This window comes from Ovis aries, chromosome 22, assembly GCF_016772045.2.
Source record: "Ovis aries strain OAR_USU_Benz2616 breed Rambouillet chromosome 22, ARS-UI_Ramb_v3.0, whole genome shotgun sequence".
NCBI lineage: Eukaryota > Metazoa > Chordata > Mammalia > Artiodactyla > Bovidae > Ovis > Ovis aries.
This window is the reverse complement of record NC_056075.1, coordinates 9460823-9532911: the sequence shown is the minus strand read 5'-3', so window position 1 is coordinate 9532911 and position 72089 is coordinate 9460823. Positions and strand designations below refer to the sequence as shown.

The 72089-nt window shown below is 42.0% G+C and overlaps 1 long non-coding RNA gene across 1 annotated transcript; it reads right to left on the bottom strand.

Annotated features, from left to right (window-relative positions):
* Positions 1 to 20755: 20755 nt before the first annotated feature.
* Positions 20756 to 43444, bottom strand: LOC132658404 (uncharacterized). Its single transcript, XR_009598030.1, has 2 exons — positions 43254 to 43444; positions 20756 to 38413 (listed from the first exon to the last, which is right to left on the bottom strand). It is a non-coding gene; the product is annotated as an uncharacterized LOC132658404 (long non-coding RNA).
* Positions 43445 to 72089: the final 28645 nt, after the last annotated feature.

Sequence of the window (72089 nt, the reverse complement as noted above, 5' to 3'; positions counted from 1 at the left end):
CATCTCTTTCAGAATTTTCCACAGTTTATTGTGATCGACACAGTCAAAGGCTTTGGCATAGTCAATAAAGCAGAAATAGATCACTAGTAAACTTTAATATTTGATAAAAATTTGTGAATAAGGCATAACTGATACAAACTGTAATACACCACCTTTTCATTAAAGCTGGCATTTTGGTAGCCATATTGCTATAAAAGCTACCACTTACCACCTCTCAATTCTCCACCATGCCAGGTGATAGGAGAGATGTTTTAGACTATGATTTATCCATCTCCCATCATGCAATTCACTCAGTCCTTTTGGTTTGATCTCCGTGATATGGACCAAATCCATCTCGTCTCCCTTTCCACGCCTCCATCATGTCTTGTCAGGAAGTTTGCTGTAGTCTCCCAGGTGACTTTGCTAACTTTCGTACTACACAGTCCATTCCATATTCTGCGCCAGAGTAACCCTCTAAAACACAAATCATGTTACTTCCTGCTAAGAGTCTTTAGTAATCCCATATAATCTGCAGGATAAAGTGGAAACTCTTTAGCATGTATAGGAAGCTCCATATGATACAAACTCTGGTGAAACTCTTCTGATTTGTTTATTTGTTTTCCCTTCAATAACCTTCTTTTTAAAATGTACAGAATTCCCTAAACACATGTTGTTAAAAGCACATATATATAAGTCTTCCTTTAAAACTCAAAAAACTTTTTTTTTTCTTTTTCCTTTTTTTTTCTTTTTTTTGGCCAGGCAGCTTGCAGTATCTTAGTTCCCAGACCAGGGATTGAGTTATGATAGCACACAGTCCTAACCACTGAACCGCCAGGGAATTTCCTCATGAGAACTCTTTGAAGCTTATTATTTTTATAAACTCTTACTAGTCCCTCCTTACTTATAAGGAACCAGGACAAAAGAAAAGGGGGGAAAAAAAAACAGAAGAAGAAATTGGGTCCCTGGTCAGAACTCTGCACACTGCTTTCACTGCCAAGGTCCTAGATTCAATCCCTGGTCAGGGAACAAAGATCCTCACAAGCCAAAAACAAAGGTAGGAACCAGGGGGACTAGGTCAGGTAACTAACTTGCCCAGGTCACACAGCTTGTTGCATGGTCAAGATCTGAACCAGGCTACACGATCTGTGCTCTCATTCCATCTATCTTCCTCGAGTGCTCTCTACCAGCAGCATTTGACTAACACCTTGACTAACACCTCACATTCACACCTCAACTCAAGAAACACCTCTTATGTGACCCTTCTTCTGGATCCCAGCTCAGAACAGACCGCTCCTGTTATCGTGACTCTTCTGCGGCTTGTATAGTTGTCTGTCCTAGTACCTGTCATTCCCTAGTGTGCAGTTGTATGAATATTTAACATGCCTCTCTCCCTTCCTAGACTATAAATCCTTAAGAATGGGAAGAGTGTTTATTATTCTTTGCACCCTAAATGTTTAGCACAGTGTCAAGCACATAATAGGTGTTTAATAAATGTTTGCAGGATAAATGGTTAAAAGAATGGATTGGTGGAATGAATGAAAGTCAAACAATGGTCGTTATAAAAAGGGCACTATTATAAGGTCTTTGTTTCTGCATTTTAAGAAAAATACAAAACTAGAAAAGGTCCAACCAATATACTAAGTTTGGAGGGTGAGGAAGGGAGAATAGGATTGAGAAGGACTTGGTCTGTATGCCCTGGAGGACATGGATACGGTGAGCAAACACAGAGTAACAGAACGCTAAAACTCAAAGGGGCAAACTTAAAACTCTCACTAGTACAATAAAATTGAGCACTGCTTTCACAGAGAATGAGTGTGTGAATCCACGAGCTAGTTCAAGCTGAAAATGCAAATAGGTTTTCTAAAGGCTGAAAAGAATTCACTGATGATTGACCCTAATCCCTTTTATATTTCTATTTCATTTGACTGATAATTAAGAAACACCTACTCAGAGGCATGAGATGAAAGACAAACTTGACGAATTCAGCTTCTAGAACACAACTGTACAAAATCTATGGGACACAGCAAAATCAGTTTTTGAGGGGAGTTCATAGTGATACAGGCCTTCCTAAAAAAAAAAAAAAAAAAAGGGAAATCTCAAATAACCTAACCTAGTTTCTGAAAGAACTAGGAAAAGAACAAACAAAACCTAAAGTTTAGCAGGAGAAAGGATATAATACATATCAGAGATGAAAGAAATAAGATAGAGACGAAGAATACAGCTTCTGCCCGAAGAAGGCCTATAGTCTAGTAGGAAAAGAAATGTAAGCAATCACACAGCGCTTCTCAAATCACTGATGGTAAAGAATAGCTTTTTTATTATTTTATTTCAAATGTGTTATTGGCAGCTACTTTAGAAAAGTACAATAAAAATAAAATACAAGAAAACGTTTTTTAAAGATATATAAAATACAAGCTCCAATTGTTTGTATTTGAGTCAACACCCTTAATCAATACCCTTAGTACTGATATTATCAAAATGCTGTAACTGTTTCTAAACAATTACCATCAATTTCTGTACTTAGCTCCTCATGGAATGATAACAGTTTTGCACAGCAGTGGTCCACAGGTCACATTTTGAGTAACATTAGCGAGTTCCAGTGGTCATGTACAGATGTGAGAGTTGGGCTGTGAAGAAAGCTGAGCGCCAAAGAATTGATGCTTTTGAACTGTGGTGTTGGAGAAGACTCTTGAGAGTCCCTTGGACTGCAAGGAGATCCAACCAGTCCATTCTAAAGGAGATCAGTCCTGGGTGTTCATTGGAAGAACTGATGCTGAAGCTGAAACTCCAGTACTTTGGCCACTTCATGCGAAGAGTTGACTCATTGGAAAAGACTCTGATGCTGGGAGGGATTGGGGGCAGGAGGAGAAGGGGACAACAGAGGATGAGATGGCTGGATGGCATCACCAACTCGATGGACATGAGTTTGAGTGAACTCCAGGAGTTGGTGATGGACACGGAGGCCTGGCGTGCTGCGATTCATGGGGTTGCAAATAGTCGGACACGACTGAGCCACTGAACTGAACTGAACAAGTTTACAGTAAGTTAGTTGCTTTAATGGAAACAATGATGTAAAAATAAAATGAGTTTTTAAGGCAATTAAATCAATTTAAATTACTTGGGAACCAAACCCACTCAGTGTATTTTCCCCAAACTTTACCCCTCAGACAAAAGATTCTTTTCTCTTCCTTTTCAGGACCTATTTTATTAAAAAGGTAGCCCGTATTTGCTGCCTCATCAGCAAACCAGAGCTGTTTCATAAAAAAGAACAGAAAGGAATCACTGTACTTTTTCATACTTTTCTTATACTATTTATATCCTGTAATGTGAGATAGCTTTTTCTCTCTCCTTTCCCATTAGATCTGAAGATCTCAAGGAGAAGAGAGACCTTGAGCATAAGTACTTTAACATCTCTGCAGCCTCTACAAAGGAGCCTTCAACATGCTAAGTACTTAATGACTGTTTATCGAATAAGTGAAAGAAATGAAATAAGCAAGTAAACTAGCTACTACCCAATGCCTCCTGAAGCATATTACTGAGATGTACTAGGTTTTAAAATTTTATTTGATGCCAAAGGTTAATGATCCTCTTTAGACTTAAGCTGCTGGAATCATTTAATTTTTCTGTACTTGATCCAGATGTGAAATTCCAACCAACATCAAATGAAAGCTTGATTAAACAGATCAAGAACAACATGTGTGATAGATGTGAATTCCCTCTAGGGTGAGATGTAGGTCTGGAAACCAGAAGACTTGACTCTACAGAGCTCAAAGTTCTTGAAAGAGCCTATGTCCTATGCCTAAAGAAAAACAATGTATACTTCATCTCCCAAAGAAGAAACAGGTCAAGTTCAGAGACACAGAAGTATCTAGATCAAGTCACCAGATTCTGAGTCTTCCTTTCCTCCTTGATATTTCCCATTCCTTAATTTATTTTTCCTCTTAAATTTTGTATTTATTCCCACCACAAGAAAAAATGGAGAATTCAACAGTATTGTGAAAATAGCTCTAAACTAAGGAAGCAAAAGGACAAAGCAGTTTCAGCTTCCAGGATTATTCTATCTTCTCAGAAGCTCTTGCTGCCCTTGAAGCTGGTTTCCTGGAGCAGCGAAGATTCCTGGGATTCTGCAAGCAAGCTCGAGTTATCTGGTGAGTGATCAGAAGGCTCCTGGGAGGAGGCCCAGCTGGGATTTCTTCCAAACCATGTCTGCACCACCTGTAACTCTTCACTGCATATGCTTGCCAGAAGATCGTCCCAAGTCCAGGGGGATGGGGAAAGTTGCCATTCCATAAAGAACCACCAGCCAGCTTTGGCAGAGAAAGGCATCCTTATGCATTGGGAAGGAGTCAGAGCTTCCAGCTAAGGGCACCTCGCCAGCCCTGGTATGCAGTTCTGGGACTTGTGCCCACCAAGCCTGCCCCAACTTGCCCAGGAGAGAGAGAGGCCAGGGAACGATGCAAAAGGTGTTCTCTCCCCAACCCCCTCCAGTTCCAGCCAGCTCCAGGCTCCTTTGAAGTCCTGGGCCAGAAGACATGGCCAGTACTGATGCTGAAGTTTTTTTCCATGAGTCTCTGGTATTTGAGTTCTCTTTCTCTCTGTCTCTGAGTCTGGAAGGCAGACCAATGTAAATCAAAAAGCAGAGGCTTTGGAAGCAGATAAACCTTGATTCAAATCCTGGCTGGGACATGCACTAGGTTTACAAGCCCACCAAAATTATTTGATTTCTCTGAATCTTGGCATTCTTATTTCTGCAATATCATTAATCTAACCCAGAATTTCTCAAACTCAGCACTCTTGACATTTTAGACTGGATACATTTTTGTGGGTTGGGGCAGGGGTGGGGGATGGGGGTCTGTCCTGTGCATTATAAAATGTTTAACAGCATCCCTGACCTACCTATTAGTTACTAGTCACTCTTCGCCTTCTGACTGTGACAATCAAAAACGATTCTAGACTGGCTGATGTAGGGCTAAATTGCCCAGTCAAGAATCAGTCACCTCATCTCATCCTTACGATTGCTGTTTGTATACATATTATTGCAAATATAGAGTCTGATTGTTGCGGTTGTTTACTCTCTAAGTTGTGTCTGACTCTTTTGCAAACCATGGACTGTAGCCCGCCAGGCTCCTCTCTCCATGAGATTTTCCAGGCAAGAATACTGGAGTGGGTTGCCATTTCCATCTCCAGGGGATCTTCCCGACCCAGGGATCAAACTTGAGTCCCCTGCACTGGCAGGCAGATTCTTTACCCCACTGAGCCCGCAGGGAAGCCCATAGAGTATGACACCTGTGAATGAGTGAATGAAAAGCACCCCAGAATTACTAACTCCCATAACAGATGTCATCACTGCCCCTGCCAGATCTCCTTAGCATCCACCTCCACACACTGATGGCTGCTTCTAATGATCACCTGGACTCCCTGGCCTTGGGAATATGATTAGTCAGTAAACAGGGCAGCCCTTAACTACTGACAGGCAAGGAGTTGGTGAGATAAACACTCTAGCCTCCGAGTCCTTTAGCTGAGAGAATTGTGTTCTAAATTCCCCAGTGGGCTCAGGCTCCATGGCCAGGGTGGCAGCTGGCTACATAACACATCTCTTCTCTTTCTTCACTTTCTTGCTCTCCCACAGTACCTCTTAGTGTCACTTCCCAAACTCTTTGCACAACTTCTCCCATCTTGCGTGTGTTTCTATATTCCAGTAATTAATATATAAACACTGTGACTATTATTTCTGTAAATGCCCTGCCTTGTTAATTCATTGGACTTCTCATGAGTATTTACTCAGGTCACAGTATTTGAAAAAAAAAAAAAATTTTTTTTTTAATACTGCAAATAAGCTACTGTCCTGCTCTGGAGACTGCTGAAAATAATGATCAACACATCCCAGACAGTCTCAGTGCAGGTAAAACAATGAGTCTAGGATCGTCACTTCTCACTTGGCCCTGAGCCCGATCTACCCGCCACAATGCTGCCACACAGCTTCTTCTGAAATCACATCAGTTCACGTCTGCCATGAGCCCAGCCGTCTCTGCTGCTGTAACATCAGGACCTAAAACCACTTGGCACATGGTGGGTACCCAGGAATACCCACTGAATTACTGAATGAGTATCATTCTTGTGCTTACAATCTTTGGATGCCATGTTATCAGTAAAAGACAAAGATCAAATTCTTTGAAACAGTATACAAGGCAGGGTCTTGGTGACTTGGTCTCTGCCTCCCTCTCCAACTTCACTCCTCACCACTTACCCATTCTACTTTACCCCAAAATACACACATGCACTGTTCGTTAGCTGTCCCATACTATCTGCGATTCCTAGAAGGGTAGGTTCTTTTTACAGCTGTGCTGCTCTCAACTGGGGAACTCTTTGGGTTTTCTCCCTATAGACACCTTCCAGTTCTTCTTGGGGCTGTTCAACTCTGACTTCCTCAGGGTGGGGAGGTGGAGGGTCTCCCTGATCTTTTTGAGTAAAGATAGCCCTTCTCTCCTCCCATTAGGCTATTGTCCTATGGGGGTCGCTTCTTAATCTGACCCATCAGAGAGAGTACCTTGAAATTCAGGGCCATGTCCTGGATTTGGAGGTATACCCAATGTCTGATATATTTCACATGCTGAGAAAATAAATGTGTGTGCATTAATCAAAGGATTTGATTGTTCTCTGTATTAATAGTCTAAAGAGGCTTTAGTATGTGAATTAACCAGGATTCTCCAGAGAAGCAGAACCAATAGGATATATATAGATGTATAGAAAGAGATTTATTCTGAGGGATTGGCTCACATGATTATAGAGGCTGAGAAGTCCCACCATCTGCCGTCTGCAAGCTGGAGACCCAGAAAAGCTGGTGGCATAATTCAAGTCCAAACCCAAAGGCCTGAGAACCAGAGTAAATCCCCCTCTGAGTTGGAAGGCTTGAGAACCAAGAACGCTGATATCTGAAGGCAGGAGAAGATGGATATACTCTCAGAGAGAAAATTCTTTCCGTCACCATTTGGTTCTATTAAGGCCTTCAAATGATTGCATGCGGCCCACTGATATTGGTGGGAGAGATCTTCTTTACTCAGTCTACTGATTCAAATATGTATCTCCTCCCCAATCATCCTCACAGACGCACTCAGAAATAGTATTTTATCAACCATCTGAGCATCTCTTAACTCAGTTGACACATAAAATTAACCATCACAGTATGTAACCTTCATTCCCTTAAATCAGCTACTAATTTCTCCATAGAAAGAATTTTCGATAAATCCCAGGGATTCCCTGACTGCTCACCAGAAAGATAAACCATAGGTACATGAACCACAAATATCTAAGCCTCTTAGAGTTATGATTTAGCTATACTAATAATGGGAAGAAACTACTGCCTTGGCCAAGGAAGAATGTGACCTACCACCCAAGCTTGAGAAGGCTCAGTGTACGAACACACTCCTCCCACACTGTACAAGCAAGTGGGGCCTGTCATAACAACCCAGGAAAGCTGTTTTGAAGGTGTGCTCTTCACTGAACTGAGCCCTTGCAGCCTAGAAGAACATCTTCAAGATGGCATTCTTACAAATTCCACACCAGAGTTTCTGGTTAGGACTAGTGAGCTGGCTTCATGGAAACAGAAGGTAGAAAATCAGGACAGAAGAAGATGTACTGGGTCTGCTCCAAAGGCCCAATTATCCTCTTTAGAGAGAAGGCTCTAGCTGGGACAAAGTGACCCCTTCCCCGCACCTCCCTATTACAATCTTCCACCCTCACCTTCCCAAAACAAAACTTATTGAATGCTCCAGGCATTTCCTTTCGAAAACAGCCCTGAGACTTGAATAACATTTAATTGTACAAAGAAAAAATCATAATGGCAATGAAGAACATTAGAGGACAGTTTTCATAATATTGATTCAATCATGCAAGCACAAAGTGTCTACTTATGTAACCACCTCATACACTAAGAGGGGCTTCTTTGTCCCTGAAGATAATATTTATAAGGTGTACCAAGACAAAGTCAAATGCTGAATATGGTCTCTAAAAAATGATAGACACTGACATGACATGAAATCTCCTGAATCCTGTCAGTAAGATAACTGAGGTTTCTCTTGCTGAGCTAAGAATCAACCAAATTTATTTTCAACGAAGTAGGAGACACAGGTCTTCTACCATCTTCTACCTGGACCATCTTCAACTATATTTCCAACTTGCTAACCTTTGAATATCCTATTGACATCTTGTTTATTTCAAAAAAGTAGTATTCTACCACTACCTAATGCCCCCAGTTCTCCAAGCCTTTCAATCATCAGACCCTCTCTGTTCCCTTACAGAAACTAAAATGAAATATAAACTTTGTTTTTTCTTCCTCTGTTTCTACTTGACCATCAGTTCAGTTCAGTCACTCAGTTGTGTCTGACTCTTGGCGACCCCATGAATTGCAGCACGCCAGGCCTCCCTGTCCATCACCAACTCCCAGAGTTCACTCAGACTCTCGTCCATCGATCAGTGATGCCATCCAGCCATCTCATCCTCTGCCGTCCCCTTCTCCTCCTGCCCCCAATCCCTCCCAGCATCAGAGTCTTTTCCAATGAGTCAACTCTTCGCATGAAGTGGCCAAAGTACTGGAGTTTTAGCTTTAGCATCATTCCTTCCAAAAGAAATCCCAGGGCTGATCTCCTTCAGAATGGACTGGTTGGATCTCCTTGCAGTCCAAGGGACTCTCAAGAGTCTTCTCCAACACCACAGTTCAAAAGCATCAATTCTTCAGCGCTCAGCCTTCTTCATAGTCCAACTCTCACATCCATACATGACCACAGGAAACACCATAGCCTTGACTAGACAGACCTTTGTTGGCAAAGTAATGTCTCTGCTTTTGAATATACTATCTAGGTTGGTCATAACTTTGCTTCCAAGGAGTAAGTGTCTTTTAATTTCATGGCTGCAATCATCATCTGCAGTGATTTTGGAGACCAAAAATAAAGTCTGACACTGTTTCCACTGTTTCCCCATCTATTTCCTGTGAAGTGATGGGACCAGATGCCATGATCTTGGTTTTCTGAATGTTGAGCTTTAGGCCAACTTTTCACTCTCCTCTTTCATTTTCATCAAGAGGCTTTTTAGTTCCTCTTCACTTTCTGCCATAAGGGTGGTGTCATCTGCACATCTGAGGTTATTGATATTTCTCCCGGCAATCTTGATTCCAGCTTGTGCTTCTTCCAGCCCAGTGTTTCTCATGATGTACTCTGCATAGAAGTTAAATAAGCAGGGAGACAATATACAGCCTTGACATACTTCTTTTCCTATTTGGAATCAGTCTGTTGTTCCATGTCCACTTCTAACTGCTGCTTCCTGACCTGCATACAGATTTCTCAAGAGGCAGGTTAGGTGGTCTGATATTCCTATCTCTTTCAGAATTTTCCACAGTTTATTGTGATCCACACAGTCAAAGGCTTTGGCATAGTCAATAAAGCAGAAATAGATGTTTCACATGATAACATATACTATCCCAACTATACTTCCACAGTATAATCTAAGTAGCACAGAGGAGTCTCCTTAATTCAACAGGTAATTATTTATGATCCGTTTCCAGGAGCTAGTCAATTCAAGACCATGAAAGTTCCATGTGGAAATAAGTGCAAAGATTGAAATTTTCTCAGAAAAAAAAAAAATCACAGAACTACCAAATGCCTAAGCTGGAAGAAATCTCCAGATACCACAAAATTAGTTAGCTCACTCAATGGTTGAAGATACTTTCTTAAAAGTCAGGGAAGACATTTGAGATGCTCAAGTCCCAATAACAGAGAAGATGAGCCATGTCAGGACTCAAGTTTCCTGACACTCACACTATGCTCCACAGTACCTGTCATCAAGTCTTCCCATTACTGAATCCCTCAGTTTCCCAAATCAGCTGGCCTGGCACTGGTGGTCCCAAGCATTGCCAATATGTTTTAATCAACAGAAAAGAGACAATCTCCAGGAAGAGTTCAATGTCCTTTTCCTTGCAAGTACTAAATCATCCCTTGTCTCTTGGTTTTATTTTAGTCGCTAAGCTATGTCCAACTCTTTTGCAACCCCATGGACTGGAGCCCACCAGGCTCCTCTGTCCAGGCTCCTCTTGCCTCTGATTTCCCAGGCAAGGATACTAGAGTGGGTTGCCATTCCCTTCTCCAGGGGATCTTCCCAACCCAGGGATCGAACCCACATCTCTTGCATTGGCAGGCAAGTTCTTTACCACTGAGCCACGAAGGCAGCCCTTCTCACGTCTCTTTCCTACCAATACATACATGTGGGCTTTATCAGGATGCTCAAAAAGTTTTTATCCAGAACCATACAGATATTGAATTAAGTAATTAGGGACAGAGTAGAGACTGGATCCCACTTCTCCTGACTCTGTAGAGGATAATTTCCACTCCTTTGAAGTCTCCCATATCCCAATGTTCCTTCAGAGTGATCTCAAAGAGGAAATGATGCACTCCCACATTTGAGATTCAAACTCATCATTCTAAAGCCAAGATGCTATATATTACCCCCTCCTACATGTCTAACATTAGCCAAGACAATCTCCTGGAACCTTCCTGGGACCAACTTTTCCTGCTAAAGGCAAACATGAATCTAGCTAAAGTAACTGCTACTGCTGTTATAAAAATATATTATTACTTGTAGGACTCCACAGAATAGGAGGCAATTCTTTTTTTTATGCGCTGTAGTAACAAGGATGGTTAAATGTCATCTTTATTTTGACCATATTTCAGGGGAAGGCATTAATGCCACATTCTACCTAAATAGGTTTTTATGATACCAAAGACCAGTGCCTTTCCCTGTTATTTTCTGTTGATGGACAAAAGGCTCCAAAATGGTTTTTAAAAAATAGTGCAACCAAAATGGGTTTTTAAAAAATAGTGCACTTGAGATTGAGTGCAATCTCAAGGGAAAAACTCAAATTCTGACAAAAAACTATAGGGTAAGGAACTTGGCAAAATTGTATCAATAACACTAGTGATTTAAACTTGGTTTTAACTTTAACTCATGGTTCTGACACTTTCCATCTCAAAAAATCTCCATCCTTGACTAATAACCTCAAATTCTATGTGGTTTTCTTATTCTTTGGAATGTCAGGCCTAGTATGTGATGAATAGCCCAGGCTTTACACAGTTCAGCAGGTGAATTCAGACAAATGGTATGCCCAGAAAGACAGTTCTTTTACCAAAAAGAGAAAATAAAGAAATGTTCCTGCTTATGTTATGCTGGTAAAGAGAGTATGATTCAGCACAGCTTGTTTAGAAAGTACAATGGTGAAACCAAGTCAGAGCCGAAAGACTTTCCATCCCTTTAACAGTCAATTCCAGAAATAACACCTAGAAAGATAGTATTAGTAAGATGTTCATTCCAGTGGAAGCCAGAATGGGGGATAAGGCGGCAGAGGGGTGGTTATACACGTGAGAAAATGAAGATGTCCATTACCCTGTTGACTGAACCAGGAGAAGGGCTGAGCGGCAAAAACTGGGGGGAAAAAACTCCACGCCCAACAACAGAGATGCGATGCAGTAAAACAGTGCCCATTTGATTAATAAGTATAAACAGTAATTATGAAACCTGTGTAGAAACCTAGAAAAATATTTTGAATGAAATACTAGGGAATGCAAAGTAGTTATCATCTTAGTCCATTTGGGCTGCTATAGCAAAGTAGTATAGACTGGGTAGCTTTTAGCAACAGAAATTTATTTTGCACAGTAGTCTGAGAAGCCCAAGATCCAGGTGCCAGCATAGTCGTGTTCTGGTGAGAGCCCTCTTTTCCATTCATTGGTGTCACATGGTGAAGGGCTTAGGAATCTCTCTGGAGCCTTTTTGTAAATTTACTTATTTATTTGGCTACACTGAGTTTTAGTTGCCACAGGGGGATCTTCACGCTTCATTATGGCACGGGGATTTTTTTTTCCTCGAGTGGGATATAGTTTCTCGACCAGGGATTGAACTCGAGACTCCTGCATTGAAAGGCAAGTTCTTCTAGACCACCAGGAAAGTCCCCTCTCTGGAGCCTCTTTTATAAGGTCATTCATGGGGGCTCCACCTTTATGGCTTAAGTACCTCCCAAAGGCCCACCTCCTAATACCATCACATCAGGCATTAGGATTTCAACATATGAATTTTAAGGAGCCACAGACACTCAGATACCTCCCAAAGGCCCACCTCCTAATACCATCACATCAGGCATTAGGATTTCAACATATGAATTTTAAGGAGCCACAGACACTCAGACCACAGCAAGTATGTATATTTCAATTGCAATAATTTGAAAAACTGCCATTGTCCTGCCTATAAGCTTTCATCACTGGTTCCCTACGGCCACGAAGTTTAGCACATGTCGTGTCCAGCTCTTTTGCAACTCCAGGGGCTGTAGCCAGCCAAGCTCCTCTGTCCATGGGATTTCCCAGGCAAGAATACTGGAGTAGATAGCCATTCCCCTCTCCCGGGGATCTTCCCAACCCAGGGACTGAACCCTCATCTCCTGCACTGGCAAGCAGCTGAGCCATAGCCTCCCTAAAAATGGCTACTAGGTCCTGTTCTGTTTGGTCGCCCCATCCTCTAAGAGCTCTAGTTCTATTTAGAAACCATTGAAATTGCCCAAACATGTCACTCTTCTGCAATGAGCTGAATCGTTACTTCTTCAAGAGGGTTTCATGACCTTCCTTACTAGAAGACTCCCCTTCTCAGCGTTTTCACACTGCTCTGCAATTGCCTATGTACGCTTCAGCTACCCCAAGAGGACAGAGAGCTCACTTCTAGAACTGAGGTCTTGTCTCCTTTACTCCCATCTCTATCCCACCACAGTGCCTGGCATGCAGAGGGGAGATCCACGAATCACACATCTAAGCACACAACAGGTGCATAAAACAAGCTAACAAGCTGAGGAAATATGTTTTATTCCCTTGCCTCAGCTAACAGACCTTCATAATGACCTGGAAGACCAAGTTCAAGTCTCAAACCCCTCAGAGTTCCTCAGTGAGCAAGAGAAGGGGGTCCCTAACCCAAGGCCATACTCCATCTCCTCCAACCCCTGGCTCTCTCCCACATTGCGAGGGGCCTTGTTCACACATACACAGACCTCTCGGACCGTATGTCCAAGCTGTACCCACCGCCCCTGCCACAAGTGCCTCTTCAAGCCCCTCAGAACTCAGAGTGTATACCAACATCATGGTGGACTCTTGGGAAGTCAGGCCTAGACAATAAGCTTGGGTGCAGAAGTGGGTGCAGGGCTATGTGGGCAGGAATTCAGGGTCCTGGCACCTGAAGTACATAGGGGCATGGGCTCTGAATGGAACATAGTTCCTCAGCCCTGCAGAACCCTTGCCCTGCGTGGAGGGGGCACAGTGGAAGGAGGCCTGCACAGGCAGAGCCCAGGTGAGTGCAGTCCCTTCTGAGTGTCACCAGGACCTTTTCAGAGAAGATGCCCAGAAAGAAACCCCTGATGCAATTTCTCCGTGGTCCAGTGGTTAAGGTTCCACACTTCCAATTCAGGAGTGCAGGTTCAGTCCCTGATTGCGGAACTAAGCCATGTAGTGTGGCCAACACATTGTTTAAAAAAATAAAATGAAGCATTTTTAAAGCATTTTAAAAGAAGAAGAAAAAAAAACACCAAGAACATGAGCATACATGTCCCCTCCCTGAAATGTGGGCTTTTCAACTGAAACAGCCCTCCAGACCCACCGAGGATGACCATCCCACAGACTGCCAAGCACCAGGAAGATGCCGCATGACACACTGAGACATCGGGAAGGGCACAACAAGGTGACCCGGGGAGACTTCTCAGCCCTCTCCTGCACTCATTTGGTAAATTAGAGAAGAGAGCGAAAACTGGAAGGGACTCTAGGCTCACATTATCTCTGGATGATTTGCTCCATGTAAATAATAAGAACTTTATGGTAGCAAGCAGATTGTACATTATCATTAGTATGAGTTCAGCCTGCTTTATGGCTCCTCAGCTGGTTGGAAACATATTTTTAGTTCTAATATCAAAATGTGTCAGAATTTGCTTTGCTAAAGCCAACAGAATGATACAGGTCAGATCAATTATTATGAAAAATTCAATTAAGAAAGTGCCATATGTGGCACTATAAAAAAGACCGCAACAGCACATATGGCTGAAAAGAAGCGGTGACATCAACATCATCCTGTCCTTCAGTCCTTGTCACTGTGGCCACTCAGAATGGGAAACCTCCCGCATCCTTCTCCATGCCAGCCTCATCCTCTCCTCCATGTCCCCAAACCTCCTATTTTCTTCCGTCACCCCAAACCAGGCCACCAGGCAACCAGTTTAACTCTGCTGTCTGCAGAGGACTTGGTGAACAGGGCTTTGGTATCTTCCTCTGTGGCTGTGTGTGGAGTTGTTGTTTAGTCACCAAGCCATGTCCAACCCTTTTGTGATCCCGAGGACTACGACCCACCAGGCTCCTCTATACATGGGATTTCGTAGGCAAGAATACTGGGGTGGGTTGCCATTTACTTCTCCAGGGGATCTTCCCAGTCCAGGGATCAAACTCACATCTCCTGCATTTCCTGCATTAGTAGGCCGATTCTTTACCACTGAGCCACCAGGGAAGCCCCATTAATATCTTGCCTGCATGAGTGGTCAGAGGTTAGGGACACCAGCTCTGGGATCCAACACACTGGATTTCAGTCCCTTTACTACTTCAGGTGACAATGAGGAATTTATTTAATCCCTCTAAGCCTCAATTCTCTTATCTAAAAATGGGGATAATAGCATCAGCTCTCTCTTGTATCTGTTTAGTAAACTAAATGAGATAATGCATGTTAAAGTACCGAGCATGGTGTCTGGCAAACAGTAAACACTCAACCTGTATTACTTATCATGTTTAGTTTTCTGTCATTGACAAGCAGCAGGTGAAGTGGAAAGGTTTACAGTTTAAGTCAGGAAATCTGGACCTGCCACAAGCTCTAAGACTTTGCGGGTAGTCAGTTCACCTCTCTGGACCTCCATTTCCTCATCAGCAAATGGGAAGTCACCGTACCCATCTAGCAGAGTTGTTTCAGGCTTCAGTGAAATACTGCACAGGGAAAGTGCTTACAAACTATTACGTGATATGGAAGCAGAATTTAATGTAATCATCTCCAAGTTAGCCCTGAGCCTCTGGAAATACTGGGCAGATGCCATCTACACGAGTTTGTTCAGAATATGCACTGTCCAGGCAGTTGAGTAATACCTAAAAGCATCCTGAGTCTAGCAATGCAAAGCAAAAATGAGTCACAGAAACGTGGAAGCCTGAGCTCAGAAGGGTCCAGAGATACACAGCAGAGCCAGATTCAGAAAGGCATTGTCTGACTTCTTGTATTTAATAGCTTGTGCCCACCTGCTTGCTGTCCCTTCAGTCATGTCCGACCCTTTGAGACCACATGGACTCTAGCCCACCAGGCTCCTCTGTCCATGGGATTCTCCAGGCAAGAATACTGGAGTGGGTTGCCATGCCCTCCTCCAGGGAATCTTCACACGTAATAGCTTAGCATCTTTCAAATAGATATATTTGAAAGCATAATTTTTTTAAAAGGCCCCCAAGTTGATATGCAATCATATGGCTTCCTGTCAAGTCTACAGTCTATAATGATTTTGTCCCTTGAAACCAGAACCCAAGAGATAAACCAGTGTGGGGTTACTGTGCCGCACCACAATGGCCGCCGTGCTCAGGCTGGCCAGACCTGGCCTCAGAGTTTTACTGATAGAGGCAGCCAGCAATCTGACCACTTGGCTCAGGCTGTGGAATTTTTCAACCTTCTGGTCCGCAGCTCTTGGCTAACAATTACGCACTCTGCAGGCCCTTCCAGCCTGGTCATTCTCCAAAGCAAAGTGAACTGATTATTTACACACAACTCTTTCTTCTTGGCCTCTGAGGCCTGGGATGTGTTATGCATTTTTTATCCCGAATCTCTTAAGGAAAGCACTGAGGAGGTACAACACAGGACCGTGGAAAGGGGGAAAGAGCTTTGAAGAAAGTGAAAGAAAGGAGGAGGGCAGCCTCTCTGGCCTGACCCTGCTTTGCCTCTTCAGGTGAAGGAAGAGGAAGGGTGGCGTTAAGGTTGCACCAGAGCGGTTCTGAGGAGGAAGCAGTTTGGGGAAGCGGTCGCTGGCAAAGCTCAAGGCAGCTGCCAACTCCTGCAGGAGGCAGCCTCATCCGCCTGGGGATGCTTGGCCTCAACAGGCCACGGAAATGGCGGAGTCCTGCTCCTTTGGTGTCGCCAAGGGCCTGCGGGCGGTGACTCCTGGAGCAGGAGACGCAAGCGCAGGCCGAGGGAGACAGGCCCCGCCGGGGTGGCGCTGGAGGCCCAGCCTCTTCTCCTCGCTCTGGTCCCCACCTCGGTTTCCTCTTAGCTGTGGCTAAAGACACAAACCACACGAAACAAAAAAGCCCTCACCTCACATGTGTAACAGCAACATTTTTATTCAGTGTGGGGGGATGAGGGGATTACAGCTAAGCACCTCCGGCCCCTGAGTCTCCTCCTTCCCTGTCGGCTCGTGCCTCAGGGTTCTCTCCTCCCGGCCCTCTCCTCCCCACATGTGCCCTGTGAGTTGCCGTTCTCCCTTTTGGCCTCTGGCCTCCTGCTGCCCTCTTTTTCCTGTCTCAGACCCTTTCCCTGGAAATCCCTCTCTCTCTGGCCCCCTTCTCTCTCAGTACCCCCATTCTCTCTCCAGCGCTTCGTCTATCTTTCCTGCCTCCAGCCCATCCCTTTGAAATGCCCTGATGGGGACTTTCTGACTTCCATGTGTCTGGCTTCTAGGGACTTTAACCCTAGTGTAATCTTACACACGGAGCTGTCAAAAGGCCTTGATACTGGAGGAGAAAGAATAAAGGAGAGGACCGTGGTGGTTCAAGTTTAAATAAAGAAAATGAGTGTCATGATAAAACAATTTTACTAATAAACTTTTAACTTAAATTAATAAATGTATTAATAAACTTTTAAAGAATACTTCTCATATTTCTTTGTAGCCTCCCTGGAGCCTAGCATTGTGCCTAACACATGAAAAACACTAAGTAAATTATTGGTGGAGTAAGTTGACCAAAGAGTTGAAAGAACAAATACTGAAACAAAATGTGGTTTCATTTCGTTTGAGCGTGTACAGCCGTAGTGTCAAGTGAACCAGAGAACTGACATGCCCATCTTTAGAGACTCTTGGAAAACCTCTAATGAAGAAACATATTCACTAATAATTAGCATAAACATTATTAAAATCTAAATGCTGCTGCTAAGGTTTGCCCTCTTCCACAGTTTAACATTTCTCTTGTTTACTAATTTTCTTGGCAAACCCTCTTTTATAAATACAGGTAGAATCCCAATTTGCAAGTTCTGTACATAAAGCCTAGGGCTCTGCACTCATCCCAGGACAACACCAGGTTACTTTCCATCCCCTCTGCACCCACCTGGTTCATCCACTTGATTGATCTAACTCACCCTTTCAACAAACTTTTTATAGCTTTTTGTTTTGCCAACTTTTATGCTGTGTGCTTTACACATGTACCAGCTCAATGAATCCATACCACACTCCAAAGAAGGAACAGCTTTTCTCTCTGCTTTTCAGATGAGGAAACTGAGGCTGAAGCTGTTCAAGTAGGTTCACTGACCATCCCAGCTTGCCTACCTCCTTGGGGGTTCCACAACCAAGGGCTTGCAGTTTTCCTACTAGGACGGTCTAGGGCAAGCTGTCCCAGTTTGCTTGGGGCTGTGGAGTTTCCCAGGACATGGGACTCTCAATGCTAAAATGGGACAGCTAAGCTAAGTCACTTTAGTCATGTCCGACTCTGTGCGACCCCATAGACGGCAGCCCACCAGGCTCCCCTGTCCCTGGGAAAGTCTCATGCAAATTGGATGACGTGGACACCTGACCCAAGCCATGTGCTTGAGGTCACACAGCTGCTAAACATTAGAGTAGGATTCCAAGTACCCCTGGTCTGATGTCAAGGCTCTACTTTTACCTACCCTGCTTCATCCAGCCAATCTTTCATTTCTGACTGCTTCTCACAGTCACCTTGTACCCCAAATGTCACCTCACCAAAAATCTCTCTTCCCCTGAAACCAACTGTGCTGATCCCCCTCTACTGAAGTTACCCAAAAGCATCCTGAGTCACTTCCAAATCTCCCCAATTCTCCCCTCCCTTGCTGCTCCCATCACTGCCACCTTCATCATGTCTCCTGCCCCTGAATTCCTGGAGCCAAAAGGCCTCTCTGCCTCCAAGGATCCTCCCTGCACAGAACCCTGAGATGAATTCTCTAGCATGTAGACCTGAAAGAGAATCATGGGACAACCTGCGTTGGCATGTTGAACAGCTAAGACAAACAGAATGAAAGGGCAGAGCCCGCTCCAACACCTCATCTTCCTAACCTTTGGCGAGTGTGCCTTCCAAGGCACCTCACCCTGCCTCTCCTGTGCTTCCCCTGGGCCTCCGAGCAAGTCCAAACTGTGTATCTGGAACATTCCAGCCTCCCTGCTCTCTCTGCTCGGACAGGTTGGTCTGGTCCTCGCAGACCTCTGCTCACTTCCACACACTCTGCTCTTGTCCACCCTGCCCTCCCTCCATCACTGAGAAGGTCTTTATTGAGCATCTACCATGAGCGAATCCTCACACTGGGGAACACATCCCCGAGGAGACACAGCCCCCCCCAACTAAGTGGCTTGCCTGCTCCCACACATTCACCTCCTTGCAACCCATTCTCCTGACTCCTTTTCCTCATCACTTTCCAGAACACACAGTGTTTATACCGTGACTTTTGTCATTCAGGCTTTTCAGTCTCATTTTCCGTCTGCTCCATGTAGGTGGGTCTTGATTTCTTAATAAGATGGACCAGTTTCAGATGTCATAGTACTGACAAGCCTTTCTTCCTATTCCCCACAATACATCTGGCTTTCTACTGGGTATATGCTTGAGAATGACGCATTGAGCTGAATTAAATTGGTCACAACAGATTCTCTGTCACAGACAATCCTAGGCAGCAATTCTTTTTTCTCTGATTCCAGTTTACACAGCGGTCATTCTGCCAAAGAAAACCTCGACTGGATACTCTTCGCACCGCAGTCCAGGAGGGAAAGGGCTGACATCCAGTTGACCCACTAACACTGCTTTATTCTACCACCACCGGAGAGAAGCCTACCTCCCTGTCATGCTCACCACCTCCCACAGACAGTTCAAAGAACCTAATCACCTGAATCTTCTGAATCCTCCGCCACCTTCCACCTCCTCAGCAAACGCACATTCCACCTCAAATACTGAACCACAACTTAGATTTTTAAAGTTCAAGAGTTAAGAAGAACTAGCAATTGACTCATTTCTCCTCGACTCAAAGAACTATGTGGGTTCTCTAGAGCAGCCCTGACACCCTTTGTGTGCACCAGTTCACAAAGCCAGGGCAGTCCAAGGGGATTCCTACTTCCCTAACCAAGCTGAACTGAGTACCATAAATTGCACAGCCTTGATGTGTGACCTTGAGCCAGTAAGTCATCTCACTGCTCTGGGCTCAGGAGTCTGCAGCTACAAAGGGAGGGACGGCTTCTCTGCAGGTTCTCCAGGGACCCCTGAGCACACGCATTTTCTGACTCTAATTTCCTTCTCCCTCCTGGGCTGCCTCCCCAGCACAACCTGTTCAGAAAACAACTCCAGCCCCAACAAGCCTCCTGCTACCCGCTCAGCTCTTCCATTGCCAGAATAAAAGATAGACATTAAGTTCCAGTCTAAGAAAAGCTCATGAAAACTGCTAGTTACTCCCTCAGTCAAAGGGCAAACAAGCCCCTGGGGTTCTCAGCTGTCCTGTGGATGCTAGGGTACCCAAGGTTGGAGAAAAATGAGAAGACTGAGCAGGAACATGAAAAATGGGGAAAAATGAAAAGAGTGAGCAGGGACATTTGATCAGGTCTGGGCTCAGACACAGGAAGCCTGGCTAACAATGACCTGACACCCTCCCCACCAGAATCTGAGGGCTCTTCCTTGAAGAAGCTGAGCAAGTCGAGTCTTGGCTGCTGGCTGGGAAATGAAAAGTCATCTTCAGGAGAAAAGGCAGCTGCTGGCCGCCAAGGGAGCATGGATGTGCATGCCAAGTGTTCTCGACAGTGAGAGAAACTGACCAGCAGGGTTTGATCAGATGAGGTATGTGTTTCTCTTGATGGTTCAATGCTTTTACATTGAATATTTGGAAATATCTAAAAACCATGGCGCCTCAAAGATGGAAGACAACCTTCCCTTATAAATACAACCCCTGTTAAAGCTATTAGAGTTTGTGAATATATATTAGGAAAAACTGCACCAAGATAAGGAGAGAGCAGGGTTGGATGGTGAGCAAGAACCAAATTCCTGGCAGCCAAAGTATAATCCCATAGAAAAACGAATGCTAGCCATGCAATAGACCCTCCAGTAGACTGTGATTTGGAAAGAAGCAGCGAATGAGGACGGAGAAGGCAATGGCACCCCACTCCAGTACTCTTGCCTGGAAAATCCCATGGACAGAGGAGCCTGGTAGGCTGCAGTCCACGGGGTCTCGAAGAGTCAGACAAGACCGAGCGACTTGACTTTCACTTTTCACTTTTATGCATTGGAGAAGGAAATGGCAGCCCACTCCAGTGTTCTTGCCTGGAGAATCCCAGGGACGGGGGAGCCTGGTGGGCTGCCGTCTATGGGGTCACACAGAGTCGGACACGACTGAAGCGACTTAGCAGCAGCAGCAGCAGCGAATGAGGAGGGGTCCAGCATAACCTCAGACAACCCCTCTAGGCTCTCTGGCTTCTACCTTTCCATGTTTTGTGACTTCATTTTCATTCTTTTTTTTTTTTTTTTCACATGTATTTACTGAACACCCGACACAAGTCAGGCGTTTTTCTCAGAACAGATGAAACAGATAAGGGTCTGCTCGAACAGACTTAAGTCAGACAATAAACAAAGGGAAAGCCCATGAATGAAGGAGATCGTTTTAGATTATAGTAAATAGCCTATGAGTAAAAAAGGCAAAGAATCATTGATGGAGAATGACCTGGTGCAAGGACTGCTTTAAAGAGAGGAGTCACACTAGACCTCTGCAAGGAAAGCTCGGAGCTAATTTATGAGCACAGAGAAGCCAGACTTGAGAAGATGCTAGAGAAAGGCAACCTGAGCAGAGAGAAGGGAATGCAAAGGGCCCCAGGAAGAACAGAAGGGCTGAGGGGACCTGGAGCTTGAGGGGTCTGTCTGGATATAGGAGGAGAAGGGTGGAAGCCCCAGGACAGGTCCTGTGGGCCCTTGAGAGCTACAGTGAAGAAAAATCAAAGTGGGCAGCCATCGGGTATAGTGTCACGGAGAGGAGTCTCTTCCCTGAGCTGGGGAGGCTATTTTTCCAAGGAGAGAAACTCTGGCGAGGGAGCTCAGCCCACAGGGATGTAAGCTCAGCACTTACAGTGAAGAACCACCAGATGGCTCCATGAGAAGACTGCCGAGCACCGCCTCCTGCCATTGCTGACGCCTTTCCTGTCTAAGGTAGAAGCACTTTTCCCACCAAACAAAAGCTTCTTTAGCAAACTGCCACTTTGCCTTTTTTTTTTTTTCTTTTAAACAAAAGAAACCAATAGCAACCAGTACAACGGAGTGGCTCTGGTGACTTAACATCTCTGCATCCTACTGGCTGAAAGAGGAAGCTCCTACTCACCAGGGGGGCCACTAGATGATTCATTCCCAAGCTCCCACTTTTCAAAGCACTGTGCCCACCCCAACTGGCTAGGTCGCTCTCCTTTCCGGATACACAATCCTAGAAAAAGAGAACTGCCGGTAGCCAGGCCACAGGCCAAGCTCCAACTGTCCAAGAAACAGATTTGCCCAAGAAGTAATGGTTCTAGGCCTTTAGGACCTCCAGTGATGGTGTGCAAGACAACATGGGGCTGGAGGGGGAAGAGAAGCAGAATGTAAAGGTCAGGCAGGATGTTTGCTATATTATTACCAAATTTCCTCTCACTAGTATCTTTTTTTTCAATAAACACAAGAACTGCTGCAGACCTCCTAACAAGTACCAGCCCCAGAAACAGAGTTATGCAATATGAAAGAAAGGGTGTCAGTGACCAGCACGCAGGTCTGGAACCAGGAAGCAAAAGTCTGCAGGACTTATCAGTGAGTCAGCTGAATCCATCAACGGCTCAGGGGCCTCCCAGGAGTGTGAATGGGGAAAAAAATAGTCAGCCTCTGTCTTTAAGAAGCTTACAGTCTAAAGTTGGCATGGGAATTCTCACTCAATGAAATTTTTTTTTTTTCCCTCTCTATCTGTTGGAACTAGCCTCTCCCACCCTCAATTTCCAATAGTCCTTGGTACACATTATAGTTGTGTTTGACCTATGTCTCTCAATAGATAGGAAGTCCCTGAGTTCAGCCCACATGTCATCCACATCTGTGTCCCCCAGCACCTCCCACACAGACTGAGAGATAAATATGTATAGATAGTGAGAATTTATAGATACAAAGAGAGAGGGAGAATTTGTTTCACAGTATTGTTCTCAAAACTCTGCTCTCCAGCTTTCCCTGACATGGTACACACACACACACACACACACACACACACAAAGGATATATGCATCATGGTCTAGCAGCTCATTTTCACAACTCCCATTGGAGCAAATTCAAGATAAAGAAGTGACCCAGGCACATGAAGCTGTATGATGACTTTTCTATCTGCCTGACCCAAAAAAAGAAAAAGCCAGGAAGGGCTCTTGATGAATTGCTTTCAGCAGGGAGGAAGAAGGATCTGCTGTGCGAGCCCATCATGCTTCCATGAACAGTCACCAGTGCCCTTTCTCCAGCAACATCTGGAAGGACACTCCTCTATATACAGCTCACAGACGGTCACTGTTGAAAAAATGTTCTTCCTGTCCCTGCTTTACTGGCAGTACAGGGTGTTTGGGGCCAGACTGGCACCCCAAAGAGCCTTGCATGGTAAATTTGTCGCCACTGGCTGCATCTTCCTCTCTCATTGCTCTAATCGCCTATCTTCCCTGGGGGCATGACCCCTTTAAATGGCTACCAGTTTCCAACTTGTTTGGTCAAAATCTGCTAGCCTGGAGGTCAGATCCTCTTCAGCTTAAACTTCCCCTTTCTTGCGATAACTTCCCTGAATTCCCACCATCACGTTTCCATAGTACTCTGAACTTCCAGCCCTTCTCACCCTTATAATTGCTTAATTGAATTTGAATTAAATATTTGCTTATCACCAGAGCAAGACAGCTGAGCCCTCTGTGTGTAGGGAGCAGATCTTTTTTGTTCAAGCACTCAAAGGAGTGGCTGGCACCAAGTAAGTCCTCATGACTCATTTGGAGACTGGCTGACTTGATTACTCTGGCCCCAATTTACCATTTGGGTTTCATCTCCTGACTCCTCCGGATACACACCAATGTTCCGTCTAAATAGACTATTCCTTAAAATCTCTCTTTACTTTCCTATCCCTATGACTTTGGTCATGCAATTTCTTCTTTTTGGATAATGGATATTATTTTCCATCCCACATAAAAAGCAATCAGACAATCAGAAAAAAAAAAAAACTTACGAATACTTTTTACTGAGATACAATTTCACATATCACAAAATCAACTGATGATTTTTATTGTATTCCCAGCCACCATCACCAATTCTAGAACATTGCCATCACCCCAAAAGAAACCTGGTACCCACCCATTGGTATCACTCCCTATTCTTCTCCTCCCCCAGCTTCTGTCAATCACTAATCCACCTTTTGTCTCAACAGATTTGTCTGTCCTAGATATTTCATTTAAATAAAATCATACAATATGTACAGTTTCTTTCACTTATATTATTTTCAACATTCATGCATATCATACCGTAGATCAGTACTTCATTCTTCCTTATGGCTGAATAGTATATACTCGATTGTATGAGTACATTATGTTTTATCTATTCATTCATCAATTGATGAACATTTGGGTTGTTTACACTTTGGAGCTATTATGAATAATGCTGCTGTGAATATTTGTGTGCAAGCTTGTGAACATACGTTTTTAATTATCTTGGGTTTATATCTAGGAGTGGAATTGTTGGAGAGTTGACTCATTGGAGAAGACTCTGAGGCTGGGAGGGATTGGGGACAGGAGGAGAAGGGGATGACAGAGGATGAAATGGCTGGATGGCATCACTGACTCGATGGACATGAGTTTGAGTGAACTCTGGGAGTTGGTGATGGACAGGGAGGCCTGGTGTGCTGCAGTTCATGGGGTCACAAAGAGTCGGACACTTCTGAGCGACTGAACTGACTGGCTGATGGTAACTCTGTCTAACTTTGTAAGGAACTGCCAAACTGTTTTTCCAAAGTGGCTGTACCTTTTCTACACTCAACTGCAGGGTATGAAGATTCCTTGCCAACATGTTATCTGTCATTGTTGATTATTATTATCACCCAAACCAGTGAATATGGAGTAGTATCTCACGTGTTTTTTATTTGAATTTCTCTGATAACTAATGATATTGAGTATTTTTTCATGTGCTTATTGGTTAATTGTTTTATTTGGAGAAGTATTTATTCAAGTCCTTTGCTATTGCTAAGTGGGTTATTTTTCTTTTTATTGTTGAGTTGTAAGAATTTTTTATATGTTCTGGATGTGTGAGATCCTTATCAGATCTTTGCAATATGACTTGCAAATATCTACCATTCTGCGGGTTGACTTTTCACTTCCTTGACAGTGTCTTTGAAGCACAAAGGTTGAATTTTACAAAAGCCCAACTTATTCTTTGGTTTCTTGTGCTTAAGGTACCTATCTAAGTATAATTCTAATCCAAGAATTCCCTGTGTAAATCCAAGGTTTCAAGATTTACACCTTACAAGGTGTTTTTCTTTTAAGAGTTTGATAGTCTAGCTCTTATATTTAGGTCTTTGATCAATTTTGAGTTAACTTTCATGTACGGTGTAAGAGGGTCCAGATTAATTCTTTCACATGTGGATATCTAGTCATCTCAGGACCTTTTTTTTTAAAGACTATTCTTTCCCTACTGAATTGTCTTGGCAAGAAGAAACATTTTAAAATAATCCTGATCTAAAAGTATGCCGTGGTAAAGACAACAACCACTGTAGTCTGAGGGATGATAGTCAGGAATGCAGAGGTTGATTGGGTTATTTTAGGCAGAAATAACTATGTATAAATTCCATAAGCACCATCTCAGTCCACCTCTTTCTATATGTAGTAGTGGTTCTTAACCTTGTCTAGGATAAATAAGCCAACAAAATTGCGGGCTTTTGCAAATACGCAACATTCTGCTTAAAATGTTAAGGAGTTCATAGCCCACAAGCCTCCCCACAGACCCTAAGCAAGGAATCTCTGCTCCACTCTCCTTCCCACAAAGTTCATCTACTGCTGAGAACTCCAGCCAACACTCCACGAAGCAACAGACTCACTGTGCTTTTATTGTTCATGTGTATCCTACTCTCTCCTTTGAGCTACACATTTCCACCTAACTCCTTGATATGCACACCACATCACCAAGCATCTCAAATTCAGCACTTTCAACTCGTCATCTTCATCTTCCCTCCCCCAGCCCAGCTCATAGCCCCAGCTTCCCTTTTTCTGGTCACAGAACCATTCTTCCCATCACCCAGGCTCAAACCTCAAAGTCGTCTTCACTTCTTGTTCCCTGCACCAGCCCTCCTCCACCATCCCGTCAGTGTCCAGGTTTGCACAGCTTTCATTCTGAGCACCTATCAGTACTCTGCCTGGTTGTTGCAATATGCCTCTGGCCTTGCTTGTTTCTTTCTCTTTTTTTTTTTCCCTCCAGTTTTACTGAAATATAATTGACATACAGCACTGTGCTAAGTTCAAGGTGTATAGCATAGTGGTTTGATTCACATACATCATGAAACAAGTATCACAGTAAAGCTTAGTGAACATCTATCATCTCATGTAGACACAAAGTTAAAGGAACAGAAATTTTTTTCTTGTGACAAGAACTCAGGATTTACTCTCTTAGCAACTTTCATATATGACATACAGCACTGTTAATTGTGTTAATCATGTATGTTCTATCCCTAGTGCTTATTTATCTTATAATTATTTTTATTCAAAAATATGCTTCAACCCACCTAGTTCTTTGTGGATCCAGTTCATCATAACAGGTTAAGTGGCACAAGAGCTTAAATAAGTCACATGTAAGAATGACTGTCTTCAAGGTGGGGCTAGAATTAATAAATAGATTTTTACCCAGGTCCTTCTAGTTTCCAAGAATTGGAATACAAAGGAACACAGAGATAGAATTCCTGCCCTCAGGGAGCTTACCATTTTAATCACAAAGATCAGGGCCACACACAGCAGACTTGGCCTGGAGATCTGCTAGTCCTCCAGGAACTACATTAGGACTTTTTCAGCCTCTGAGTTTAGGGTTTTTCCAACCTTCTATTCCATCTCCCAGACGACAAAGACATGGAAGCGTAAGGAAGCAGCTTTGGAGTCTGATCACTTCTACCACTGTCTGGAGACTCATAGTCCTCAGACTTCCCACTGACATGAACCAAACACACTCCAGTTCTGCTTTCTCTCTGTCTCAAAAATACTTCAGGATGGGGAAAGGGAGTGATCATAAATAATTGCCATGTGTTCTTCTGCAACCAGAACACAGAAATATGAACTATTGCAGCTATTGCAATCTGCATGGGACCACAAGTACTGTTTTAATTTAGTCCTTGCATTTAAACAGCATTTTTGGATTTGCAGTATTCTTTCACATACACCTTGCAAAGTAGGGGAAGCCTCAATCACTCCATGGGTAAAGAATCTACCTGCAATGCAGGAGCCTTAGAAGACATGGATTTGATCCCTGGGACAGGAAGATCCCCTGGAGGAGAAAATGGCAACCCACTCCAGTATTCTTGCCGGGAAAATCCTATGGACAGAGGATCCTGGAGGGCCACGGTCCAAAGACTCACAAAGAGTCTGACATAACTGAGCGAACACACATATATGTTTGAGCGGTAGAAATTATTCCTGTTGGTTTATCAGTGAAGAAATGAAACCTCCAAGAGTTTGCATGATTTACCCAGAATCACACAATTCGTGAGGTTCTTCGACAGGGAACTTTAAGGAAGCTCTTTAAAAAGAAGTGGATGGTGAAGGTGGGGAAGGGACACCTTTGCCTTTCTCTTCATCCAGCTTTTTGCCTGGAATTCAGACATTAAAGCTGTAATTCAAGCAGCCTTATTGTAACTTTGAACTTGAAAGCCATGCAAAAAGAATGGCAAAGCAGAAAAACAGAAATAGCCTTGGCCGCTGACATCTTGCAAACATCAGAACTGAACAGCCTTCCATTGTTTTTTTTTTCTTTGTTATGTGTTTAAAATACTATAGTTGGGTCTGTTTCTAACAGCCATAACCATTCTTTGGTGCCTCAGCATTATCTATAATTGGGCAAAACTAGTATCAATCACCAAATGATGTCACATCATTATAATTGTGCCTGGGAGTCACTCTCTTCCCATTCCTAACGGGAACATATACTATCCTTTCCCACTTAAGCCATTAAAATGACAATTGTATAGAATATAGATGCAGATTTCTAAACCTATGATATACCTAATGGCATATAGCCTATGATTGAAATCATGCAAAATGTCTATATATGAAAAGACTAAAATCTAATACCTGAAATAAATATATGATATAAACTTTTTAGTATATAGAAATTAAAATAGAAATTTAAGTTGGCAGAACCCTGGTTAGTTTTTTAAATCCTATTTTCAAAATTATCCTTAATATTGTTGCCTTATCCTTTTAAATAGAGCATTAAAAGATTTTTTTTAATTACCAGATTCTCCAAAGTATCACCTCTGCTATTTAGTTACTACTAAACAAATTTATTTTTGCCCAGGAGGGGTAAGACAATATAGCTTCTGAGTATACGAGGCCATCCTTCCCTATGATGATACATATTTTAGGAATGGGAAGAATTATAATCCATATTCACATTTTTAAAACAAAACTAGAGAATGAAGGGCATCTCCTTGAACTTGGTACACTTCAAAGGTTATCTGAAGAAGGCCCCAGGTGGCTGGGTAGATTCTTGAGGCCTTTGGTGGGATCACATCACACAGGAGTGGCCTTGCCAGCCCACACTTCTACTTCTTCATTCAAGAGCATGTGGGAGATGGGACTAGTTTCTAATGTCTGTCCTTTGATCTCAATTTTTCACTTCCTTTTGGCATGAACCCTCACTGGGGACAGTTCAGGGTTCTGTACACCCACTTTCTCACCTTGATGGTATTTCTGGTCTCCTCAGAGAATGTTACACTTGACACTTGTTTCCTTTCTGAGTTCTTCTATATTATGCAGCTTCTCATGGGATTTACCCTCGCCTTCCTTCATATTAAGCTGCAGGAGATGTGGGGCCATTCATTTCAATGGAGGACTAACCAAGCTTACCTAAGCATTTGAGTGGCAGAAAGGGTGAAGTGGGAAGGAGCGAGGGGGAGGGGGAAATGGGTGTACACTTGTGTTCCATGTAGAGTGTGCTGCACGCCATCCTCCTCCTGAACCTTTACCTACGTCCTTCATCCTACCATGACTTCTTCATGGGGCATGTCATTGAAGTATTATCGCTAGTATACAAAGGAGAAAGTTGAGGCTTTTCAAGTTAACCAACTAGACAAGTTAACACAGTTAGAAAATGGCTGCGAAAAATAGGTGAGTTCACAATGTTATGTGCCAGCCTGAATGGGAGAGAGTTTGGGGGGAGAAAGGTTACATACACATGCATGTCTGAGTCCCTTTGCTATTCACCTGAAACTGCCACGACATTTTTTATCAGCTATACCCAAATACAAAATAAAAGTTTAAAGTTTGGGGGAAAAAAATGAGTTCAACTGTTTAACCTCAAAGTCATTGGTCTTTCTATTACATTTGCAATGGATTTACTAGCCAGCCAAGTGCCCTGAAAACTTTCAATTAATTTTCTAGTTTAGATTACTGACTATTCATGTAAGAAAACACGCTGTATTTAGGTAAAAGTGAAAAAATACCACTTAGCCATAGAAAGCAGCACCACACTCACAGACTACCTCTGATGCTAAATTGTCAGGTTCAAATACAGACCTTGCCACTGTGTGACCTTGGGCAAGTTTCTTAACTTCTCTGTGCCTTGGGCTCTTTATCTGTAAAATGGGAATGAGAATATCCCTACCTATAAGATTGTTATGCGAATTGAGTGAGAAGGGAGTTATAACACACATAAACACTATCCTTGAAGGGCAACAAGAGGAACAGATAGGTTCTAGTCCAAAAGTTTGAGGGGTGTGGAAGCTCTGCCATTCTTGGATATTTATAAATCCAAAGTCCCACCTTACAGAACCAGGATTTACTTTTCATAGTACTCTTTCTCCAGGTGTATTTGAGTGAGTAACCCTAATGCTGGAGCAAGTCTTCTGGCTTTGGGGAAGGCTCCTTTAGGAGAGGGGGTATCTGGTACTCAGAAATCCCTCCCCGCCCACAAACCCAGTGCAACAAGCAAGGGGACTTGAGGATGATTTAATCCTGCTACATCTTTTTGCTCAGTGTTTTAAAGAGTCAAGAGGATTTTTTTCCATTGGTAATTTGCATGTCGTTCCCACGATTACATTTTGAAGTAGATGAGTAATATTTAGAAATAGAAGGCTTTCCACTTCTAGTTCCTCTCATTGGTATGTGATGTAGGCAAGTCACACATACTGTTCGGGTTGAGTCTTGCTTTCTACCAGATGGAGAACCATTCATCAAATGAATAATTACTACATCTTTTCAAATACAGTCAATTGCATTTTGCTAAAAATGTCTTGTCCAACCTCCTCTCCTCCCGCCAAAAAGAAAAAAGCAAGAATAATTAACAAACTGAACAACAAGACGTACTTACCTACAATCAAGAACAGAAGACTGAGTAGGTCATTCTGCCCGCGTGGGTGTCCCACCAGCCTTTGAATCTCTGATATATAATTGCCTACGAGGGTTTAGCTGAAAACCAGGAGACTAGGTACTAAAGTTGCATATGACATAGGTACATAGGAAAAATGGCTACATCTCTAAAAGGATATATTTTCTACTTTAACTAGAAGAAGGTGCCCAGGAGAAAGTAATAAAGTGATTAATCAGGAATCATTGGACCAGGGCTGACTCTGCTATGGAGATTTCATGAAACAGTTTAAAAACAACAACAAAAAAAGTTTTGCTAATGAAAATTACCAACTTTTTTTTTTTCAAATAAAAATTACAGAAATGTTGCTATCTACCATCACCACATTCAATAAAGAAAACAGACATTTTACTAACTAATATAGAAATAAGAGGTATTGGGTTGGCCAAAATGTTCCTTTGGGTTTTTCTGTAAGCCAATACTTAATTTTAGACTAAAAGACAGTTCTTAAAATCAAATAAATTTAGTGATGTGAAAACCTCACGACTTTGCCTTACTTTTCTCACTTCCTCATGAATCAGTGAACTCTATCCCTTCCTGGCACCAGTCCAAGAAATAGTATTTGGGAATGACTGCTCTAGTGAAGGGTCTTCTTCTGGCTCATTCGTGTGACCCAGGGTCACAACTACTCTGCTTCCCTGAGGTTCAGTGACCAGCCATGAAATGGAAATAATGTGTGTTTGCCTGGCCTACTTCACAGGATTGCAGTCAGAAAAGACATGGTAACATATACAAAACAGCTCTGGAAATGGTGAAAAACTATACACATGTTCAGGATTGTTATTCTTTTCAACATAAGTTATATACTTATTCCCAAATTCCTGGGATTAGATGATTGCACTATAAGATTGTTCATCTCAGAGACACACCAAATGCCAGACGCTAACACATTTTCTCCACTAAGAAAAGAAAACATGAATTGATAGCTTACCGTGGATACTAGGAACATCATTCAAAAATCATCCAGTATCAAGGGATATTTGTTTAGGTCCATCCTTAAGACTCTAGTGGCTCAGACGGTAAAGCGTCTGTCTGCAATGCAGGAGACCCGGATTCGATCCCTGGGTTGGGAAGATTCCCTGGAGAAGGAAATGGCAGCCCACCCCAGTATTCTTGCCTGGAAAATCCCATGGACCACGGAGCCTGCTGGGTTACCGTCCATGGAGTTGCAAAGAGTTGGACACGACTGAGTGACTTCACTTCACTTTAAGACTGAGCAGATTCATCTAAACCAAGTCACATGAATGGGAGCTTTTACCATTTTAAAGATTTCAACAGAAGTTTCACAGACTCGATTCAATACTTCACAGACAGCATATTTTGCTCATCTCTGCATCCACAGAACTGGGAACAACGCTGGGAACAGAACAGGGAATTGGTGAATGCTGGATAAATGAAGAAACCTAGGATCTGGGCCCCAAGAAGGCATTTTCCAATTTATTGCTCTACTGCCCTCACCAATAAACTGGGAAGAAAACTACTAACCCACAAATACAAATAGTTTCTATTAAAGACAATCCAAAAAAAAAAAAAAGGTAAAAAAAAAGTATGTTACTGATGGGGATGTAAAATGGTACAGCCACTTTGGAAAAACAGCTTGGTAGGTTCTTACAAAATTAAAAAGTAGAATTACCATATAACCCAATAGTTCTACTCCTAGATATATACCCAAGAGAAGTGAAAATATTCATTCATACAATGAGTTATAAACAAATGTTCATATCAACATTATTCATAAAAACCAAAAAGTATAAATGACCCCAAAGTCCATCAGATGGTTAATGGATGAAGATAATATGGCATATCCATATAACATATAGTGAAATGTCATTTGGCAATGAAAAATGAAGTGCTGTTATAAGCTACAATATGGATGAACCTTGAAAACATTATGCTAAGTGAAAAAAGCCGGACACGACAGATCACACACAGTATGATTTCATAACATGAAAAGCCCAGAATGGACTAATCCATAAAGACAAAAAATAGATTGGTGGTTGACAAGGGATGAAGGGGTGGGGTTCAAAACTGCTAGTATGTATGGGGTTTCCTTTTAGGGTGATGAAAATATTCTGGAATTAGATAGTTTTTATAATTATACAACATAAGGACTATACTAAAAACCACCAAAGTACACAATTTAAAACAGTTGACTTTTATGTTATATGAATTATATTTCAATGAAAAAGAATATACAAGTATAAAAGGCTACAAGAAACAGGAAAATTAGGAGCAATGAGTGGAATTATATTTTCTCAAATCAGACATAAAGAAATTAGTTCTCAGTTATGTTTCCTGTGCTTAAAAAAAAAGCCCTCATCTGCCAGGGCTATTTATTTGAATTTGTGTCAGTAAATCTGTTCCTCTCACAGCAGCTGGCAGATAATAGGCACTCAATAAATGGTGGATAGATGAACATATATGAGAACCACATTCCTCACATTTCCTAATAGACAAGACTTTTTTAATATGTTAATTGTGGGAAATAGCAGGAAATCCTGGCAGACTTTGTTCCCCAAATCAGAAAGAATCAGTATAGTGGCCCTGCTCAGCACCAAACAAGCAACAGAATCCTTGACCAGAGGGTTCTTGAGACTGCTGCTGCTGCTAAGTCGCTTCAGTGGTGTCCGACTCTGTGCAGCCCCATAGACAGCGGCCCACCAGGCTCTGCCGTCCCTGGGATTTCCCTGGCAAGAACACTGGAGTGGGTTGCCATTTCCTTCTCCAATGCAGGAAAGTGAAAAGTGAAAGTGAAGTCGTGTCCGACTCTTTGCGACCCCATGGCCTGCAGCCCACCAGGCTCCTCCATCCATGGGACTGTCCAGGCAAGAGTACTGGAGTGGGGTGCCATTGCGTTCTCCATCTTGAGACTAAAGAAGATCAAGAAAGTTTTACTCAATGAATGAAGCTTGATCAAGAATTCCCAAATTTTTAGATGCCTTTCAGTTATAACAAGAAAAATCTTAAAATCTAAAAGCTCCCCAAATAAAATTTACTAGACTTCCTTACATAGTTATTCTCTATATAACTTATTTAGGTAAAGAAGAGAATAGTACAGAGCAGGTTAATTCTAGCCAGGAATAGAAACTCCAAAAGGATTTGGTGTAACGATATTGAAAAGACTCAATCAGCTGAGACTTGATGAACCCCCATGAATAGTTCCAATGGCCCAGGGAATTGTATTTCTAATGGATAGCTGATCTGGGACTTCATAACACATATAAACGGAATTCTTCATTTACAAAAGAAGAAACCAAGAACCAGGGACACAATGGGACCAATCTGAGACCACCCTGCTGGTTAGAATCTGAGTTAAACCTAGAACCCAGACATTTTTACTTCTGATTTTGTCTTTTCCTCCTGCTGGAATTCTATACATCATGCTGTTCTCAAACCACGTGGAACACACTGAGAAAATTTTGGAATTTTAATGCGGTGAAGGTAACCATAATGGGTTTCTTCCAGATTCACAAATTTTATAAATATTGTGAGTGAAGGTTTGACCCAAGTTTAAAAGAAAAAAATATTTCCTACTTGCCTATAAGCTTCTCACAGTGGAAGGGATGCTTGGAACTATTTAAAAAGTTGCCATTCTTCCCATAAATTTAGCTATCCCCTTCAGGTGGGCAAATTCATCCCTGGGCAGACAACTTCAGTGAATGCCATTCATGCTTCAAGTTGGTGAGGGGGTGGGAAAAAGCCAGCTTTGACTTCAGGCTTTGCCAAGAACAAGTCATATAATTTATAGCAGAACTAAGGAAGGTATAATCTGCAAATTGGCTGTGTATTTATTTTTCTAAGACATAAGTGAAGTGTTCTTGGGAGGTAACACCACATGGCAAAATATAAGCTCTTTTGGAGGCAGGGGAACTTTAAAAAAACACACTCACACAATTTCATGAGGAGAAGCTGTGGAAGCCAGCGTGGAGAGCAGTGGTTGGTTTTGCCTGCCCAGTACCCATTTGGCCTTCTTTTGACAAAAATGCCCGAGTTGAACTTTGAAGACCATCCACCCCTCTTGTCCCTCTTGGACAGAGCTAAAATTTGCCCCTGACAGTCCTCATCAGCTCAAAGGATGGTTCTGTGATTGATACTCAGGACGTCAGAACATTCTATACCCTATACATGTGATTCAGCCAGGGACGGCCACATGGAAAAGCCAAACCAATGGGACTCTGCAGCAGACTAAGTAGCTTCAGTCATGTCCGACCGACTCTTTTGTGACCCCCATAGACTGTGGCTCGCCAGGCTCCTCTGTCCATGGGGATTCTCCCGGCAGGAACACTGGAGTGGGGTGCCATTCCCTTCTCCAGGGGGTCTTACTGACCCAGGGATGAAATGGCATCTCTTAGGTCTCCTACAAGCTCTTCACCACTAGCACCTCCTGGGAGGCCCAATGAGTCTTGACTGCTGAATTTTTAACAAAACTTTGGAAAAGAAGGCTCTCTTGCCCTTTATTCAGGAAATCAACCCTGAACATTCATTAGAAGGACTGATGCTGAAGCTCCAATACTTTGGCCACCTGATGCAAAGAACTGACTCATTGGAAAAGACCCTGATGCTGGGAAAGATTGAAGGCAGGAGAATGGGATGACAGAAGATGAGATGGTTGGATGTCATCACTGACGCAGCGGACATGAGTTTGAGCAAACTCTAGGAGATGGTGAAGGACAGGGAAGCCTGGCACACTTGCAGTCCGTGGGGTCATTGGACACGTTGAGTGACTGAACAACAACGTGCCACTCAAATCACCAACTGTGAGAAGTACCAGAGGTGACCACATCGAATACGAAATGGTAAGTGAAGGAAACACAGAGCAGAGCAGAGCCAAGATACAGTGATCAAGAACAAGGTGGGCAAGAGGGAAACCTGTTTCCTGCCTTCCTGAAGTGAGAGCTACCTCTGAGCTTTAGTCGCATCACCTTTTTGCTTATACCTAGCAAGTTTGGTTTGCCATTTGCAGCAGAGACAGACAGTACCGTGCAATAGTACGATGCAGGCTCTCGAAATGCAGAAATGAAAGTGTGGATGTCAGTTCAGCCACTTTCTAGTTATGAGACCTTAAGCAAGTTATGTAATCTCTCTAAATGGCAGGTTTCTTATCTACACTATCTGATTCTGGGATCAGTGAGTCAATAGTCTCTCCAAAGCACTTGTTAGAGTTACTGACATGTAATTCATGTACAACAAATGTGAGTTACAATTTTTAACAAACAAACTGTAATAAAAGCAACCCAATGTCTGCTATTACAAGATTAAAGCTACTACAATATTATTTCATTTTCACTGAGCTTCCCAGGTGTCACTAGTGGTAAAACAAACAAACAAACAAACAAACAAACAAACAAAAACAGCCTGCCAATTCTGGAGCCACAAGAGACATGAGTTTGATCTCTGGGTCGGGAAGATCCCCTGGAGGAAGACATGGTAACCCACTCCAGTATTTTTGCTTGGAAAATCCCACGGACAGAGGAGCCTGGAGGGCTACAGTCCACAGGGTCACAAAGAGTCGGATATGGCTGATGACTTAGCACAGCACACAAGCTTCACTAGTACATGAGGGAAACCTGACTTTTAAATAGCTTACCACAAGGAAGCATAGAAATGGACCTAAACATCATTTTTATCATATTTTCTCTTATTTCTAAAGAGTTTTAAATAACATGGTAAAAAATGCTTGCAGTAGCATACTGAGAGACTGACTATGGACTGCTTTAATATAACCCATCCTCTAATTGGCAACTACATTAAAAAAAGCAAAACGAAATCTTTAAACCCGTGCACCAGAAATCCTGGAAGAAGTTGCAATAAAACAGGAGAATGAGATAGATATCACCTGATATTTAGACTTTTCCTCTACATTTCTCTATTTTCCCAGTGTATGTCAAAGAACATTGACTGTACTTCTGTTTCGAAGGTTTCACTGTCTACTTGTTCCACAATCACATCATTAGGCTTTTAGAACGTTGGTTTAAGAATTGGAGAATCACAGAGTATTAGACGTGAAACAAACAATAGAGAGCATTTTATCAGATTCTTTCATCTTACAAAAGGGAAAAACTTGTCGAAGATCGAATAGCTAGACACTGGCACCATGGAAATTACAGGCTAACATTCCTACTGATTCAGAAAACTCCTTGAGAGAGACACTATTGATTGACCACATCACCTAGGCTAATTCTGCTAATCTTTTAAGGACTTGTTTAAATATCATTTCCTCCAAAAACCTTTCCCTAGGCATCAACTAGAAGATATTCTCCCAACTTTCAATTCCCAGAGCACCTGATTTTTTTTTACTTTTATTGTCATTATTATTCCACAGATGTGTATGTCTTCTTTATTAGTCAATAAATTCTTTGAAAGAGGATTTGCATCTTTTTCATATCTGTGCCTTCAGCATGTGACACCAGGCTTTGGTACATAGTAACCACTTGATAAATGGTTACTGCAAAACAGGCTATCCTATCGCCTAGGACCTATTGAATCCAAATGGCTTAGTTTGGAAATAGGACTAAACTGCATAGACAAACTCATCACTATGGGATCCTTCCTGAGTAGTAGAAAGATGGTACTTCCTAGCCCCACTGCAATTGGAAGCGACTATATGACTAGTTTTGGCCAGAAGACAGTAAGCAGAAGTGATGTGTGTTACTCCCATGCTGGCGCAGTGAATAACCCTTGTGAGATCCTTCAGTTTTATGTCCCCTTATCTCAGCATCCCAGAAGCCATATGCTAAGAAGAAGGGGCCATAAAAGGCAGCAGTCATCACATGGAGGGGAGCCACACTTCAGAGTCACTGAGGCTTATTTAGATCAGGCTTTGTGAGTAAGAAAGATGTCTTTGTTACAAGTCACCAAGATCCCAGGGTTACTTTCTTGTTGTTGTATAGTCCAGCTGATCCTAGATAATAGCCAGACTAAAACACAGATCTTGTGACAGGGATTTTTGATGGCAATTCATTATCTCTTTATTCCTTACTAACAGAAGCTTGGGTAATATGCCTAAACCGAAAAATTACATTCTATTACTTTACAGTGCACTATGTTACATACTAGCTACATAGTGGCCAAGAGGATATCTGCTTAGTCACTTAGGCGTGGCCAACTCTTTGCAGTCCCATGGACTATAGCCCATCAGGCTTCTCTGTGTGGAATTTTCCAGTCAAGAATACTGGAGTGGGTTGCCATTTCCTTCTCCAAACAGGATATAAGTAAAAGCTATTAATATGTTTTTCAAGAAGTCTTCCCTTTTGTTTCCTGATAAGAATTTATATGTAATGACTGGAGCTTCAGCAGCCTTCTTAAATCATGAGGAGTCCTTGACAGTAAAAGTCACAAACTAAGGGTGGTGGGGCAGAAAGACAGAATGAGCCTGGATTCCTGATGGCACTGTGGAGTTACAGTATTAAGCAATGACTGCCTTACCTCTGTGTTCTTGTTTAAGAGAACTGAACCCTTAGGCTTCCCTGTTGACTCAATGGTGAACGCAGGAGATATGGGTTCCATCTCTGGTCGGGGAAGGTCCCACATACGGTGGAGCCATGAAGCCCACTGAGCCTGTGCTCTAGAACCCAGGAGACATAACCACTGAGCCCAAGTGCCACAACTGCTAAAGTCTGTGCCTAAAACCCATGCTCCACTAAGAGAAGCCACCGCAGTGAGAAGCCTGCATACGGCAACGATGAGTATCCCCCACTTGCCACAACTAGATAAAAGCCCTCACAGCAATGAAGCCCCAGCATAGCCAAAAATAAATAAATAATTTTTTAAAAGAGAAAATTAAACCCTTATGTTCTTAAGCACTGTAGCTAAATCTTTGTTACTAGCAAACAAATGTAACTCTTAATTGGCATAGCCCTTACGTCACATATTCTAAACTATTAATAGCACCCTTGTACTGAAGAGTAAGAGCAAACAGCACTACCTAACACCTAACCCAAGTTGGGAAAGAATGGTATTCTATTCGATTTTGCTTTGATCTTCTGAGGAACTGAAAAAGAAAAATGAACTCTCATTAAATCACATCTTTTTAAAAGATACTTTTTCCACATTAGCAAATTCTGAAGGAAACATAACCAAAATTACATTTTCCCAACGTAATCATAAGTCTCTTAACTGTGAAAACATGTGAAGGATGAGGTTTAGTTCATTTTAAAATGAAAAAAAAAATTAAAGTAAAAGTGATTTGATATTTCACATTATTAAGAAAAAATTTAAATAGGAGGCATTCTTCTAAGGGAAGCTGAATTTTGAGAGAGCAGGAGAATTTAAATGCTGGAGATTTTAAAAGCTGTTTTGGTGAAGCATTTTTTATTCTTCTTACCACTGGTGATTTTCTCAGGGACTCGTCCACCTTTAATAATGCTTCATTATGTATGTGCCTGCTATTACTGTAACAAGAAGTGACATAAAAATTACAATTGACTCCAAAGAAAAGACTTAATATTCAGGATCACCAAGAGCTTCTTCTTTTCTGCTTTTCTTCCTGGACCAAAATGTTGGCTCACTTCATCTCAGCTACATATGCTTCTCAAAATCTGGATTTTTATAAAACAAAACAAAAACACATTTTTTAAAAAAAGATGCAACCAATATCTCCATAAGTTTGCATATTCAAATTGACACTAAAAAAATAACATAAAAATCTGTCCCTCTGTTAATGGATACAAACTCCGTCTTTCTAAGCTATATGATTCAGATTTTTATAAGATTAGGAGAGGGCTTCTCTCATGGCTCAGTGGTAAAGAATCTGCCTGCCAGTGAAGGAGACATGGGTTTGATCCCTGGTCCTGGAAGATTTTACACGCTGCAGGGCAACTAAAGCCATGGGCAACAACCCTTGAGTTTATGCTCTAGAGCCAGCGAGTTGCAACTACTGACCCCTGCACTCACAGAGTCTGTGCTCCACAGTGAGAAGCCTACGAATCGCAACTAGAAAGTCTCCCCCACTCACCATAACTAGAGAAAGCCCATGAAGCGAAGAAAGCCCAGCACAGCCAAAAATAAGTGGATAAATAAATAAAATTTTAAACAGATCAGGAGACTCTTTTCACCCTTCATGGTCGATGGGGAATCTGAAATGGCAAGTACTTCCAACATCAGGCATTTCAGGCCACCTGAACCAGTGACAACTATAAACACAGGGCAAGGGACACACGCCCCAAAGAAGGATTTCATGGTCTGCCGTGAAATACAGCGGAGCAGAGTACTCCTCTCCCAGTGTGAAATTTCTCAGGAAGTCTTTCACCCATCAGTTTTCCCAGAAAACATTCTCATGAGTTGCCCTTTCACACCCTATCTTCCGAGTTGTCCAGCGCTGGGCTTTCAGGATAGAATGGGAGTATGACGAGGCAGCAGTTATTTTAAATCTGAATATGACAAAACATCTTTTCAGTGGGAAAACCACGTTGTTTCTAAAATAATCCTCATTTCAATGCAAAGCTTCTTAGACCACAAAGATTACGAGTCCCAGCATTCACCTGAAAATTGGAAGGCTTTAGGTAACCTTACTAGTTTTTATACCCATCCCTGGATTGCATAGAAGGGTTAAAATTCAAGAATAAAATAAAAACAGAAAAGCCCGAATTCCTCTGACTAACACTGCTACCAGCTGTGTAAAATTGGACGAGTTATTAAATCTCTCTTAGCCTCCATTTCTTCACATGTGAAATGAAAGTGATAGTCCTACCTTAACGGTTACTGTGAGGGCTGAAGAAGACGATGTGGATAAAGCACTTAATGCAATGCCCAGCACATAGTAAGCACTCAATAAACATTAGATATTGCTAAAGTATTCCTCTTTAGCTGACAGAACTCTGCGAAGAATCACTGAAGGACAAATCCAGAAATTCTTGGAATTATTGCCAGATGCAGAGACGAACTGGGCCTCTGTGGGTTTTGGCCATTCTGAACAGCAGCACTTGGTCCAAGTGGGTAAGCCAGGCACACAGCCTGCAGATCTGGGCTCTAAGATCCACCCACAGGAATTTTAAACTACATTTGGCAAACGGATGCCTATTTTGCGTCTCCATCTACCATGCCGCCCAGAGTGACTAAATCCTTTACAATAAACTGTTCCAGATTGCAACCTTTCTTCCCCCCACTAGACATGCATAAAAATGAATCCATATGTGTATGTGAAGTAGCAGTTCCAAAAATAATGGTGGCTTTAAATACTGTGGGATTATAGGAGAGAGGAAATGGTCCTGAAGTAAGATGGTTAGGAAAGACTTCATTAAGAAAATGAGATTTGATCTGGGTTTTGACGGGTGAGTAGGAGTTAGATGTGTGGAGTAGAAAGAGAGATGACCTTGAGTAGAGTAGAGCATGACAAAGTTACAGAGGTAGCAATGAGCAGGTGGGAACAGTGGGCAATGACCAGAGCTGAGGGGCTGTGTAGAGAAATGTAGGGATGGAGCGGGAGACCAGCTTGTGCTGATATAAGGAACTGAGGATCACGGAATAAGAAAGGGACCTGATAGGGTCATATTCATCTCTGTGTCATAGAAGAGTGCCTGACAGAGAGTAGTGCCCAATAAATACCCGAGTGAATTAGTGGATGCATATAGGAAATAAAATGGCATTTTGATTTACTTGGCTGAATACATTAGAGGAAAAAGTTGAGTCTTGCAGATTAAGGAGGAAGTTACTACAGATCAGAACCTGAGGTGATAGAGAACTGAACTAAAACAGTGGCCACGAAGAAGAGTTAGGAATCAACAGGAGAAATGTGATGAAAGAAGAATTTCAAGGACCCGGAGATTGGCTGAATAGAGGAAGGAAGGTGAATTGAGGTTTGGAGTGCTTGAGGTTTGGAGCCGTAGTCGTTGGCTAAAATGGCCAGATATCCAATGTCATAAGAAACTAGGGTAAGGGTGAGCAGGGGAAGGTGCAAGAAGTCCAGTTTTGAGTATTTAAGGTGATGCGAGGATGGCCAAGTGCCCTCGTCTTGTCCTCATCTGGAGATGCAAGTCTAGAAACGAGTTAACATCACTGGAACACACTTCCGTCCTACCTTGAATCCTGAAAGGCTGCCTTCCGTGGGTTTTGCCTTACATCAGTCAAGGGGTTAACTCCAGTTCACAGGAACTAACACCTCCCACTCACCTCCCTGTCTGGGTTAGAGCCCTGCTCCGTACCTCTATCTGTCACAGATGATCACTCCCCTCCCAGTCCTTCTTGCTTCTTATCAGTGTCCCCTCCCAGGACTTAATGCTTCACACTTTTGTTTCCACTACACAAATAAAGGCATGGTACACAGAGGTTCACTCTATGAGGACAATTTCTTGAATGAATGAACAAGCTCCCTGTCCATCCACTCCGAGATAAATTAGAGTCAGTCTCTGCCTCACTCTCATGTTCTATGAACTCACAGAAGGTACCACAGGCTTCCAGTGGTTCATCCAACTGGCTTTTCTAAAAGCCATCTTCATTGAGGATGAAGGCAAATGACCTGTGTCCCTTAAGCAGGCACTTCAGCTGAGAGTCTTTGAATAATGCCCAGCCAAGACTGTGCTGAAAAAATCAGGAGCACCCAGCATAAGTAGTTTTAACTCCCAAGGATGCCTTCCCCTTCTAATTAACTATGTTTCCATCTATTTCATCATTTACGATTGAAGAGCTCTGGCATTGGTGTCAGACAGACAGGTTGGATTCCCTTTCTCACCACTCGTTAGCTATGTCATTTTGGAGGAATATGTCTTGCCCCTCTGAGCCTCAATTCTTTCATCTGTAAAATGGGAATCTGAATAACTATATAACAGTGCTATTATGAGGTTGAAGTGCCTTGAGATACCTTAAAATGGTATCAAGTGTGCTGTTGCTGCTGCTAAGTCGCTTCAGTCGTGTCCGACTCTATGCGACCCCATAGACGGCAGCCCATGAGGCTTCCCCGTCCCTGGGATTCTCCAGGCAAGAACACTGGAGTGGGTTGCCATTTCCTTCTCCAGGTATCAAGTGTAAAGTCTATAATATTGGTGTTGTCTTGTCTTTCACAATACGAAATAATTATTTCATTGTGATAGGATATTAAAACAGAAATTTTCCCAAGACACATTTAAAAGGGAGGTACTAGATAAAATGTACATGATGAGTTCAAAAGAGTGTAGTGGTTCTTATTCACTACCTGACCCACTAAGTTAATTTCTATTATAAGAATACTAGAGATGTGCTTCACAGGATGCAAAGAAAATGTGCAGATGATGGCTGGACTGTGCTGACTCTTGGTAGAGTGTAGAAAATGATAGAAGGAGTAGATTACAGACCCAGATTTCACACAGAGCCTAGGCAGCCAGCAAGAGAAACGTGTGAGGTATGATTCATGACACAATGCTTCCTGCCACAACGCTGAGAACCCATTTTCAACAGATTCTGTGGGCATAGCATCCACAATGTTCCCTTCTAACCCCAAAACTGGACTCTCAGATGCTGCCTGAGACCGTAAGAGGCCCTTGGACAATTCTTCCACTTAGCACCGGTCTCTTAAATACTCGGTGTTACACGTCATATAAAGCACATTCCCACGGAAGCTGTGAAATAGAAACTTTCAAAAGATAAGCTTGTGTTGAACTGCACAACTTGTCTCATTTCATAATTCTAAACTTTCATAACCTGCCTTTCCTGGGTGTAACTGGCATGATGAAAGCCCCATGTGATTTGCTCAACACAGTGCTAGGAAGGACTCAACAAGATTCTTAGGCGAATTGAATCCATCTTTGAAGAACACGCAGAGCTTGATTTGGGATCAGTTTAAGAATTCAGAGGTTTCCTTTCACGTCCTCAAATTTTCCCTTGGCTCTCCATCTCCTCCACCTTCCCCACTCCAGGCTGCCCTGCACCCACCTGCCTCAGAGGACCCCAGCTTATTTTCTACAGCTGGGGACCCTTGGCTATCTCTTATCTCCCATCTCTCTTGTATCTTCAATCAGATTATCTCCCCTATGACCTGGAAAAAGAGCTCAGATCTCCTCTATTCTAAAAATAAAATTAAAGGAATACAAAACTACCAAGAAAACTTCTTCAGCCCTCCTCTCCTCTCAAGTGCATCCAATTTCTCAACTCATATCACCTACCAGTGGTTCATAAATGATGCTCTGTGGACTGGCTGCAGTTGAACTATCTGTACCAGTTTCCCAGGTACAACCACTACAAATATGAATCACAGGGTCTGATGTGGGGCCTAGGAATTTTATTTTTCAGGTTCCCTCCAAGTGATGAGGATGTTCAGCCAAATTTTTAAACCACTGGTTTATCCTCACTGTATTTATTTCATCACCACCCACTCCAAACACCCACCAAGCCGACTTGATCACAACTGGTCTCTCGAGTCACTGCTAACTTCTAACCGCCCTGTGCAGTTACACAGTGCTGGGAACTCACCGTTTTCAGGGCTCATTCCTGGCTTTTCTGTGGCAGTCAAGGTGGAAACAAGGCTCCATTTTCCTGAAATTTTCTTCTCCTTTTTCTGTTGTGAACCTTCTCGTGGCACTCTTATCACGGGGGCCAGTACCCCATGTCTTTCACTGCAGCCACTTCCTCCTTCCACCCAACATGTGAGCATAAGCAAGACTGAGAGGATGGCTTCCTGCTGCTCCATATGGGAGACCTCACAGTCCAATCACTTTAACGATCCTTGACACTAGCTTCCACATACATTCTCCTGCTCAAGTGATTGCACTCTTGAGCTGGATAGTCACCTTCATCTGTATTTTCCTCCTTCATCTGAGCTGGTCTCAAAGTCACCATTTTCCTCCCAATCATCCTTCCAGAAATCCATGCTTCGGTCAACATCATCATTCCTCCAATAATCTCTCTTCACAATTTTACCGTATCTCTCACTTTTCTGTGCCTTGTTCCCACACACTCATGCTTTCTGACTCTTCCTTTGTGATATTCACCATTTTTACTTCTTGCGTATCTGTCCGCCAGCCCCAATCCTTTACCTGAGCCATCTCCTCTGCCCGACATCCCCACCCACCTCTCGTCTCCATGTCTCTCACCCCTAGATGTCCTTTAGACCCCAAACCCAATGCCACCCCTTTCCTGAAGCTTTATGTCATGTCCACTCTAGTAAAGCCATGTCTCCTTCCTCTGATCACCATTAACATTTATCTTCCATTCTGTTCAGGTAGCACTCACTCCTTGCTACCCAGTGATACTATTTCTTGCTCATATTTTGTTCCTACCCCTGGATAATGAGAGTTTGGGGATGGCAAAGACTCCGCCTTACTATCTCTTAAAACCCCATCTTATAGTACTATTCCTATGTTTTATACATTTTAATGACCATAATAATAGAAACAAAAGACTTTTGCTGCCTCAAGCAAGAATAAGCCTAGTCATTTGCATGAAAGGTGAAAGGCTAAAGGACTGAATTCCATTCAGCGACTAGAGAAGCTAATGCATCCACCACCCTGTTGGCACAATATATGTGAGTACTTCTCCTTTTATCCCAGGCTGGTGTGTCCAGCCATTATGTCCCAACTCAGCAGAATGGCACCTGGCATCGAGACAAACACCCATCCTGGCTGTGCTGGGAAGCGATGAGTCCTAACATCTCTTATGGCCCAGCTCCTCCTTCTCACCTGGCTTAGTCTGCTGTCCTGGAAGGACCCACCCAGCTGGGCAAACCCTTCTTCTCATTTCCATTCTCTGCTGTTCTTCACCAGTGCAGAGCTGAAGGACTAGGTCCCAGTCATTAATTTAAAACAAGTAAACACAGCCCAGAGGAAGGCATGATTGTGTTCCAGGTGCCTCTACAGAGGATCAGAAAGAGTGAATAATAGCTGCTGAATTTTAAGCATTGTCCCAACAGATGGAAACCATGGTCAACAGGTCCAACTGCCTCCAGCACTATAACGTCACTTCCTTATGAACAGGATCTGGTGATGCAAAGCAGGAGTTGGTTTAGCAACAGGATATGTCTGTGCTCCCTCCCACCTCCTCATGACATACCCCTGTGTGTGTGTGTGTGTGTGTGTGTGTGTGTGTGTGTGTGTGTGTGTGTGCATGCTCACATGTTAGTTGCTCAGTCGTGTCTAACCCTTTGCACCTTTGCAACCCCATGAACTGTAGCCAGTCCTCCTCCGTAACCAGCCAGCCTGTAACAGAGGAGGCTGTCCATGGGATCCTCCAGGCAAGAACACTGGAGTGAGTTGCCATTTCCTTCTTCAGAGGATCTTCCCAACCCAGGTATCAAACCCAGTTCTCCTGCATTGCAGGAGGAATCTTTACCATCTGAGCCACCAGGGAAGCTCCTTGACAAACCCTTACCCAGGTGCAAAAGAACCAAGTGAAGTTAGTGGTTTGTACTATGGCAACCATGTAAAACAGGTATGTCACAGCCAACCCAATTTCTAATCCTCTTGTAAACTGCAAAAGAGTAACTTTAGGTAAAAGCTTTCTGGTCATCACTATCTAGTCTTTTTCTGTATTTTTTTTTAAATTTTCCTACAATGTTCATGCCTTACCTATGCAATTACAATAAATAATAAAATGCAACTTTTTAATTGGAAAAGAAGCATACATATATAGAGAAATATCTCCAGCCATTAACATCAGTTATCCTTGTTGAGTCAGATGCTCCATTTTGGTTCGGGAAGTCTGCCGACCCTGTAAGGCCAGGCCAACCCATTGCCCTGGGCCCTTGAACTTTCTCTAACCATGAATGCTAGGGAATGAGGTGTTCAGAAACCAGGAGCACAAAATGTCCCAAGCGATTCCCCAGAAAAAGTACTTTCAAACTCAAGTGACTTAAGGCAACTGTGATCCTCTCCAAGACATGTCAAACAGATTGGCTCTGCATGCTGGGCTCATCCTCTCAACCTTAAAATGTCATCTGTGGATGCTTTCTGGAAGGAGACACTCTGCCTAGGGCATGTGTGTGGATGCCTGCCTGTTTTGATACCCTAATTTAGACAGTGATTAGCGGAGAGGAGAGAAATTAGTCAGATACATTTCTAGAGGAGTCCTAAGATATTTAAAAGAATGAAGTGAACCTCTAGGTTACTAATTTGGAAAGATCTTCAAGGCATATTAAGCAGAAATCAATGTGAACATTATGATCCCATTTTTGTTAAAAGAATAAAACTATATTTCTGATATACAAACACAGGGAAAAAGTTAAACATAAAAGAGATTATCTCTTTCTTGGAAAAGGACAACTGCGGCATGGTAAGTGGGAGTGTTCATTTTGCACTGCACGACTTTTTATAAGAAGGATAGAGTAATGGATATGCATAATTCGAAAAATTAAGATATTATTTAAAAGAATATAAGTATCTAGTCAAGGATAATAAATGATCTAGGTAACTTTCTATCTAGGCCTGAAAATGACTAAAATAACTTTTAGGTGGGGAGAAAAAAAATGACTTCAAGTAATTTACCTTATTTATCCAATCCACTAGCAAGTCCATTTGACTTGTCCACAAAATACATGTTGGATTCAAGTGCTGCTCATCACCTCCCCTGCTCCCCTCGTCTAAGCTTCATCATCAGTCACATGCATGATGGCAATGGCTTCCTGACTGTTCTCCTGTCCTTGGGCTTGTACAGTCTGTTTTCCATACTCTTCATCCTCTAAGAGACTAAAGGTTTTTCATGTTACTCAGGGGAAAAGCCTAAGGTCTAACTGTGAGGGCAAAGGCCTTTGAGCCTCTGGCTCTCTCTCCAACCCCATCTCCTACCATACTGGCCTCTTTGCTTTTTACTAACCACTCTAGGTACTCTCCTGCCTTTGGGCCTTTGCACTTACTATTTCCTTCACCTAAAATGCTCTCTCCTCAGATTTCCCCACCATCTATCCCTTCACTTCCTTCACGTCTCTGCTCAAATTCCATCCTCAAGGCGCTCCCAGACTGTCCTGAATACTCCCAGTTCATTTTCCTGTTTTACTTTTTGCTATCATCAAACAAACTGCATATTTTATGTCTTATTTGTTTATTGCCTGTCTCTCCTTTTAGACAAGAAAATCTCCTTTCAGATGGAGTTTTCTTGATAGAAGTGGTGCTTTATTTGCTTGATTGTTTGGCTTTCCCCCCAGCTTCATTGAGATGTAATTGACATACAGCATTGTATACATTTAAGGTGTTGGTTTGATACTCATATGCAGCAAGCGATTACCAGCATAGCAATAGTGAACACCTCCACTCTGTCATATAATTACCATTTCTTCTTTGTGGTGGGAACATTTAAAATCTACTCTTTTTATTGACTTGCTTCTTTTTAATCAGTTTAGTTCACTGCTGTATGTATCCCAGCATCTTGGTCCATCTGTGGCCCTTACGAGGTGTTCACTGATGTTTTGAGGAATGAATAAAGTTTGAACAAGCCTCTTGATTTACATCCTTAACTGGAGATTCAAGCTAGTTTATTCTCATGTAGATATGGTGGACATTTTCCCTCTCTCTGTGAATAATGTTAAAAGATGAATGCCTCAAAAAGCCTGAGCTTTCTACACACTTGTCAGGAAGATGTCATACAGATGACCACAGCATCTCTTGTGCCGGAGGCCCTTCCCTCTGTAGGCTCTGTCTGTAGGGCCTCAGAGCCTGGCACACAAATCCACGGTGTCAGGAGCTCCTGCCCACACCCACCACCCTAGCAGAGGAAAGAGGCCATGCCCAGGTACAGAGCTGGCCGAACTGTTTCACACGCTACAGAAAGAAAGCCCAGCTCCAGTCAACAGAAGCAGGCTGGCCTGTGGAGCAGCAAGAAGAAAACAGAAGCGGTTTAAAAAATATTAGAAAGAGGGAAGGATAATAAAAGCCACTGTACACACAACATTTAGAAAAGACTCCTGCTAGAAAGAACATCTTGCGGGTGAGTGTATCCAAAGTCTCAGAAAGTATCAAATATCCTAAAACCACTCCTTGTCCTCTGCTTGTCACCAACATGAGCAGTGGTGTGTTGTCTAAGCCCAGGCGTGTTGTTTCTCAAACGCTCCCACTCAGGACTCACATGGGGTCTACATACCTGAGGCAGCGTGATGACGTGGACACATGGGGGCCCTGAGTTCAGACATACACTTGCTCCAACCCTGTCTCTATCCCTTTTTTAAGGCAATCTTTGTTCATTCATTTTCGTTTCAGTTGCTCTGGGTCTTCGTGAGTGAATTCCGGTTTTCTCTAGTTGTGGCAAGAGGGGGCTACTCTCTAGTAGCTGTGCAAAGTCTTTTCATTGTGGTGGCTTCTCTTGTCATGCACAGGCCCTGGGCATACAGGCTTCAGTAGTTGCTCACAGACTTTGTTGTCCCAGTGCATGTGGAATCTTCCCAGACCAGGGATCAAACCCATGTCCCCTGCAGTGGCAGGCAGATTCTTAACCCACTGGACTACCAGGGAAGTCCTTGCCTCTACATTTGCTAATGACTTCACTTTGGACAAGTTGCTTCAACTTTGGGAAACTTCCTTCCCTTGAATATCAAAAGGAATGGGAATAATGTATCTATCTTGCAGGCAGGAAATTTTGTAGATTACAACTTACATATTTTTTATTTATGCACATATTTGTATACATACACTTATAACATTTATATATACATAATTATTTAGGTATATATTTAATTATTTATTTATGTACAACTGGCAAACAGTGACCCTTCAATAATTAGTAGCAGTGGTCTATCATAATTGTCAGTAGTACCACTAGTGATATGTTAATGATAAACCTTAGCCCTTGCACATACAATTTAAATTTAACCTGGAGTATCCAGGGTTTTGTTTGCTATGTTTTGTTTCCGTTTGTTTTGTTATTTTATTCCTCAGGAGCTATCAGACTGCCTTTGTCCTCACTACATTTAAGGTCTAGTTCTTCCTCAAAGAATCCAAGTGTCTATGGCCAGTGAGCAGGACAATGAAATTAGAAAGTTACTTCCCTGCTGGCTCAGATGGTAAAGAAGCTGCCTGCAATGCTGGAGACCCGGGTTCAATCCCTGGATTGGGAAGATCCCACACAGAAAGAAATGGCAACCCACTCCAGTATTCTTGCCTGGAGAATCCCATGGACAGAGGAGCCTGGAGGGCTACAGTCCATGGGGTGGCAAAGAGTCAGACACGACTCAGCAACTAACATTTTCTCTTTGGCTTCCATGGTCTTTTTTTACTGAGGCTGAATTAAAGGTGAAATCCCGGGGAAGATCTGCGGCCATGTGTCGTCTTGTAAAACTCAAAGGAGGACCTGAAGAGAAATAAGTGAGATGGATAAAAACACTGTTTGTTATCACTTATAAAGTGTTAGTCCTTCAATTGGGTTCGACTCTTTTGGACTCCATGGACTGTAACCCACCAGGATCCTCTGTCCACAGAATTATCCAAGCAAGAATACTACAGTGGGTTGTCATTTCCTTCTCCAGGGTATCTTCCCAAGCAGGGTTTGAATCCGGGTCTCCTGCACAGCAAGCAAATTCTTTACTAAGCCTATCAGACAGGGAATCCTATCGCTTCTATGTGGAATCTAAAAAATACAACAAACTGGTAAAGATGACATAAAAGAAAGAGACTCACAGATATAGAGAACAAACTAGTGGTTATGTGGGGGAACAGGAAGGAGCAAGGTAGCGGTTGGGGAGTGAAAGGTACAAACTACTGGGTGTAAGACAGGTTACAAGGACATGTTGTCATTGTTACAACATGGGGAATACAGCTGATATTCTACATTAACTGTAAATGGAAAGTCATCTTTTAAAATCGTATAAAAATTTTTTCAATTTTAAATAAGAATAAGTATTAAAACTGATTTTTAAAAATTATGTAACCTGTAATAAATGTTAGTCATTCTAGTAGAATAAATAACTCATTATCCTCATGAAAAAAAAAGGGGGGGCAGGACCTGAATCTGATCAAGTCGTTCTTCTTAAAATGCTCAGGCGATCTTCCAGTTGCTCTTTGGACAAAGACTAGGGTCCTTCTCCAGGACCTCCAGGCCTTTCCGATCTGGCCCTTCCTCGTCTCTCCACCCTTCCTGGCTAACCTCTCTCTAGCCACCCTGACCTTCTGCCTCTCTCTTGTCTCCTCTGCCAAGAACAGGCCATGCTCCCATCTCTTCATGGCCTGACCCCTTCGGGTTCCAACGGAAATGTCATTTTTTAAAAGGAAGATTTCCTGAACCTCCAGACTAGATTAGGCTCCCTCAGGGGCTCATGGAGACCTCTGGTTTCCTTCATAGATGTCATATAGCTATGAACTCATTATTTGTGTGATTCCACTGAATGTCTACCACGCCTAGACACTAAGGTTCTTGAGGGCAGTAACCCTGTCGTCCTTTCTCATGGCTGAAGCAGTCCCCAGAGCTTATCAGGGCTGGTCATAGAAACATGCTTCATAAATATTTGTTGAATGGATGAGTGGAGTCATGCCTGGGTGGATGGATGCTGTTTTAGTCTAGTGGCGCCCAGTTGGGATCTCTGTAAACTCCCTCTGGGGAATGTGGGTCATTCTGAGAGACAGATGGGCTGTAAACAGCAATCCTCTGAAAAGTGGAAGCCAAATAATGTGTACTGATGGAAGGAAGACCTAATCACTACATTCACCGGGCTTGTCAGCCACGAAGCAACTCCATCAACAGAGGACAGACATGCACTGCCAGTGGTGAGTGTGGGAATAGGACCTCTATCACACTTCCTGGGTGGCTCAGCAGTAAAGAATCCCCCTGCCGATGTAGGAAATGTGAGTTCAGTCTCTGGATTGGGAAGATCCTCTGGAGAAGGAAATGGCAACTCACTCCAGTATTCTTGCCTGGGAAATCCTGTGGACAACGGAGTCTGGCGGGCTACAGCCCATGGAGTCACAAAAGAGTTGGACATGACTTAGCAGCTAAACAACAACCGAATCCCAGGGCAAGAGCTTCCCTCACAGAGGAGCCCTGCCCTGTCCAATACAGCCTAGCCAATGGCCACATGTGACTAGTAAGCCCTTGGAATGTGGCCCAGGGGACCAAGGAACTGATTTTTAAGTGCTATTTTATTCTGCTGGAGAAGGAAATGGCAACCCACTCCAGTATTCTTGCCTGGAGAATCCCATGGACAGAGGAGCTTGGTGGGCTACAGTCCATGGGGTCGCAAAGAGTCGGACAAAATAACTGACATTTAAACATAAAACTTATTAGAAAAAATTTCAGTATATTTGGAACAACTTGGGTAGGTAAAACTACTCTTTTAACTGTAAATTTTAGGCTGTCTAAACAGATTAGGTATGTCTTAATGAAAATTTAACATCCCGTGTGAAGTGTAACATATACCAAATTTCAAAGACAATACCCTCAAAAGGTGAAATTTCTCATTAATAAGTTGTATATTAATTGCATACTGAAAAATATTTTAGAAAGATTAAAGAAATGCATCTTTAAAATTAATTTTATCGGATTCTTTTTCTCTTCTCAGCGTGGCTGTTTAGAAATGTTTGAATTACCTATGTAGCCTTTATTTCTTTTGGACACTGTTTCTCTAGACTGCTGATTTAAATAAAGAAAAATGAAAAAACATATTCCTTTCAAACCAGAGACCATAAGTACTAAACAGACATCACTGTGGCCCATATTTGGAAGGAGGACACAACTGAAAGGAGATTCTCCCTTCTTTAAGTGAAAAAAATTATCATATTAAATTGTGAAATGGTAGACACCTGTGTTACATCAGGCATTGTGAAAAAGAAGCATGATTTATCCTCTTCCACAGAGAGCTGTAATGTTCCTCACTGCAATAGTTTGGACCATGAGGGAGTTGTAGATTGTGGAGACAGCTTCTTGAGACTGAGCTGCCTGGAATATCAGCTGAACTGGTAATGAAATGATGATGGTGACTATAAATTACTTTGTTCATTTGAAGAACATTTCCTCCATAGATCTCACAGGCTTTCACAAATGCTAATTAAATCTTTCACGATAGTCTACAAGGTCAAAATCTCACCTTGTTGTTTTTTTTTTTTTTTTTTTGACTGGTGAGAAAGCAGACTGTGGTGATTTGCCTACAGCCACAGAACAAAGTCATCAAGACTAAGGAGGCCAGACACACAGTCACTGAGCTGGGCTGCTCACCCAGCTCACTGCTCCAAAGATGCCAGCCAGTTAATCACAATAATTGTTCTTGCTTCCTGGAGTGCCAACCTCCACTACCTTTGAAACAGCCCCTTCCTCATTTAAAAAGGAGGAAAAGTCTTAGATATGTGACAAAGAAACTGGTTTTATCAGACACTTTTTCAGTGGAGAAGAAATGTCAGAAAACAAAGTTTAGGCAGGGTAATTTTTTTACTGTTTCTTTGCAGAAGGGGTGATTTGGAGCCTTTTAGCTCAAAATGTGGTCCACTGATCAGCAGAGTTGCCCTCTTGTTAGAAATGCAGAATCTCAGGCCTCACTCCAGAACTACTAAAATGGGCATTTTCACAAGCTCCAAGAGGCATGTGCACGATAGGTTGAAGCCACTTCACCCGCACACTTCTCTAAACGTCTGTCCCTTTCTCAATCTCATTGTTTCTCTCTCTCTCCCTCATACACAACCACAAGCACATCTCTGCAGAATTGCCCCTTTGTAAGGCTCTCAATTTCTCCTCTCCACTGACACCTGTTTGCACATCAATGTCCAACTCAAGGCGCCTTCAACTTTAGGCAACCTTAGCACTCCGGTCCTCAACCATTGGTCTCGGAGGGTTGTGCAAACTTGAATGCCTACAGAGGCCAGCCATGTAACGTGGATGAATGTCAAGAGCAATGTTCATTTCAGAAAGGAATCTTGTGTGTGTATGTGTGTGTGTGTAATGTAAAATAATCTAATTTTTTATTTTTTAACCATTTTTTAAAGTATAGTTGATCTACAAAGTTATGTTAGTTTCAGGTGTACAGCAAAGTGATTCAGTTATACATGTATATATGTTCTTTTTCAGATTATTTTCTATTATATGTTATTACAAGATACTGAATATAGTTCCCTGAGCTATACAGTAGGTCCTTTTTGTTTATTTTATACAAAGAAGTGTGTATCTGTTAATCCCAAGCTCCTCATTTATTTCTCCTGGCCCTGCCGCTATCCCCTTTGGTAACAATAAGCTTGTCTTCAGAAAGGTATCCTAACTTGTATTCTTCTAGTTCAGATGTATTTGGTTTCTTTACTATAAACCACTTAGGGTCATCATTACCATCACAAAGTAATATGTTCATGATCATTTTTTGTAAAACATGGTCTTATCTTTTGCTCTCCATTTTTGATAGAAAGAAAAGGTAAAAGAAATAGTTCATATTTCCCTGAGCACTACTATACCAGCAAACTATCCAGACCAACACAGCTTCATTGCTTCTGCCCCCTTTCCCCAGGAGTGGAAGGCCCTGTGCGGATGGAGAGGCAGCTCGTGGGAGGGGGTGAGCCACCACTGCTCCAGCCATTGTCTCCAGGCGGGAATTTGAGGCCATTTTACCAGATCCTCCCATTTCTGAAAGAGAAGCCGGAAATCTGGATTTTTATGTGAAATCTCCCATTTTTTTAATGTTGGCAATTAATTCAATTTCTTTAAACATTGTGCAGGCCAAAAAAAACATCTGCAAGCCAAAATCTACACTCTCTGGACTGTGGTTTCCATGTGTCTTAGAGCAAAGTCTCAAAAAAGAGTGTGTTACTGTTTTAGTTGGGGGTAGATGTCCACTCATGGTCCTATCCAGCAGGGTCAGGGTGTGGAATCAACCACAAGAAGCATAGGCTAAGCCCACCCTTCAACAGGGACTGGGGCCTGGAGGCCAGTTCCCAAGAAGCAGATGTGAGTTGGGTGGTTACCCCAACATGTATGTTAGGTTGATAAATATATAAATAGGAGATTCAGAGTAACAGTCATCCAGACACTTTATTAAAATCAGGCATACGAGGGCTGGTTGCCTCGTGGCTCTGCAGTAAAGAATCCGCCTGCCAAGCAGGAGACGAGGTTCGATCCCTGGATCAGGAAGATCCCCTGGAGAAGTAAATGGCAGCCCACTCCAGTATTCTTGCCTGGAGAATTCCATGGACGGAAGAGCCTAGCAGGCTACAGTCCATAAGTTTTCTGAGAGTCGGATGCAACTGAGCGCATGGTGGATGTGCTCCATCCACTAATATCCCGGGAATAGTGGGATATAAATTCACCCTTTTTAAAGCATGGTTCTATGCATTTTGACATATATACACAGCCTTATAATCATGACCGCAATCAAGATACAGAAATGTTCCATCACCCCTAAATTTCCCATGTGCCCCTTTGTGGAGAGCCCCTACTTCTAGCCCCTGGCAACCACTAATCTATTCTCTGTCCCTTTAGGTCTGCCTTTTTCCAGTATGTCATATAAACAGAATCATACAGCTTATAGCCTTTTGAGTCTGGCTTCTTTCACTCAATATAATGTGTTAGAGATTTAACCATGATGTTACGTGTATCAGTGGCTCATCTCTTTATTGCAAGTAACTCTACATTGTACAGATGACCCACAATTTGTTAACTCACTCACCAGTTAAAATATTTGGTGATTGCAAATAAAACCACTATAAACATTCACATGGAAATGTCAGTGTCAATATAGCTTTCATTTCTTTTGGGTAACTACCCTGGAGTGGGATTTCTAGGTCTTACGGTAAGCACGTGTGCTAAGTTGCTTAAGTTATGTTCATCTCTGTGAGACCCTATGGACAGCAGCCTGCCAGGCTCTTCTGTCCATGGGATTCTCCAGGCAAAAATACTAGAGTGAGTTGCTGTGTCCTCCTCCAGGGGATCTTCCCAACCCAGGGATCAAATCTGTCTTTCTTACGTCTACCAGCATTGGCAGGTGGCTTCTTTACCACTAGCACCACCTGGGAAGCCCAATGGTAAGGATATGCTTAACTAAATAAGAAATTAAAAAACTGTTTTCCAAAGTGACTGAACCATTTGATAGTCTCAACAGCAATGTTTGAGCGTTCTCATGGTTCTGTATGCTCTCCAGCACTTGTCACTGTCAGCATTTTACTTTGGTTTTATTTTGCTTTGTCTCAGCCCTTCTCATAGGTGTGTAGCACATACCCATCTTTGATGGATTGTGCCAAGCATGCAGAGCATCGTCCTCTAAATCTATGGTCTCAGTATAAACAATTAAAAATTATTTCTGATATCATATCTTATCCTGACACAGACCAACCCATCCATCTTTAGTACCTTCACATGTGTAATAAGGTAAGGGGTTTTTAATTCCTCCAGACGCAAATCCTGCCGACACAACTTATGGTCGTTCTGCTACCGAACCTCGAGAGATGATGCATAAGTGCCAAAAAGAAAAGATGACTTTGAACTGCTCTTTCACCACTTAAAAATAATGCTGCAACCAAATGTAAACAGAAAAGAAATGGTCAGATTCAGGTTACATATTAATGGGGTTTGGTCAGGCGGGGCTGAGGCACAGCTGTAGAAAACACTTTTTACTTATCACAGTTTCCAAACCTCCCTACCTGGACAGGAGTTGACTGGATTCACAAGAGAGCTTTTGAAAAGATGCAGAGAAGACAAGCAGCGCCCATTTCCTGGCAATAAATTTTAAAGGTTGCTAGAACATTCCAGAGATTTTCACTTCGCATTCCTCTGGCCAACATATCAGCAATCTGCCAATCCTGGAAAAAAAAAAAAATCAGTGTTTTTGCATCTTAATCTCACAAATATCTTTAAAAATACCTTCCCTCATGGCCTCCATGTCAGACAAATTCAATTTTTTCCATTTTTTTAAAACCACAGAAATATAATGTTGCTTAATTCATGCAAGATCGAGTTAACTGGAGTGAAAGTAAATTTTCAGATAGTTTGTTTGGCCCACTCTTCCTTACCAAATGATTCCATTTTTGAAGTGGTCCTGTGATTCTATTCTCTTATTACAGAAGTGTCCAACAAAATAAAGGAACTCAGTTCAGAAATTATATAAAAGCAAAACTATTAGTCTAAAAATAAGGATTTGCTAGATTGTGTCATTAACCCCAATTCCTCACCCATCACTGTATCCATATGCCTTTTGTCACATCTTCCCACAAAGGGGCAAGGCCTAGCTTGCCTCCCATGGACTTGGGTTCAGTCATGTGACAGTCTTTGGCTTCAGCCATGTGATGGTCTTTGGCTCACAGAATGGATCAGAAGTGATGGTGTGCTGAGAAGAGGCTTTCAGAGGCCTCATGTGTTTCGGCTCATCTCCTTGTACCTCTGCCATCACTATGAGATAAGCATGTTCCAAGCAGCCTACTGGCACCAGGAAGACAAGGAGAGAGGCATGGAGCAGAGCTCGGTCAGCTGCTGCAGCCCCAGGTGACCCACAGACCTACATGGAGAATCAGAACTGTCCTGTCAAGTCCAGCCTGTATAAGCTGAACACTCACCAATCTGATATGTGAGCCATAATAAATGTCTTCTCAGCCACTGAGCTCTAGACTGGTTTATCAAGTAGCATCTGGTCCCATCACTTCATGGCAAATAGATGGGGGAAAATGGAAACAGTGAGAGACTTTATTTTCTTGGGGTCCAAAATCACTGCAGATGCTGACAGCAGCCATGAAATTAAAAGACACTTTCTCCTTGGAAGAAAAGCTATGACAAACCTAGACAGCATATTAAAAGGCAGAGACATTACTTTGTCAACAAAGGTCCATATAGTCAAAGCTATGGTTTTTCCAGTAGTAATGTACAGATGTAAGAGTTAGACCATAATGAAGGCTGAGCACTGAAAAATTGATGCTTTTGAACTGTGGTGCTGGAGAAGACTCTTGAGAGTCCCTTAGACTGCAAGATCAAACCAATCACTCCTAAAAGAAATCAACCCTGAAAACTCATTGGAAGGACTGAAGCTGAAGCTCCAATCCTTTGGCCACCTGATGCAAAGAGCCGACTCATTGCAAAAGACTCTGATGCTGGGAAAGATTGAGGGCAGGAGAAAAAGGTGGCAACAGAAGATGAGATAATTGGATGGCATCATGCACTCAATGGACATGAGTTTGAGCAAGTTCCAGGAGACAGTGAAGGACAGGGAAGACTTGTGTGCTGCAGTCCATGGGGTCACAAAGAGTTGGACATGACTGAGCAATCAAACAACAAAAGCCAACTGTTATGAGCACATTTCTAAATTATTAAAGGAAAAATAATACCAGTTACCTAATATCTTTAATGCTGCCTACTTTCCATAAGGGGTCAATTTGTAAAAGGAGAAACTTGGGAGATGTCCCAGGTTGGCTGAAGTCCCTCATAGTTCCATGTAGCCCTATTCAGCGAGCCAGCCAATACTTCCCTTCATTGTTGCTCATGGAAGAGGACAGGATCTGAAGTCCACTGTAGAACCATGGACCATTCATTCCATTTCCAACTCTTCCTCTCGGTTTTGATATCTTTCTACAGCAGTGGTTTTTCAGCAAGGGGTTTTTGCTCTACAAAGGACATCTTGACAACATCTTAGAACATTTTGGCTTGTCACAGCTGGGTAGGGGAGATGGTGATATTAGCATCTAGTGGGTCAAAGGAAGTGCTTCTGTTAAGCCCCATGGCATTACAGGGCAACCCGACAACAAAGAATCATCTGAACCAATATGTCAACAGTGCCAGGTTGAGCTACTCTGTTTTATGGTTTAAGCTAGCATTATTTGATATTTTCCCTTATGAGGGTATATAAGTTTGAGTCTGAGGAACTGTATGGTAAAATTGTATTAAATATGTAAAAATTATCCTTTTTAAAAATTCAAGCCAACTTTTTGTATACAATGTGCACTATATATAAATGCAAACTTTCTTCAAAGTATAAATGACTCTTTTCCATAAATGTCCTGAGCAAATAATAATTGATTGAACAAAACTTTCTTTTGTATATTTCTGACCATCTAGAAATAATTAGTAGTACCTCAATTTAGCAGTCAAGAAAATGCCACTGTATTCCAAATATTTTTGAATAAATAAATAAGCAAAGTATCCATTCCTGATGGGCCCTTCACCCCAACCCTCCAAGGGCGCTAGAGTTTTAAAATGTGGCAGTCACAAGGGTTGGGATACGAGGCCATTTTGAGTGAAATTGCTATATTATGACAATATCTTTTAGTGTTTCAGTAACTAAACCCTCTTAATGACATCCTAGGGAGACCAGCTTATATTGAATTCTAGCCTCAATATTTGGGTCTGTGCCAAGAAAAATAACCCGCTCCTCAGAATCATAGAATTGATGGGGGTCGTCAGGCTGGCGAGTCAACTGTGGTTGAAATATAGGTGTGGAATAGTACATATATCTGATGAAAGTCTGTATTTGGCTAGGATGTCTAAAATAATGAAGCTGGTAAAGCTGAGAGAGACTCATGAGGTTAGTGACTGAAGGTTTTTAATCCATGGATGTGTTTGGTAGGTTTTGTGTATTTTTTCAGCTACAAGGAGCTTTATAATAAACTGGAAACTCAATCAGAGAAAAGACCCAGGATGGTCTGCTCAAGATTTGCAAAGATGAAGAGAAAATTAGTCTAATAGAATAGCATTTCAAATCACAAACAAAGGATGAGGTTACAGGGGAAGAGCCATAAAGCCAGAGTTAAACTAAAGGGCCCCAAAAGGGGACAGGTGAGACAGAATTACCAGGATCTATGGTTGGTGTGGTCATTCCTCAGCCATGATCCATGATAGAACAACACAGTTGGCAGTCAAAATTTGATTGGTTAGAAGAATTAAAGCCACAGGAGTAGCCTAACCTAGAATTGAGGCTGAACCCTGAGATAATATTTTTAAAGAGCCTGATGATCATCAACTTGTGCCAACCTTTAAACACATACAGTATTGCTAACATAACTTGACTCGGGAACCGGAGCACAGTATTCAATCCATGCAGTGACAGCACTTTAAATTGATGGTAACATTTTGCTCTGGCAGTAGATTTAATCTATGCTTCACAAAGCCAAGAGATTCATCAGAGACCCACACCAGAAGGAAAGAGAGAGGGGCCAAATATGGGGGTATCTGAGCTTGCTACCCTCACTGCAATCAGCAAAGCCCCTACTTTTTCTGTTTTAAACACTGGAGCCTCTGCCTAAATTATCATCTGAAAAAGTAGACTATGCTGCTGGAAAAAGACCTTGAGAAGGAATATTACTGGAGAATGAAAGAAGTCAAACTGTGACCCCAGGGCCAAGAGGCTTTTAGGCTGAGGCACTGGGAATTTTTCTAAGCAAAGCAATACTATGAAAAGGGAAGCAGACCTGTCGTTGTATGGCTCCTCCTCGACTTCATTCATGTTGGGAAAGCCCATATAATGTATTGTCCTAACTGGGACACTTTTGAGAATGAAATGGGGGGGTCTATGAAAATTTACTGGTTGAGACAACAGGCATAATCCCCCAAGACAGCCCTGGGCAAACCTGACTGTTTGGTCACCGTAATTAAAACAGGTACTGGCCACGTTGACAGGTTTTAGTGAGAAAGACAGACCCATTTCTAAGTCTTTCATCAGTGTGAATTGCTGTCACGTTGACTAAAGACGGTTCCAATAAAGAAGTTAATTTATACAATTGGATTGAGCATGCATACCAAGGCTTTTTTTCCCCCCTTCACTAAATTGGAGTAGAAAGAGGAAACCTCCTTAAAGTTTCTTTAATATTAATGTCATAATTTTATATTACAGACCCACCCCTCCCCTGGCCATGAAAACAGACAGAGCAGATTTTGGGGGACTGTCAACCTGAAGTCAGTAAAAAGACAAGAAAACTTAGTTGGTATGCCTTTGCTCATGGACGGTTCCCAGGAGTAGATTTGGTTACACCATTAACCAATCTCCAAAGCCCACAGTCACTGCTCTGATTACAGATGTGTGCATTCGTACCCCTCCTCTATTACCACTGCTGGCCACCACCGTATGCCCAACCCCAAAGCCATTCAGGTTCTGTTTGGGTGATAGTTAACACGTCTAACCACTTCACCGAAAGACCAACAAGAGGAAACCACCAGTGAGAGAGAAAGTTAGCTTATTACAAGTGCTGGCCACCTCACACCTTGTGTTTGTTCACTAACTTTGCCAGAAAGTTCCCTTCTGACAGCCTAATTTACAACTTTCTCTGAGCTGCCAAATCACTGCCCAGTAGACTTCTCCTGTTACTCCTGCTCTGCTCCTCATTGACGGCCTTCTCTTGGAGCATTAAACAAAAATGCTCAGACCAAGCAAAAGTGTGACCCACATCAGGCACAAATAATCTACCTGTCACTCACCAGCTACACTTGGCAATTGGCAACAATAATGTGGGCGGCCAAGTAATTATAGCAGGGAAGTTGGAAGAAGAAATTTATGAGTTTCAATCTAAATGCTTGGCATGCTGTATCACTAGAAAAACTGAGCTTCTAAAAGTCAGGAACAGAGAACTGTAAAAAGTGTATAGATTAAAGGCTCTGAGTTACATATCAGGGGTCTTGTCACTGTCAAAAAAATATTTTATTTCCTAGGCATATATGGTTCCTTGCCCTCAAGTTGTTCCCTTGGATGTTTTGCTGAAGAATACACAAACTCAGGAGAAATTATTAAAAGCCAGCAACCCGGAGTGGAAGGTGGCAGAGGAATAGGATGGGGAGACCACTTTCTCCCCAACAAATTCATCAAAAGAACATTTAAACGCTGACTAAATTCCACAAAACAACTTCTGAATGCCGGCAGAGGACATCAGGCACCCAGAAAAGCAGTCCATTGTCTCAAAAGGAGGTAGGAAAAATATAAAAGACAAAAAAAGAGACAAAAGAGGTGAGCTTCGTCCCAGGAAGGGAGTCTTAAAAGAGAGAAGTTTCCAAACACCAGGAAACACTCTCACTGCCGAATCTGTGGCGAGCCTTGGAAGCACAGAGGGCAACATAACAGGGAGGAAAAATAAATAAATAAATAATTAAAACCCACAGATTACAAGCCCAGTGGTAACTCCTCCAGCGGAGAAGCAGCGCAGGCGCCTGCACCTGCCACTAGCAAGCGGGGGCTGGGCAGGGAGGCGCAGGGCTGAATGCCCCAAGGGCAATCTGAGCGAACTAACTTGGGCTAGCAAACCAGACTGTGGGATAGCTACCACACGAAAAGCCAGCCCTAACCTAAGACACCACCAGGCCCGTGCACAGAACAAAGGACTGAACAGAGATAGCCGGCTACAGACCATCCCCCTCCAGTGACAAGCAGCCAGAGCTGGAAGAGGGCAATCACAGCCCAAGAGAGACATTATCTACCAAACTGCAAGCAGGCTTCTTTGCTAACTATGACTTCTTGAGGTTCTGGACTGTCAACATCCACCTGAGAAGGTGCGCTGGTTGTACACCCAGAAAACCTAGCAGCAGGGACAGTGGAGGCGGTAAGTTGCAGCAACAGCACTCACCAAACACCTCATCACCTGAGCTGCTTGGACCTGGGAAGGGCACAAAACACAGGCCCAACCAAGTCTGTGCCTCTGAGGACTACCCGAGTACCTGAACCTGAGCGGCTTAGACCTGGGAGATGCATGCAGCCCAGGGCCGGCCTCAGACAGTTGCCAGTGAACCTGAGCAGGGTGGGCAGGGAGGGCACATGCACCATGAGTGGGGGCAGGCCCAGTGTGGCTGAGACACTGCAAGCACCAGTGTTACTTGTTTGCAGTGTCCCTCCCTCCCCACAACGCAACTGAACAAATGAGCCTAAAAAAAGTGTCCACCACTGCCCACATTGTGTTAGGGTGGAAATCAGACACTGAAAAGACCAGCAAACAGAAGAACCTAAAACAGAGGGAACCGCCTTGGAAGTGACAGGTGCAATAGATTAAAACCCTGTAGTTAGTACCAACTACATAGGAAGGGGCCTATAGGTCTTGAGAAATATAAGCCGGACCAAGGAACTATCTGAAAATGAACTGACCCCACAATACCGCAACAACACCAGAGAAAGTCCTAGATATATTTTTACTATCTTTATGATCATTCTTTTCTTTTTATTTTTTTTAATTTTTAAGTCTTCTATTATTTCTTTAATTTTCATTTTTATAACCTACTATTACTTTGCAAAAAAAGGACCCTATTTTTTAAAAGCAAACTTCATATGTATGTATTTTTATAATTTTTGTGACTTTGTTTCTTTTTTCTTCTTTTCTTTAATATTGTATCTTTGAAAATCCAACTTCTGCTCTAGATTTTTAATCTTTGCTTTTGGTATTTGTTATCAATTTTGTACCTTTAAGAACCCAATCTTCAGTACCCATTTTTACTTGGGAGCAAGATTACTGGCTTGACTGCTCTCTCCCACTTTGGACTCTCCTTTTTCTCCACCAGGTTGCCTCTGTCTCCTCCCTACCTGCTCTCTTCTCTACCCATGTCTGTGAATCTCTGTGTGTTCCAGACGGTGGAGAACACTTAGGGAACTGATTACTGGCTGGATCTGTCTCTCTCCTTTTGATTCCCCCCTTTTATCCTCCTGGCCACCTCTGTCTCCTTCCTCCTGCTTCTCTTCTCTGTATAACTCCGTGAACATCTCTGAGTGGTCCAGTTGTGGAGTGCATATAAGGAAGTGATTACTGGCTAGCTTGCTCTCTCCTCTATTGATTCCACCTCATCTCATTTGGGTCACCTCTAACTCCCTCCTCCCTCTTCTCTTCTCCATGTAACTCTGTGAACCTCTCTGGGTGTCCCTCAATGTGGAGAAACTTTTCATCTCTAACCTAGATGTTTTATCAACAGGGCTGTATAGAAGGAGAAGTCTTGAGACTACTGTAAAAATAAGACTGAAAACCAGAAGCAGGAGGCTTAAGTCCAAACCCTGAGAAAACCAGAGAACTCCTGACTCAAGGGAACATTAATTGACAGGAGCTCATCAAACACCTCCATACCTACACTGAAACCAAGCACCACCCAAGGACCAACAAGTTCCAGAGCAAGACATACCATGCAAATTCTCCAGCAACACAGGAACACAGCCCTGAGCTCCAACATAGAGGCTGTCCAAAGTTACCCCAAAACCATTGACATCTCATAACTCATTACTGGACACTTCATTGCACTCCAGAGAGAAGAAATCCAGCTCCGCCCACCAGAACACCAACACAAGCTTCCCTAACCAAGAAACCTTGACAAGCCACTGATTCATCCCCACCCACAGTGAGGAAACTCCACAATAAAAAGAACTCCACAAACTGCCAGGATGCAGAAAGGCCACCCCAAAGTCAGCAATATAAACAAGATGAAGAGACAGAGGAATACCTAGCAGGTAAAGGAACAGGATAAGTGCCTACCAAACAAAACAAAAGAGGAAGAGATAGGGAATCTACCTGATAAAGCATTCCAAATAATGATAGTGAAAATGATCCAAAATCTTGAAATCAAAATGGAATCACAGATAAATAGCCTGGAGACAAAGGACCTAGAAGAAATAAAAAAGAGTCAATATATAAGGAACAATGCAATAAATGAGATCAAAAACACTCCGGAGGCAACAAATAGTAGAATAACAGAGGCAGAAAATAGGATTAGTGAAGTAGAAGATAGAATGGTAAAAATAAATGAATTAGAGAGGAAAAAAGAAAAACGAAATAAAAGAAATGAGAACAATCTCAGAGACCTCCAGGACAGTGTTAAATGCCCCAACATTCGAATCATAGGAGTCCCAGAAGAAGAAGACAAAAAGAAAGATCATGAGAAAATACTTGAGGAAATAATAGTTGAAAACTTCCCTAAAATGGGGAAGGAAATAATCACCCAAGTCCAAGAAACCCAGAGAATCCCAAACAGGATAAACCCAAGGCGAAACACCCCAGCTCAGTTTAGTTCAGTTCAGTCGCTCAGTCATGTCCGACTCTGCAACCCCATGAATCGCAGCATGCCAGGCCTCCCTGTCCATCACCAACTCCCAGAGTTCACTCAGACTCGTGTCCATCGAGTCAGTGATGCCATCCAGCCATCTCATCCTCTGTTGTCCCCTTCTCCTCCTGCCCCCAATCCCTCCCAGAATCAGAGTCTTTTCCAAAGAGTTAACTCTTTGCATGAGGTGGCCAAAGTACTGGAGTTTCAGCTTTAGCATCATTCCTTCCAAAGAAATCCCAGGGCTGATCTCCTTCAGAATGGACTGGTTGGATCTCCTTGCAGTCCAAGGGACTCTCAAGAGTCTTCTCCAACACCACAGTTCAAAAGCATCAATTCTTCGGCACTCAGCTTTCTTCTCAGTCCAACTCTCACATCCATACATGACCACTGGAAAAACCATAGCCTTGACTAGATGAACCTTTGTTGGCAAAGTAATGTCTCTGCTTTTCAATATGCTGTCTAGGTTGGTCATAACTTTCCTTCCAAGGAGTAAGCGTCTTTTCATTTCATGTCTGCAGTCACCATCTGCAGTGATTTTGGAGCCCCCCAAAATGAAGTCTGACACTGTTTCGACTGTCTCCCCATCTATTTCCCATGAAGTGATGGGACCAGATGCCACGATCTTAGTTTTCTGAATGTTGAGCTTTAAGCCAACTTTTTTCCTCTCCTCTTTCACTTTCAACAAGAGGCTTTCTAGTTCCTCTTCGCTTTCTGCCATAAGGGTGGTGTCATCTGCGTATCTGAGGTTATTGATATTTCTCCTGGCAATCTTGATTCCAGCTTGTGTTTCTTCCAGCCCAGAGTTTCTCATGATGTACTCTGCATAGAAGTTAAATAAGCAGGGTGACAATATACAGCCTTGACAAACTCCTGTTCCTATTTGGAACCAATCTGTTCCATGTCCAGTTCTAACTGTTGCTTCCTGACCTGCATATAGGTTTCTCAAGAGGCAGATCAGGTAGCTCTGGTATTCCCATCTCTTTCAGAATTTTCCCCAAGACATATATTAATCAAATTAACAAAGATCAAACACAAAGAACAAATATTAAAAGCAGCAAGGAAAAAACAACAAATAACACACAAAGGGATTCCCATAAGGATAACAGCTGATCTTTCAATAGAAACTCTTCAGGCCAGGAGGGAATGGCAAGACATATGTAAAGTGATGAAAGAAAATAACCTACAGCCAAGATTACTGTACCCAGAAGGATCTCATTCAAATATGAAGGAGAAATCAAAAGCTTTCCAGACAAGCAAAAGCTGAGGGAATTCAGCACCACCAAACCAACTCTCCAACAAATTCTAAAGGATATTCTCTAGACAGAAAATGCAAAAAGGGTGTATAAACCTGAACCCAAAACAATAAAGTAAATGGCAACAGGATCATACTTATCAATAATTACCTTAAATGTAAATGGGTTGAATGCCCCAACCAAAAGGCAAAGACTGGCTGAATGGATACAAAAACAAGACCCCTATATATGCTGCCTACAGGAGACCCATCTCAAAACAGGGGACACATACAGACTGAAAGTGAAGGGCTGGAAAAAGATATTCCATGCAAATAGAGACCAAAAGAAAGCAGGAGTAGCAATACTCATATCAGATAAAATAGACTTTAAAACAAAGGCTGTGAAAAGAGACAAAGAAGGACACTACATAATGATCAAAGGATCAACCCAAGAAGAAGATATGACAATTATAAATATATATGCACCCAACATAGGAGCACTGCAATATGTGAGACAAATGCTGACAAGTATGAAAGGGGAAATTAACAATAACACAAAAATAGTGGGAGACTTTAATACCCCACTCACACCTATGGATAGATCAACTAAACAGAAAATTAACAAGGAAACATAAACTTTAAATGATACAATAGACCAGTTAGACCTAATTGATATCTATAGGACGTTTCACCCCAAAACAATGAATTTCACCTTTTCTCAAGTGCACACGGAATCTTCTCCAGGATAGATCACATCCTGGGCCATAAATCTAAACTTGATAAATTCAAAAAAATCAAAATCATTCCAAGCATCTTTTCTGACCACAATGCAGTAAGATTAGATCTCAATTACAGGAGAAAAACGATTAAAAATTCCAACATATGGAGGCTGAACAACAGCTGCTGAGTATCCAACAAATCACAGAAGAAATCAAAAAGAAACCAAAATATGCATAGAAATGAATGAAAATGAAAACACAACAACCCAAAACCTGTGGGACACTGTAAAAGCAGTGCTAAGGGGAAAGTTCATAGCAATACAGGCATACCTCAAGAAACAAGAAAAAAGTCAAACAGATAACCTAACTCTATACCTAAAGCAACTAGAAAAGGAAGAAATGGAGAACCCCAGGGTTAGTAGAAGGAAAGAAATCTTAAAAATTAGGGCAGAAATAAATGCAAAAGAAACAAAAGAGACAATAGCAAAAATCAACAAGGCCAAAAGCTGGTTCTTTGAAAGGATAAATAAAATTGACAAACCATTAGCCAGACTCATCAAGAAGCAAAGAGAGAAAAATCAAATCAATAAAATGAGAAATGAAAATGGAGAGATCACAACAGACAACACAGAAATACAAAGGATCATAAGAGACTATCAGCAATTATATGCCAATAAAATGGACAACATGGAAGAAATGGACAAATTCTTAGAAAAGTACAACTTTCCAAAACTGAACCAGGAAGAAATAGAAAATCTTAACAGACCCATCACAAGCACGGAAATTGAAACGGTAATCAGAAATCTTCCAGCAAACAAAAGCCCAGGTCCAGACGGCTTCACAGCTGAATTCTACCAAAAATTTCGAGAAGAGCTAACACCTATCCTCCTCAAACTCTTCCAGAAAATTGCAGAGGAAGGTAAACTTCCAAACTCATTCTATGAGGCCACCATCACCCTAATACCAAAACCTGACAAAGATGTCACCAAAAAAGAAAACTACAGGCCAATATCACTGATGAACATAGATGCAAAAATCCTCAACAAAATTCTAGCAATCAGAATCCAACAACACATTAAAAAGATCATACACCATGACCAAGTGGGCTTTATCCCAGGGATGCAAGGATTCTTCAATATCCGCAAATCAATCAATGTAATTCACCACATTAACAAATTGAAAAATAAAAACCATATGATTATCTCAATAGATGCAGAGAAGGCCTTTGACAAAATTCAACATCCATTTATGATAAAAACTCTCCAGAAAGCAGGAATAGAAGGAACATACCTCAACATAATAAAAGCTATCTATGACAAACCCACAGCAAACATTATCCTCAATGGTGAAAAATTGAAAGCATTTCCCCTAAAGTCAGGAACAAGACAAGGGTGTCCACTTTCACCGCTACTATTCAACATAGTTCTGGAAGTTTTGGCCACAGCAATCAGAGCAGAAAAAGAAATAAAAGGAATCCAAATTGGAAAAGAAGAAGTAAAACTCTCACTGTTTGCAGATGACATGATCCTCTACATGGAAAACCCTAAAGACTCCACCAGAAAATTACTAGAGCTAATCAATGAATATAGTAAAGTTGCAGGATATAAAATCAACACACAGAAATCCCTTGCATTCCTATACACGAATAATGAGAAAGTAGAAAAAGAAATTAAGGAAACAATTCCATTCACCATTGCAACGAAAAGAATAAAATACTTAGGAATATATCTACCTAAAAAACTAAAGACCTATATATAGAAAACTATAAAACACTGATGAAAGAAATCAAAGAGGACACTAATAGATGGAGAAATATACCATGTTCATGGATTGGAAGAATCAATATAGTGAAAATGAGTATACTACCCAAAGCAATTTACAAATTCAATGCAATCCCTATCAAGCTACCAGCCACATTTTTCACAGAACTAGAACAAATAATCTCAAGATTTGTATGGAAATACAAAAAACCTCGAATAGCCAAAGCAATCTTGAGAAAGAAGAATGGAACTGGAGGAATCAACTTGCCTGACTTCAGGCTCTACTACAAAGCCACAGTCATCAAGACAGTATGGTACTGGCACAAAGACAGACATATAGATCAATGGAACAAAATAGAAAGCCCAGAGATAAATCCACACACATATGGACACCTTATCTTTGACAAAGGAGGCAAGAATATACAATGGAGTAAAGACAATCTCTTTAACAAGTGGTGCTGGGAAAACTGGTCAACCACTTGTAAAAGAATGAAACTAGATCACTTCCTAACACCGCACACAAAAATAAACTCAAAATGGATTAAAGATCTAAATGTAAAATCAGAAACTATAAAACTCCTAGAGGAGAACATAGGCAAAACACTCTCAGACATAAATCACAGCAGGATCCTCTATGATCCACCTCCCAGAATTCTGGAAATAAAAGCAAAAATAAACAAATGGAATCTAATTAAAATTAAAAGCTTCTGCACAACAAAGGAAAATATAAGCAAGGTGAAAAGAAAGCCTTCGGAATGGGAGAAAATAATAGCAAATGAAGCAACTGACAAACAACTAATCTCAAAAATATACAAGCAACTCCTGTAGCTCAATTCCAGAAAAATAAATGACCCAATCAAAAAATGGGCCAAAGAACTAAATAGACATTTCTCCAAAGAAGACATACGGATGGCTAACAAACACATGAAAAGATGCTCAACATCACTCATTATTAGAGAAATGCAAGTCAAAACCACAATGAGGTACCACTTCACACCAGTCAGAATGGCTGCGATCCAAAAATCTGCAAGCAATAAATGCTGGAGAGGGTGTGGAGAAAAGGGAACCCTCCTACACTGTTGGTGGGAATGCAAACTAGTACAGCCACTATGGAGAACAGAGTGGAGATTCCTTAAAAAATTGCAAATAGAACTACCTTATGACCCAGCAATCCCACTGCTGGGCATACACACCAAGGAAACCAGAATTGAAAGAGACACATGTACCCCAATGTTCATTGTAGCACTGTTTATAATAGCCAGGACATGGAAACAACCTAGATGTCCATCAGCAGATGAATGGATAAGAAAGCTGTGGTACATATACACAATGGAGTATTACTCAGCCGTTAAAAAGAATTCATTTGAATCAGTTCTGATGAGATGGATGAAACTGGAGCCGATTATACAGAGTGAAGTAAGCCAGAAAGAAAAACACCAATACAGTATACTAACAGATATATATGGAATTTAGGAAGATGGCAATGACGACCCTATATGCAAGACAGGGAAAGAGACACAGATGTGTATAATGGACTTTTGGACTCAGAGGGAGAGGGAGAGGGTGGGATGATTTGGGAGAATGACATTCTAACATGTATACTATCATGTGAATTGAATCGCCAGTCTATGTCTGACGCAGGATGCAGCATGCTTGGGGCTGGTGCATGGGGATGACCCAGAGAGATGTTATGGGGAGGGAGGTGGGAGGGGGTTCATGTTTGGGAATGCATGTAAGAATTAAAGATTTTAAAATTAAAAATAAATTTTAAAAAAAAAGAAAAAAAAAAAAAAGAGCTAACACCTATCCTCCTCAAACTCTTCCAGAAAATTGCAGAGGAAGGTAAACTTCCAAACTCATTCTATGAGGCCACCATCACCCTAATACCAAAACCTGACAAAGATGCCACAAAAAAAGAAAACTACAGGTCAATACTGATGACATAGATGCAAAAATCCTCAACAAAATTCTAGCAATCAGAATCCAACAGCACATTAAAAAGATCATACATCATGACCAAGTGGGCTTTATCCCAGAGATGCAAGGATTCTTCAATATCCGCAAATCAATCAATGTAATTCACCACATTAACAAATTGAAAAATAAAAGCCATATGATTATCTCAATAGATGCAGAGAAGGCCTTTGACAAAATTCAACATCCATTTATGATAAAAACTCTCCAGAAAGCAGGAATAGAAGGAACATACCTCAACATAATAAAAGCTATCTATGACAAACCCACAGCAAACATTATCCTCAATGGTGAAAAATTGAAAGCATTTCTCCTAAAGTCAGGAACAAGAAGACAAGGGTGCCCACTTTCACTGCTACTATTCAACATAGTTCTGGAAGTTTTGGCCACAGCAATCAGAGCAGAAAAAGAAATAAAAGGAATCCAAATTGGAAAAGAAGAAGTAAAACTCTCACTGTTTACAGATGACATGATCCTCTACATAGAAAACCCTAAAGACTCCACCACAAAATTGCTAGAGCTAATCAATGAATATAGTAAAGTTGCAGGATATAAAATCAACACACAGAAATCCCTTGCATTCCTATACACTAATAATGAGAAAATAGAGAGAAATTGAGGAAACAATTCCATTCACCATTGCAATGAAAAGAATAAAATACTTAGGAATATATCTACCTAAAAAAACTAAAGACCTATATATAGAAAACTATAAAACACTGGTGAAAGAAATCAAAGAGGACACTAATAGATGGAGAAATATACCATGTTCATGGATTGGAAGAATCAATATAGTGAAAATGAGTATATACTACCCAAAGCAATGTATACATTCAATGCAATCCCTATCAAGCTACCAATGGTATTTTTCACAGAGCTAGAACAAATAATTTCACAATTTGTATGGAAATACAAAAAACCTTGAACAGCCAAAGCAATCTTGAGAAAGAAGAATGGAACTGGAGAATCAACCTGCCTGACTTCAGGCTCTACTACAAAGCCACAGTCATCAAGACAGCATGGTATTGGCACAAAGACAAAAATATAGATCAATGGAACAAAATAGAAAGCCCAGAGATAAATCCACTCACCTATGGACACCTTATCTTTGACAAAGGAGGCAAGAATATACAATGGATTAAAGACAATCTCTTTAACAAGTGGTGCTGGGAAAACTGGTCAACCACTTGTAAAAGAATGAAACTAGATCACTTTCTAACTCCGCACACGAAAATAAACTCAAAATGGATTAAAGATCTAAATGTAAGACCCGAAACTATAAAACTCCTAGAGGACACCATAGGCAAAACACTCTCCAACATACATCACAGCAGGATCCTCTATGACCAGCCTCCCAGTATACTGGAAATAAAAGCAAAAATAAATGAATGGGACCTAATTAAACTTAAAAGCTTCTGCACAACAAAGGAAACTATAAGCAAGGTGAAAAGAAAGCCTTCGGAATGGGAGAAAATAATAGCAAATGAAGCAACTGACAACTAATCTCAAAAATATACAAGCAACTCCTGTAGCTCAATTCCAGAAAAATAAATGACCCAAAAAATGGGTCAAAGAACTAAATAGACATTTCTCCAAAGAAGACATACGGATGGCTAACAAACACATCAAAAGATGCTCAACATCACTCATTATCAGAGAAATGCACATCAAAACCACAATGAAGTACCATTTTACATCAATCAGAATGGCTGCGGTCCAAAAGTCTACAAGCAATAAATGCTGGAGAGGGTGTGGAGAAAAGGGAACCCTCTTACACTGTTGGTGGGAATGCAAACTAGTACAGCCACTATGGAGAACAGTGTGGAGATTCCTTAAAAAACTGGAAATAGAACTGCCTTATGACTCAGCAATGCCACTGCTGGGCATACACACCAAGGAAACCAGAATTGAAAGAGACATGTGTACCCCAATGTTCATTGTAGCACTGTTTATAATAGCCAGGACATGGAAGCAACCTAGATGTCCATCAGCAGATGAATGGATAAGAAAGCTGTGGTACATATACACAATGGAGTATTACTCAGCCATTAAAAAGAATACATTTGAATCAGTTCTAATGAGGTGGATGAAACTGGAGCCTATTATACAGAGTGAAGTAAGCCAGAAAGGAAAACATCAATACAGTATACTAACACATATATATGGAATTTAGAAAGATGGTAACAATAACCCTGTATGCGAGACAGCAAAAGAGACACAGATGTATAGAACAGTCTTTTGGACTCTGTGGGAGAGGGAGAGGGTGGGATGATTTGGGAAAATGGCATTGAAACATGTGTAATATTATATATGAAACGAATCACCAGTCCAGGTTCGATACATGATATTGGATTCTTGGGGCTGGTACACTGGGATGACCCAGAGGGATGGTAAGGGGAGTGAGGAGGGAGGGGGGGTTCAGGATGGGGAACATGTGTATACCTGTGGTGGATTCACGTTGATGTATGGCAAAAACCAATACAATATTGTAAAGTAATTAACCTCCAATTAAAATAAATAAATTTATATTAAAAAAAGAACTTAATAATAATAAAAATAAAAACCAGCAAGCCACTAGTACCAGAACCAAACCAACACAAATATCACTGCCAAAAATGCCTTCAGGATGACCATCTCCATGTGGTGAAATTAAGGTTGGTTTTTATTTAGTTCCTGCTGGCTTTCTGTATTTTTTAAATTTTCTCCTATAAACACATGTCTTTTGTAATTAGAAAAATATAAACATTGATAGAGAAAGTTTCCAGAATTAGGATTC